Source organism: Aquarana catesbeiana, linkage group LG04 (genome assembly GCF_042186555.1).
Source record: "Aquarana catesbeiana isolate 2022-GZ linkage group LG04, ASM4218655v1, whole genome shotgun sequence".
Lineage (NCBI taxonomy): Eukaryota > Metazoa > Chordata > Amphibia > Anura > Ranidae > Aquarana > Aquarana catesbeiana.
In genome coordinates, this window is record NC_133327.1 from 536,541 (window position 1) to 607,965 (window position 71,425).

Here is a 71,425-nt window from a genome sequence, read left to right on the forward strand (position 1 = left end):
ACGACTGCCCCTTTGACTCCTCCTACTGTGACGTCACGTTTAACGGTCCTCTTGGTAGTAGCTGGTCACGTGTCTGTAGCTATATTGTCAACGTGACTTTCAGCTCATCAGTTACGTGACTGTAGCTAGTCCTGATTCACATATATACTTCCCGCTATTATTGCTCTTTATTTTCTATTTATTATATATTCTAAATATTGTGTTTTTTTCATTATTAATAAACTATAACTATTCAATATGTATTTCTCTTTCTTAATGATTTTGTTGCCTCCGTCTACGATAAAATGGCTCCTCTACTGCGGACAGGAAGGATCAGCTGGAGAAATCCCGGCATTTCGGGACATCACGTGATCGCGCTGTTCCCGCCCCTCCCCCTCCGGAGTCACCATGGCGATGCTGGCTGAACATGAGTGTGAGGTGATCTGTGTGTATTGGGTTCTGTGACGTCACGTGTCTGTAGCTAATCCTAATTCACATATTTACCCTGCTGTGTATATACTGTATGTATTGTATATATACATATTTATCTATCTATAGAGATATATGTATAAAGTTTCGCTCTAGCCTTCCCCTCTCATGTGATCAGGGATAGCGGTGGCTGAGACCGGAGCTATCAGAGGGAGATGCTCCTCAGCCGAGAGCCAGGGAAAGACTGTGCGCGCCGTCCTCTGCTGCCTCTATTTATAGCCTCCGGCCCTTGTGACTCCTCCTACTGTGACGTCACGCCTAACGGTCCGCTGCTCACGTGTGTGTAGCCAATCCGCCACGTGATTGTAGCTCATCAGTCACGTGCCCTGATTCACTTATTTACTTCCCGCCATTATTCCTATTTATTATATATTCTATATATATATATTTTTTATAGATTCTTATTCCTGATTAATAAATGATCACTATTTAATATGTTTCCCTATTTGCTAATCATTTGTTGCCTCCGTCTACGATAAAATGGCTCCTCTACTGCGGACAGGAAGGATCAGCTGGAGAAATCCCGGCATTTCGGGACGTCACGTGATCGCGCTGTTCCGGCCCCCCCCCCCCCTCCCCTCTGGAGTCACCATGGCGATGCTGAACGTGAGTGCGAGGTGATCTGTGTGTATTGGGTTCTGTGTATGTTGTATGAAGGGACTCCTCTGTATTGTAGTTATTATGATGGAGAGAATGAGATGTCCATGTGTGGAGCGCTGTGATCTGTATCCCTGGAGAGAGAGAGAGAGAGACAATATGTGTCTGTGTTCTTATATCTGATATTCCATCAGTTCTCTCACTATATATATATATGTGTGTGGGGGGACCTCATAGGACACCAATATACATTATATATATATATATATATATATCTATCATGACGGTTTCAGGCTGTACAGATAGCGCCCTTCTTCACAACAATGGTGATCTTTACACTCACATTGGGATTAATTAATCATTCAATACCAATGAGGCTAATTAACAAATGGGGGAAATACATGTTAGACATATGTAGAATGGTGGCTCATCAGGTGCTCCCGCTTTTCTCATTACATTCGATATGCACTAAAGAAGAAGAAGAACAAACACATATTGTGACTTTCTATATATGACCAGTTATATCAACAAAAAAATAAAAAATTATTATCATTATTTTACAAGCCTAAGCCAGAAAAAAACGGGAAAAAATTAAATCAAAATCTGAATTCCATCCATTGGGCAATAATGTCAAAATCAAACAATGTATCCATTGAACCTCCCGTTTTTTTTTAAGGGTTAATTCTAGTGGTGCAACGGATCGTCAGCGATCCCATGATCCGAACGGGTCAACCTGTTCGGATCGGCACACCACGCGATCCGCGGAGCGCTCTGCTGCCTCGGCCATAGGCCTAGCTCCTGAGTGGCTGCCATCTTGGCACACCCGTCGGCGGCCGCCGCTGTCTCGTCAGGAAGTGACGCTTCGTCGCCGCCATCTTGCTACACCCCGCACTCCTGCACAGTAATGACAGAGTGAGAAGGGGGGTAAGCGGACATCTTGTTACACCCACCGGAGTTTTAGATCTCACAGTTGTTTTCCACACGAGACGGAGCTTATATGCTTGAATACAGTATTTGTAAATCGGACGGACTGTTTAGATGTAAAATTTTAAAAGCAGCAGCAAACCTGCTGACCTCACATGATTGCTAATGTGACAGAACACGTCTGATTTTCACATTTAACATTTAGTTAAACGTCGGATTTACCAATGCTGTATAAAAGCTCCGTTTTGTGTTGAAAATACCGTAAATACTCGAGTATAAGCCGAGGCACCTCATTTTACCCCAAAAAACGGAAAACGTATTGACTCGAGTATAAGCTTAGGGTGAGAAATGCGCAGCTACTGTAAGGGTCCTTTCACACTGGGGCGGGGGGCGTTGTCGGCGGTAAAGCGCCACTATGGTAAGCGGCGCTTTACCGTCGGTATGCGGCCGCTAGCGAGGGGGGTTTTACCCCCCGCTAGCAGCCGAGAAAGGGTTAAAACCACCGCAAAGCGCCTCTGCAGAGGCACTTTGCCGGCGGTATAGCCGCGCCGTCCCATTGATTTCAATGGGCAGGAGCGGTGAAGGAGCGGTATACACTCCGCTCCTTCACCGCTCCGAAGATGCTGCTGGCAGGACTTTTTTTACCGTCCTGCCAGCGCATCGCTCCAGTGTGAAAGCCCTCGGGGCTTTCACGCTGGAATGAAAGCAGCGGCACTTTCGGGTCGGTTTGCAGGCGCTATTATTAGCGCAATAGCGCCTGCAAACCGCCCCAGTGTGAAAGGACCCGAAGTGGAAAAGAGGGTCAACAATGCCCATTTGCAGCCTCACTGTGCCCATTTGCAGCCATAGGTCCCCTGAACTTCATGCTCGGTAGTTAAGGGTTCCTAGATACCCCCTAGCTGCAGCCAAAACTTGGGGTCTCTGGACCCAAAGGGTCCCGAAATGACATTGCTGCAGGTAGACACAGTGGACCGACTTTGGGGCCCCGTACCTCGGGGCCACTTGGTACTAGGAACCCTAAATTTGGTGTGCAAACCCAGTGGAACTAGCACTACAACATATCCAAAGCTGGGGTTCCTAGCCCAAGATACGGGGGCCCAAATTCAGTTCGGAAAATGTCGAGCACTTTTCTGCAGCAGAGAATGACATTTTCTGAACCGAATTTGGGGCCCCATATCTCGGGGCCACTTGATTCTAAGAACCCCAAATTTGGATATGTTGTGGTGCTAGTTCCACTGGGTTTGCACACCAAATTTGGGGTTCCTAGCACCAAGTGGCCCCGAGATATGGGGCCCCAATTCAGTTTGGAAAATGTCATTCTTTGCACCAGGAAAGTGCTTGACTTGAGTATAAGACGAGGGGGGAACTTTCAGAACAAAAAAATGTGCTGAAAAACTCGGCTTATACTCGAGTATATACGGTAACGGTGAAATCTAAAACTCCGGTGGGTGCAACAAGATTTGTCCTTTTTTTTTTTTTTTTTATCTGCTGATCAAAAAAATGATCCAATCGGTGACTCTGATCCGAGGAACGATCCGATCGGTGAGTTTTTTTTGATCCATTGCACCCCTAGTTAATCCTCTATTCCCTCCACGTCTATTCTTAGATATGCCATCTATAACCATAAACTCTCATTGAGAAACAGTATGTCTCTTCTCCAGAAAATGCCTGGCTAAAGGATCTAATTTATCTCTAATAGAGTACTTGTACCTGGGGCAATCCTATCTTTAACTTTTTGGGTAGTTTCTCCCACATCTAATAACCCACAAGGGCATTTTATTATGTATATACCATAAGAGGATTGGCAAGTAGAATGATTTTTGATGTCAATGTTGTAACCTTTATGTGGATGGGAAAAAGATTTCCCTTTTTATCATCATACTTTTACACTGAATGGAACAGACAGGGAAAGGAGCCAAAATTGCGTGGTCCCAGAAAGGCGGTGAAAGGTGAGGGAGGACGATATTGATCAGATTGAACCAATCTCTCATAGATCGTCCAACCTCCACGGTAGGAAGGTAAAGGAGGAAACTGGAATTTCTGTACAGGATAGACCAGTGTTTTTTTATTATGTTCTAAAGCTTAATAGAATAAGGATGGAATTGTGAGATGAAAGGGAGACGTCCAGTATTGGTGTATTTAGGTCTGTGGCAGAACAAATCATCTCGTTCCTTTTTACCGATTTAGGGTAACCTCGAAGTCTTTATCTCCCTTCCATCTCATCCAATAAATCTGGGCCACTCACAATCCGGGACACCCGAACCAATTGGCTGCGAGGAATGGATTTAAAGATGGATGAAAACTCGAATACAATAATAATTGATTACGATCTGTTGTATATAAGTCACTAACGTTATGTTGTTCATTTATACTTCATAAAGTATCCAAAAAAGGTATATGAGTATCACTAACTGTCATATTGATATTTTAAGCCGGGGATCAAGGAATTAAGGTACATATTGAACACGTTTTAACCGGTTCCCGACTGGCACACGCCGATGTACGTCGGCAGAATGGCACGGCTGGGCAAATGGGCGTACCCGTATGTCCCTTTGAATTTGCCGCCGTGCCATTGCGTTGCGTGCGCCGGCCGGGAGCTCCGTGAGTCGGGTCGCGGGTCCCGCGGACTCGATCGCCGCAGAGATACCCGCGATCGCCTCACGGAGAGATGCTAATGTAAACAAGCATCTCCCCGTTCTGCCTAGTGACAGTGTCACTGATCTCTGCTCCCTGTGATCGGGAGCAGAGATCAGTGACGTGTCAGACGTAGCCACGCCCCCCCCCCCCACAGTTAGTAACACTCCCCAGGACATACTTAACCCCTCCCTAGCCCCCTAGTGGTTAACCCCTTCACTGCCAGTGTCATTTACACAGGTATCAGTGCATTTCTATAGCACTGATTGCTGTATAAATGACAACGGTCCCAAAAATGTGTCAAAAATGTCCGATGTGTCCTCCATAATGTCGCAGTCACAATAAAAATCGCTGATCACCGCCATTACTAGGAAAAAAAAAAAATTAATAATAAAAATGCCATAAAACTATCCCCTATTTTGTAAACGCTATAACTTTTGCGCAAACCAATCAATAAACGCTTATTGCGATATTATTTATTTATTTATTTTTACCAAAAATATGTAGAAGAATAAATATCGGCCTAAAATGAGGGAAAAAAAATGTTTTTTTAAATATTTTTTGGGGATATTTATTATAGTAAAAAAAAATGCGTTTTTTTTTTTCAAAATTGTCGCTCTTTTTTTGTTTATAGCGCAAAAAATAAAAACCGCAGAGGTGATCAAATACCACCAAAAGAAAGCTCTATTTGTGGGGGAAAAAAGGACATCAATTTTATTTGGGAGCCACGTCGCACGACCGCGCAATTGTCAGTTAAAGCCATGCAGTGCCGAATCGCAAAAAAACGCACTGGTCAGGAAGATCTTCCAGGGCTGAAATGGTTAAGGACTCCAAGTCGCCCGACCATATCGCAAAGGTGTCATCAATAAATCTCTACCAACAGGTGCCGTTTTGAATAAACAAATTACCATGATAAATAAAAGCGTTTTCTATCATGTCCATAAATGCATTGGTGTATGGGGAGGCAATATATGAGCATACAGTTGTGCTCATAAGTTTACATACCCTGGCTGGGTATGTAAGACGAGTGAGGGGAAGATGGCCCCCACCCGTCTCCATACCATAGCAGGGCGGACGCGACATCAAAACGTCACTTCCTCCCATACGTCCTAAAGGCACATTTTTTTTGTTGTCATTTTTTTCAAATGACAACATTTTTTTTAAACGTGTTCAATATGTACCTTAATTCCTTGATCCCCGGCTTAAAATTCAATATGACAGTGATACTTTTTTTTTTTTTTTTTTGGATACTTTTATGAAGTATAAATTAACAACATATCGTTAGTGACTTATATACCAAGCCAACAGATCGTAATCAATTATTATTGTATTTGACTTTTCATCCATCTGGTGTCTTTATATCCATTCCTCGCAGCCAATTGGTTCGGGTGTCCCCGGATTGTGAGTGACCCGGATTTATTGGATGTTAAGGGAGATTAACCACTTCAGCCCCGGAAGATTTGGCTGCTAAATGACCAGGCCATTTTTTTGCGATACGGCACTGCGTCGCTTTAACTTACAATTGTGTGGTCGTGCGACGTTGTACCCAAACAAAATTGACTTCCTATTTTTCCCACAAATAGAGCTTTCTTTGATGGTATTTGATCATCTCTGCGGTTTTTATTTGCGCTATGAACAAAAAAAGAGCGACAATTTTGAAAAAAAAAAAAACACAATATTTTTGTACTTTTTGCTATAATAAATATCCCCATTTTTTTTCCCTCGGTTTAGGCCGATATGTATCCTTCTTCTACATATTTTTGGTAATAAAAAGCGTATATTGATTGGTTTGCGCAAAAGTTATAGCGTCTATAAGCTATAGGAAAGATTTATGGCATTTTTATATATATATGTGTGTGTGTGTGTGTGTATGTGTGTGTGTGTGTGTGTGTGTGTATGTATGTATATATATATATATATATATATATATATATATATATATATATATATACACACACACACATAGTAAAAACAAAAAAAGATTTGCGCTAGGTGCATAAATAATGAAAATATATGAATTTTAAAACAAGAAAAACCGTGATGGGGGTCCTGCTGCTCAGCACTATAACCCCGATATGAGGGCAAAAGAGGTGTGTGTATATATATATATATATATATATATAATGTATTAAACAGTGCAGCGCTAGACATATATCAAAGTAAGTTATTATGCTAATCAAACTAATATTAGTACAATCAAAAAACGTGATAAAGTGTTGATAAATAGTGTAAACAGTAATGAAAATCCACCAATATATTGCTAGCAATCAATACAATGAAGTGCTCATAAATGCCAAACTATAGTATAGTGAAAATGTTCAAGTAGAGTGAAAAAATTGAAAAATGTCCAAAGATAATTAAATGGAAAGTGCATAATACAAATACGATACTCCACTTGATAGTGCTGCCTGTCACCAGGTGAAAAAGTTGGAGGCTTACCAGAAAGCCTTCGAACGCCCTTACTCAGGGGGGGTCAATACAGGCTCAGTAGATCACCGCGGATGTCCCGACAGGGTAACAGCTGGTGGCCCTCAGATCTCCTTCCTCCTTCCCAGATAGCTCATCAGTGGCAGCGGGGGACACTCAGGGGAGCGTGGTCACAGGATGACTCAAGCAGCAAGCACTTCAGCGGGGGTGAGCCGTATCAAAAAGGAACTCCCATAGTGTAGAAAGCCGAATTCCATTTATTTAAAATAGCAGACATACACTGCATAAAATCGCACGAATGGTATATAAAAAAACCCAGCAAGGATATAAGAAAAGACTCCACTGCCGTTAAAGTTGAAATCACGCATGCAAGTTCAGGGTCACTCTCTCTCTCTTTTTTTATTATATAAATTTTTTTTTTTTTTTTTTTTAGTAATGGTGATCTGGGACATTATAGCGGACAGATCGGACACTTTTGACACATTTTTGGGGCCATTGACATTTATACAGCGATCAATGCTATAAAAATGCACTGATTACTGTGTAAATGTCACTGGCAGGGAAGGGGTTAAACACTTATGCTGACGCGATAACTTTTGCGCAAACCAATAAATATGCGCTTATTGCTTTTTTTTTTTTTTTTTACCAAAATATGTAGAAGAATACATATTGGCCTAAACTGAGGAAGAAATTTTGTTTTGTTTTTTTGGGCGGGATATTTATTATAGCAAAAAGTAAAAAATATTGCTTTTTTTTTGTTTGTTTTTTTTTTTTTTGTTTTTATAAATGTTCACTCTTTTTTTTGTTTATAGCGGAAAAAAATAAAAACCGCAGAGGTGATCAAATGCCACCAAAAGAAAAAAAAGGACGTAAATTATACAAAAAAATTGGGGTAAATTTACTGTTTGGATTTTTTTAAATTCATGGAAGTGTCCCTTTTCCAAAAATTTGCGTTTAAAACACCGCTGCACAAATACCGTGTGATATAAAATATTGCAACAATCTCCATTTTATTCTCTAGATTCTCTGCTAAAAAAATATATATAATGTTTGGGGGTTCTAAGTAATTTTCTAGCAAAAAATTTGGATTTTAACTTGTAAACACCAAATTTCAAAAATAGGCTTAGTCATGAAAGGGTTAAATGTAACCATATTGCTACACTTAGAGGCACCTCACTTGTGACTTGAAGCTACTTGTATATCAAGTCACATTTTATTTAAAAAAAATGTTCGTGCAAAACGCTCTCAAACCAAGGTGTGTGTGTGTGTGTGTGTGTGTGTGTGTGTGTGTGTGTATATATTTATTTTATTTATTTCTCATACACACATAGTGTCTGATAGTCTTAGTTCTCTCTCCAGCCTGCAGGAAGCAGAAGTGGTCGGTGGACCCCAGGAACAGCGCCTGGACCAAGGATGACTCCAAGTTCGGGCAGAAGATGCTGGAGAAGATGGGTTGGTCCAAGGGCAAGGTGAGCGCAATATGTCAGAGGAGGCCAGATATCAAGCGTCAACATCGCTCCCAACCCCCCCCCCCAATATCCTTTTTATAGTGTTGAGATCTGTCTCTAGTCCAGCCTATTTGTTTTAAATAGCGCAGCAAAAGGTTTTATTAATGTTGGTGACCCCCATGTGGGAGATTTCTTCTCAGTTCCTGTTTGATGGGTGTCTGTCAGAATAATGATGTGATTGGGATGCTCCTGAAGAAAAAGGACCCAGGCTGCATTTAGAACCTTTCTTCGCTGCGTGCAAAACTATAAAGAAAGTCATCACGGCAGATGGGATTTGTGGAGGACCCCCTCGGTCCCCTCCTGCCCCTGGTCCCCCTCGGTCCCCTCCTGCCCCTGGTCCCCCTCGGTCCCCTCCTGCCCCTGGTCCCCCTCGGTCCCCTCCTGCCCCTGGTCCCCCTCGGTCCCCTCCTGCCCTGGTCCCCCCCCTGCCTCTGCATCACCTCCTCCTTCTGCGCCCTGTAGTTCAGCAGCACCAAGTCCCTACCTCTGCACATACCTGAGGCTGGAGGAAAACAATGAAAGAGCCAGAGCATTGCACCCGGGACACATTGGAAGTGGTTGCAATGCTCTGCAAGCCTTAGTGCAATAATGAAAGAATAAAAAAATGTTTACGTCCATCAGTGTTGGTGCATTTACTAAAATTTTGCAAAAGGCGGACTATGCCTTTCAGTTTAGAGGAGAAGGATTAGAAGTTACATCTGTGCCACAAAAGAATGTACTTTGAATTGCACCATGAGGGGTGGGGGGGGGTACACTGTGCAGATATGTTCCGGGAAGAGAAGGGAGGGGTGACCCCCCCCCCCCCCATAGGGGAATTGTAGACACAGGTGGTAACATCTCTGGCCAGGCCGGCTGTATTATTCGGGAATACTCTAGAACTGATGATTTTACATTCGGCTGGTGTCACTCCGGCTGTTTCCAATCACAGGATTCCTTTTGGGGTGCAGCCATTGTCTTATCATGTGATGATCTGTTTAAACCAATGCCGATGTTCTATTCAAGGGTCTCGGGGCTTAGGAACAAGGATCCACGGAGCACATCAAAGTTCAAGTGAAGAACAACACTCTGGGCCTTGGAGCTTGCAACAATTATGAGGTAATAAAGAAGTTTTGTACCAGATAAGAGCATTGATGTCCTACAACAACTAATAGTAGGTATAGAGGGCCTCATCTGGGGCCCCTGATAGATACAAAGGACTACACATAACATTCATCATACGAAAGAAGACTGTCAGATAATTTAAATGTATTGGAGTAGATGGTCAGAGACTGCCGACATGATACAGTAGGTGATCAGAGACTGCAGCAGTGGCGGAATTACCGGGGTCGCAACAGTCGCAGTTGCGATGGGGCCCGGCATTCCGCCACTGTGGGGGGGGGCCCCAGCGGGGTTGCTCTTCACAGCACTCTGAGGCTGAGCGTGTCTCTCATCTAACAGCAGAGAGACACCGGCATTGTTTGTTTTATTTCCCTCTCCGTGTGTCCTCTCTCACACGGCATGACAGGACACACAGCTGATCTCCCACCTCCCCTCTCTGTGCTCCGCGGGCAGTCAAGTGTGAAGTTAAGGAGCTCACATTTCCCGCGGAGCACACAGAGAGGGGAGATCAGCTGTGTGTCCTGTCATGCTGTGCGAGAGAGAGGACACACGGAGAGGGAAATAAAACAAACAATGCCGGTGTCTCTCTGCTGTTAGATGAGAGACACACAGGCGTACAGCGGAGCGGACCGAAGCCGCCTCCCCCTCCTCTCTGGTTACGGAGGGGGAGGAGGAGGAGTCCGAGGGAGAGCGCTGTTCTGAGGTCTGTAAAGTTTGTATTCAAATAGACGTGCTGGGGGGAACACTATGGGGTGGGGGTTTGCACTGAGGGGGGTCTGCATTGATGAGGTGGGGGTTTGCACTGAGGGGGGTCTGCATTGATGAGGTGGGGGTTTGCACTGAGGGGGGTCTGCATTGATGAGGTGGGGGTCTGCACTGAGGGAGGGTCTGCACTGATGAGGTGGGGGTCTGCACTGAGGGGGGTCTGCATTGATGAGGTGTGGATCTGCACTGAGGGGGGTCTACATTGATGAGGTGGGGGTGTGCACTGAGGGGGTTCTGCATTGATGAGGTGGGGGTCTGCATTGATGAGGTGGGGGTCTGCACTGAGGGGGGTCTACATTGATGAGGTGGGGGGGTCTGCATTGATGAGGTGGGGGGTCTGCACTGAGGGGGGGTGGTCTTCGTTGTGGGGGGGGTCTGTAATAATGGGGGGGTGTGAACTGATGGAGGGGGGTCTGCAATGAGGGAGGGGAGGTCTGTACTGAGGGGGGCGGTGAACTGATGGAGGGGGGGTCTGTACTGAGGGGGATGTGAACTGATGGAGGTGGGGTCTGCACTGATGGAGGGGAGGTCTGCACTGATGGAGGGGGGTCTGCAATGATGGAGGGGAGGTCTACACTGGGGTCTATAGTGATAGAGGGGGGTCTATACTGATAGATGAGGGTCTGCACTGAGGGCGGTCTATACTGATAGATGGGGGTCTGCACTAAGGGGGTCTACACTGATAGATGGGAGTCTATGCTGATAGAGGGGGGCTATACTGATAGATGGGGGTCTGCAGTTAGTGGAGGGGGGGGTCTGTACTGAGGGGGAGCTATAGTTGGTGGACGGGGGTGACACCAATTTTTTTCCTCACCGGGTGACACCAACCCTAGTGATGCCACTGGAGAGACACGCTCTACGCTCAGAGCCGTGCTGTCCTGAGAAGACAGAGGACTCTGATAGAGGACTCTGATGGGCACTGATAGGGGGCACTGATAAGATTTAATGATGAACACTGAAGGGGAGGCACTGATAGGGGGCACCGATGGGAGGCACTGATAGGGGGCACCGATGGGAGGCACTGATAGGGGGCACCGATGGGAGGCACTGATAGGGGGCACCGATGGGAGGCACTGATAGGGGGCACCGATGGGAGGCACTGATAGGGGGCACCGATGGGAGGCACTGATAGGGGGCACCGATGGGAGGCACTGATAGGGGGCACCGATGGGAGGCACTGATAGGGGGCACCGATGGGAGGCACTGATAGGGGACACCGATGGGAGGCACTGGCGGGCAATGATAGGGGGCACTGAGAAGGCACTAGGGGGCACCGATGGGAGGCACTGATAGGGGACACCGATGGGAGGCACTGATAGGGGACACCGATGGGAGGCACTGATAGGGGACACCGATGGGAGGCACTGATAGGGGACACCGATGGGAGGCACTGATAGGGGGCACCGATGGGAGGCACTGATAGGGGACACCGATGGGAGGCACTGGCGGGCAATGATAGGGGGCACTGAGAAGGCACTGATAGGGGGCACCGATGGGAGGCACTGATAGGGGGCACCGATGGGAGGCACTGATAGGGGACACCGATGGGAGGCACTGGCGGGCAATGATAGGGGGCACTGAGAAGGCACTAGGGGGCACCGATGGGAGGCACTGATAGGGGACACCGATGGGAGGCACTGATAGGGGACACCGATGGGAGGCACTGATAGGGGGCACCGATGGGAGGCACTGATAGGGGGCACCGATGGGAGGCACTGATAGGGGGCACCGATGGGAGGCACTGATAGGGGACACCGATGGGAGGCACTGATAGGGGACACCGATGGGAGGCACTGGCGGGCAATGATAGGGGGCACTGAGAAGGCACTAGGGGACACCGATGGGAGGCACTGATAGGGGACACCGATGGGAGGCACTGATAGGGGGCACCGATGGGAGGCACTGATAGGGGACACCGATGGGAGGCACTGGCGGGCAATGATAGGGGGCACTGAGAAGGCACTAGGGGGCACTGATAGGGGACACCGATGGGAGGCACTGATAGGGGACACCGATGGGAGGCACTGATAGGGGACACCGATGGGAGGCACTGATAGGGAGCACCGATGGGAGGCACTGGCGGGCAATGATAGGGGGCACTGAGAAGGCACTAGGGGGCACCGATGGGAGGCACTGATAGGGGACACCGATAGGGGGCACTGAGAAGGCACTAGGGGGCACCGATGGGAGGCACTGATAGGATTTACTGATGAGCATTGATAGGGGGCACCGATGGGAGGCACCAATGGGATTTACTGATGAGCACTGATAGGAGGCACTGAAAGGGGGCACTGATAGGAGGCACTGAAAGGGGGCACTGATGGGCATTGATGTGCACGGATGGGCACTGAGGAACACTGATAGGCAGAACTAGGCAGTATTGATGGGCACTGATGGGCAGTATTGAAGAGTACCGATAGGTGGCATGGATGGACGCTGCAATAATGAGCACTGATAGGTGGTGCTGATAGGCAGATTTGATGGGCACTAATAGGCAGCATTAATGAGCACTGATAGGTAACACTTGTAGGCGGCATTGATGGGCACTGATAGGTGGCATTGATGGGCACTGATAGATGGCACTGATGATTGGGGCACTGATTATCAGTGTAAACAATTTACTGACATTCTTGACAGTTAATGGCAGTCCTTTCCTCACACAGACATAGCGTATAAAGAAAGGGCTGTGGATAACCGGCAAGTCTGTTTACATGTGATCAGCTGACATCACATGGTAAAAGGGCCACTGTGATTGCGCTGGATGCACGTCCCAGGGGGCATGCGGGAAGCACGGTTTTGGGAGGATGTCCATGGATGCCCTCCCAAAATTTGAAGCCTGGAGCTCGGATGGAAGGGGGGGGGCCCATCATTGTTTCTTGCACCGGGGCCCTGAAGGTTCTAGTTACGCCTCTGGACTGTAGACATGGTACAGTAGATGGTCAGAGACTGCAGACATGGTACAGTAGATGGTCAGAGACTGCAGACATGGTACAGTAGATGATCAGAGACTGCAGACATGGTACAGGAGATGGTCAGAGACTGCAGACATGATACAGTAGGTGATCAGGGACTGCCGACATGGTACAGTCGATGGTCATGGACTGCCGACATGGTACAGACGATGGTCGGTCGATGGTCAGGGACTGCGGACATGGTACAGTCGATGGTCAGGGACTGCGGACATGGTACAGTCGATGGTCAGGGACTGCGGACATGGTACAGTCGATGGTCAGGGACTGCGGACATGGTACAGTCGATGGTCAGGGACTGCGGACATGGTACAGTCGATGGTCAGGGACTGCGGACATGGTACAGTCGATGGTCAGGGACTGCGGACATGGTACAGTCGATGGTCAGGGACTGCGGGCATGGTACAGTCGATGGTCAGGGACTGCGGACATGGTACAGTCGATGGTCAGGGACTGCGGACATGGTACAGTCGATGGTCAGGGACTGCGGACATGGTACAGTCGATGGTCAGGGACTGCGGACATGGTACAGTCGATGGTCAGGGACTGCGGACATGGTACAGTCGATGGTCAGGGACTGCGGACATGGTACAGTCGATGGTCAGGGACTGCGGACATGGTACAGTCGATGGTCAGGGACTGCGGACATGGTACAGTCGATGGTCAGGGACTGCGGACATGGTACAGTCGATGGTCAGGGACTGCGGACATGGTACAGTCGATGGTCAGGGCCTGCCGACATGGTACAGTCGATGGTCAGGGCCTGCCGACATGGTACAGGAGATGGTCAGGGCCTGCCGACATGGTACAGGAGATGGTCAGGGCCTGCCGACATGGTACAGGAGATGGTCAGGGCCTGCCGACATGGTACAGGAGATGGTCAGGGCCTGCCGACATGGTACAGGAGATGGTCAGGGCCTGCCGACATGGTACAGGAGATGGTCAGGGCCTGCCGACATGGTACAGGAGATGGTCAGGGCCTGCCGACATGGTACAGGAGATGGTCATGGACTGCCGACATGGTACAGACGATGGTCGGTCGATGGTCAGGGACTGCCGACATGGTACAGGAGATGGTCAGGGCCTGCCGACATGGTACAGGAGATGGTCAGGGCCTGCCGACATGGTACAGGAGATGGTCAGGGCCTGCCGACATGGTACAGGAGATGGTCAGGGCCTGCCGACATGGTACAGGAGATGGTCAGAGGCTCCTGGGCCAGAGGATGGGCACCAGGTCCCTAGGGGCCTTTACACGGCACTCTAATCAGATGCTTTTGATGGTCACTCAGCAAGGATCCTATAGGGAGAACACTGCAGAGCCCCCTCCCAATCCTCCCTAGTTGCTCTTCTGTGAGCCTAGCATGGCTGCAGGGAATCGAGAGTCGTTCGGCTGAATGAACCTGGAAGTCCTCAGAGTATTTCTGGGTTCCAAGTTGTAAAATCATGACCCCAGCAGCCATGTGCTTTGTCTACCTTATACCTACTGGCTGTAGGAAGCAGAGGAGGCATTGCATTCTACTAGACCCGGATGCCTCTATAAAGAGTACCTGTTACTCCATGCAGGGGATTGTCAGCCCACTTGTGAGAGTAATGAAAATAAAACGTATTTCCTGCAGACTGCTGCTATGGCTTTACAACAGGCACTGCTTGAGTGAAGTTGCACCATTCCTTTGCCCCCTTTGCCATTCAGAGACCTTGTACTACTATTCATTCACAAAGCATAGTGGCAAGATGGTGGAGATCCTGTCATTCATTTGCTCCTCCCTAATTCATTCTCTAGGCCCCGTTCACACCTGTCCAGTTTTAGGTGCGGTGCTTGTTGCATCCTTTATACGCTTACATAACAATACATGTCATTTAGGCCTTTTTCACATGGGCTTCAGCTTGTATAAGAGCACTGTGCACAGCAAGATTTTACAACGCATTTGCAGAACTTTCAGCAAGCTAAAGTACCTTTCAACTCCAGTTTGTAAATGTTGAACACAGATCCTAATGGGAGAGCTTATTGTTGCTTTACCCACTTTAATACCGGACACTTTCACCCCTTTCCTGGCCAGGCCAATTTTTTTTACTTTCAGAGCTGTCACACTTGCTGCTATTGGGTTAGAGGCTTAGTCCCCACATGGAAAGAGACTGCGATCCGCCTTACCCACCTCTTTTTCCATTCCAGCATTATCGCTTCTCTGCCTTTTTGGCCATGATCAAGTGTCATGTCGACTTTAGCCCTTCGGGGTGTCCCTGTTGCCCAGCTGGGTGGTTGATAGGCACTTTTATCTGCCCAAGCCACTTGGTCCCTGTGGGGTACCCTCTGCTCAGCCTTGTAGGATCGTCGATTAAATTTGGCTTCACCTACTTGCTGCTATTGGGTTAGAGGCTTAGTCTCCACACGGAAAGAGACTGCGATCCACCTTACCTCTTTTTCCATTCCAGCATTATCGCTTCTCTGCCTTTTTGGCCATGATCAAATTGATTGATCAAATGATTTTGGCCATTTTTGGGGGGTATAGGGGGGGGCGAAGAAGGGGAAGGGTAGGAAAGTGGGAGGAGGGGAGAGGAAGGACCATAGTCAGCTACATCCAGTTAATTAAAAAGCTGTCCATGGCCACCATACTTGATCAGATTTCCAGGGGCAGCCACAACTGATGTACGTTAACTTATAAAGAGGTAGAGGAGCATTGATTCTGTTTCCCAGGAGGATAAAGCGGGGCGGGGGGGGGGGGGGGGGGTTGGCAGAGGAGGTCCATTTACATAAGATTTCTTTTTTGGCATAGAAAAGAAGATATGAGATCAGCAGTTTACTATGATGAGATCTTTGTTCATCTTCATGAATACCCAGCAAAGCTAGTTCAGGTGTCATGTAAACAGAGCTCAAGGCAGACATTTAATTGTTCAAATATCCCTGACCAGAAGGTTGATAGAACGGGGCAGTCCCAGAACATATGTAGATAGGTGCCCAGGTGCGTCCGACACCGGGGGCAGTGTGGGTCTCTATCAGTATATATTCTGGACATGCGCACCGGGGTAAAATGCACCCTGTGAAAAAATTTAGTTTGTATGAGCTTGTCCCCTGCAGAGATGACCAACTTGGGACCTTGTTCTAAACAATCCACCCAGTCCTCCCTCTCCAGGGCCAGGACAACTGCTTTCCACATTTCCCAGAGCCTATCCATTTTTGGGGAGTCTGTGGGAAGCAGGGTACCATATAGAGCAGAGAGAGGCTTCAACTCACTCCTTTTAGTTACGCCCATGAGGAGGGATAGGCCCAGGAAGGTCTTAAATTCGGAAACCGTAATTGGTTTCCATTCTCTGGCAAGGGTCAGCTGGGGATTAGCGGCGATGAATTGACCAGCATATAAATTGCTTTGGTCCACAATAGATCTATAGAGATCTTCGGTAAAAAAACAGCAAATAAAAATCAAGTGACGTAAAATCAACTGTTTCCACCTGAATTCCAGGTTGGCCAATGAATGGGGGGAAGTACGGGTGCCGCAGAAGTGGTGGGCTCCCAATTAGGATTGGCGAATGCAGCAGGAAGGGCACTATAGGCTCGATGGGCCTGTCTTTGTCTTCTTCTTGGTGGCAGTGGGAACTGCACTTATGGGGCTCGCCACGTAATACTGCAGTGCTGGATGTATGACCAGGATTTACTAGGCCGCTAGTGCTTGCCAGTTCAATAGAAGGATGAGCAGCGCTAGTACTGGCTCTCTGCTCCATACGAGAGCCCTGCGGTTCTTGCACCTCAACGACAGCAGAAGGGGTCTGGTATGCCTGACCTTGGCAGGGACCACAACTCCATCGTCAGCTCTGTCATGGAGCCACTGCTGTCTACAGGTTTGTATTCTGAGCCTGAATCTGACAGATGAGTGACTTCCTCTTCACTATCTGTCATGCCCAGAAACGTGTAGGCCTCTTCACTACTGTACCTTCGATTTTACATTTTGGTCTCTAAATTTACTGGTACAGTAGTGAGACTCACAATAAAAAAAGCACCTGACTGTCAGCGACTGATTCAAACGCTACCAAAAAAACTGTTAGCGTTCGCAGGGATCAGGCCTGACTCTGCGAACGCTGCAGTTATGTGCGTTGTGTTTTTGTAAGTGACAGTGATCGATTAATACTGCACTTGGGTGGGCTGGGCGGAGGGGCTAAACACAGGTGCTAGCAGGTATCTGGACTGATCCTGCTAACACTGCCTTTTTGGGGAACCCTAAACTGCTGGGGACGCTAGTATAGATCTGATTAGATCAGATATTGATCTGTTCAGACACTATACTACTAAGGGAGGTGTATGGTGCATGCGTGGGTGTTAGCGCTACTGGCACTAATCTGACGCTGCCTGGGGCGACGCAGACCCTATCTGACTCTAAAACCTAACTGATCTCACCCACCGGGTGATCAGGGGGTTAAACCTTTATTGGGTAATATACGGCGGTTGCCCTGATGCTATAAAAAAAAAAAAAAAAAAAATCTAGCTAACCAGAGTCACCTGTGACACTTATACAGTGATCACTGGTGACAGGGGGTGATCAAGGGGGTTAAACCTTTATTAGGGGGGGTCCCTAGACCTATCTGGGCCTAATACTAATTATCCTAACACTGATTAGTGTCACTAATGACACCAGTACAGCGATCAAATAAAAGTCTGATTTCTGTACTGGGTGACAGTGACAGGGGGTGAAGGGGTTAACTGGGGGGGGGGTGATCGGGGGTGGCAAGTGTATCTATGTGAACTGGTGTCAGTGTAGTGTTGGTGCACTTACTGTGAGATGCTCTCTCTCCTCGGTCTGGAACGGAAAAGACCGACACGAGGAGAGATGACATCACTTCCCCTGCTGTGTTTACACTTACACATGCAGGGGAAAGATCTCATTCGCCAGGACCGATCACCAGGTCCAGGCCAGATTTCATTGGCCTGGGCCCGGGGATTGATCGGTTCTGGATCGTCGCGGCCCCCTCGGCGGTCACGCACCCGACATAACATAACAGCGATTTGCCTGCCCGTGCCATTCTGCCTCAGTATAACTGCGGCGGCTGGTCGGGAAGCTGTTAAAGTGTATCTCCAGGAAAAATAATTGTCTATGCATAGTTAAAATCATTTAAAAACCTTAAATGTTGGCACAATTTCTATGATCTACGACTGTCTGTTAGAAGGACAGTCCCCTAATCCCCTTCCATATATGGAATATTGAGAGAAAGAGACCTTGGAGGCACTCTAGACCCAGATAATTGGAGACAAATTTTGGAAACCACCTCTCATTGCTCAGTTAACGTATTGGTAATTGAATCTGCAGATTACAAATGCGTTGGTATATGGTCCCTTGGTATTTGGCAAAATTTAACCCCATCAATACTTTAGGGGATGTCAAACCCAGAGAAATCCTTTACACATATGGGTGGAATGTTCGAAAGTTAGGAGATACTGCACTGGTGTATACGCTGCTTTATTACAGTGGGTATAGAAAAGAATCAGCCCCCCTGAATACAGACACAGTTTTTGTTTTATCCAGCTGTATTTACTAGTGCAACTAGAACATCCAAGTGAAAGATATAACACCAACATGTCAACAAAAATTAGAAAAAATCAAAAACAGAATCACTGAGTTAGAAAAAGGATCACTGCCTTATGCCAGTATTTTGCTGGACCACCTTTTGCTTTAATTCCAGCCTTTAGTGTGTTGGGATATGTCTCTACTAACTTTGCACATCTAGACTTTAAAATATTTGCCCACTCTTCTTTGCAGAACTGCTCAAGTTCAGTTACACTTGATGGTGACCGTTTGTGGACTGCAGTCTTCAAGTCATTCCACAGATTTTTAATGGGGTTTAAGTCTGGGCTCTGACTAGGCCATGCAAGGACATTCACCTTTTTCTCCTTCAACCAATGTGTGCTCATTTTTGCTGTGTGCTTTGGGTCATTGTCATGTTGGAAGGTAAACCTTCTTCCCATTGACAACTTTCTGGCAGAGGGTAACAGATTTTCCTCAAGAATTTGATGGTATTTTGCCCCATCCATTTTTCTTCTATCCTGACAAGTGCTCCAGTCCCTGCTGCAGAGAAACACCCTAATAACAGGATATTACCACCTCCATGCTTTACTGTAGGAATGGTGTTATTTGGATGGTGAGCTGGATTGAATATCTGCCACACACATCGTTTGGTGTTTAGGCCAAATAATTCAATTTTAGACTTATCTGACCAGAACACCCTTTTCCATGTGGACTCCGAATTTTCAAAGTGCATTTTGGTAAAGCTCAGTCATGACTGCATGTGGCCTTTCTTGAGGAGTGGATTTTTTCTTGCAGCCCTCCCATACAAGCCACATTTGTGGAGAATTTGTGATCTTGTCACATGCACACAATGACCACTCTTTGTCATCAATTTCTGCAGCTGTTTCAGAGTTGCTGTAGGCCTCTTGGTAGGCTCTCTGACCGGTTTCCTCCTGGCTCATTCATCCAGTTTGGAGCAACGTCCTGATCTAGGAAGGGTCTGTGTTGTACCAAATACCTTCCACTTCCTAATAATAGACTTCACTGTGCTTCTAAGCATTGATAAAGCCTTTTACATTTTTTTTGTATCCATGTCCAGACTTGTGCCTGTCCACAACTTTATCCCAGAGATATTGGTGTCAGTGCCCTGCCACCCATAGTTGATTGTTTGCTTCAGTTGCACTACCAGGGACTAAAATGCTCCAGGAAAGCCCTTTTTATGCTAAACTACTGTATTTATCGGCATATAACACGCACCCCAAGTTTAGGAGGGAATTTTAAGGAAAAAAAACTTACATTTAAATGCCCATCATTGCAGCCTTCTCAGTGCAGCCTTGCCCCAGTGCAGCCTTCGATCCCCTGCCATACTGGGCTTCAAAATCGCCGATCGCGATTTGAAAATGGCGCCACCGGCGCCGAAATACACAGAGCCGGCCCTCGGCTCTTCTCGGCGGCTCTCGTTCATTTTCGGCTCCACTCGTAGTCCCGCCCGGGATGGGCGTGACTGTGAGCGGAGCTATCCGAACCTAGCCGAGTACACTCGGCTAGGTTCGGGCGGCGCTCGAGTGAAGCCGAAAGTGTCCGAGAAGAGCCGAGGACCGGCTCTGTGTATTTCGGCGCCGGCGGCGCGATTTTTTTTTTTTTTAGATCTGGCAGCTCAGGATCGCAGGGGATCTGCGTATAACACGCACCCGCGATTTTCCCCTGATTTTAAGGGGAAAAAAGTGCGTGTTATACGCCAATAAATATGGTAATTAAAATTAATCAATTAGATATTTTTTTTATATATATATTTTTCCGACATGTTTGTGTTATCTTTCACTTGGATGTTATGAGTTGCACTGAGTAAATACAGCTGGATAAAACAAAAACTGTGTCTGTCTTTATTTCAGGTTGCAAAGAAACAAAAATGTGATTATTTTAAAGCGGGTGATTCTTTTCTATACCCACTGTAAATCTGAAACCTGAACTCTGTAAACAGTAAATAACCCATTTCATTCACTGACATTTCTCTTCAGAGAAGTCAAACAGGTTCTAGCAAAAGCATGGTGGTCATCAACCCAAATCATTGGTTAACTGAAACAGAAAATGAATTGTTTCCCTTAATAAGAAAATGGCCATATCCCTCAAAGATTCCATCTCTAGGTTCAAACAAATTTGGATACCCTGGATCAACCACTATGTCCCATCTGATTTTGACAGCTCATTGTTTTAACTTTGACAAAGTAGTCATTGATATCAACAACCCCAATCCTTACCCTTCTTCCTAGAACCCTCAATAACTCTCAACTCTTTTGTATTCTTTTTCTCTGACTTTTTACTTTTGTCTACCACCAATTATTGATGAGATACAGTCTAGGAGATCTTTCTTCTGCTTCCTTTTTGACTTCCCCAGGAACCATTGAATATTAAAGGGTAACTCCACTTTCGTGGGTAAAAAAATATCAAAGAAAAAAATAATATAGCGTAGACAATTGCGACACAAGTCATATTGCAATTGAATGTTATTAAAAAATGACCTTTCCTTTTCAATCTGCAGCCGCTGTCATTTTCTGAAAATGCATTGCAATATGGCTACCTGGAGTTGTTCTGTACACATACAATGTACTGACCAACCCCCAGAAACATAATTTCCTACTTGTGTGATTGGCTCACCAATTTTCCCAGAAGTCTGCCTAAAATAAAAGGCAGATTTCAGGCATCCCCTGAAACAAATGTCATTTTTGGTGAGATACTCCCAAAAGGAACACATCTAAAGGGATGCAGGCCCAGCATTTCCTCATTAGTGTCCTGCAGCTGCCACAGCTGACTGATAATTATGAAACCACCAAGGTTGTTATAATAAACTCCACTCCTTTGGTCTCCGTGACTGTACTCTTCGCTGGTTCTCATCCTACCTATCCCACCGCTCCTTCAGTGTCACTTACAACTCTACTTCCTCCTCTCCTCTTCCTTTCTCCGTTGGGGTCCCCCAAGGTTCTGTTCTTGGACCTCTTCTTTTCTCAATCTACACCACCTCCCTGGGTCAGTCGATTGCCTCCCATGGCTTTAAATATCATCTCTACGCTGATGACACCCAAATCTATCTCTCCACCCCCCAGCTCTCTCCATCTGTCTCCTCACGCATTACCAACTTACTAGCAGACATATCAGCCTGGATGTCACATCACTTCCTCAAACTCAACCTATCCAAAACCGATCTCATGATATTTCCTCCTTCAGGTGGCGCTTCCCCGATTGTCAATATCAACGGCTCAACTATCAACTTGTCCCCCCACGCCAAGGTCCTAGGTGTAATCCTGAACTCTGAACTAACCTTTCCGCCCCACATCCTATCGCTATCCAAAATGTGCCACCTCAACCTCCGCAACATCTCCAAGATACGTCCCTTCCTAACCAATGTCACCACAAAGCTTCTAATCCAATTCCTGGTCATCTCCCGCCTCGCCTACTGCAACTCCCTCCTCATTGGCTTACCTCTAAATAGGCTATCCCCACTTCAGTCCATCATGAACGCTGCTGCCAGGCTCATCCACCTCACAAACCGCTCATAGTCTGCTATACCCCTCTGACAATCCCTCCATTGGCTGCCACTCAGTCACCGAATTAAATTCAAGATACTAACTATAACTTACAAAGCCATCCACAACCTGGCCCCCAGCTACATCTCTAACCTAGTCTCAAAATACCAACCTAATCGTTCTCTTCGCTGCTCCCAAGACCTCATGCTCTCAAACTCCCTTGTCACCTCATCCCATGCTCGCCTTCAGGACTTCTCCAGAGCCTCTCCCATCCTCTGGAATGCTCTACCCCAATCTGTCCGATTTTCTCTTACTTTATCCACTTTCAGACGATCCCTGAAAACTCATCTCTTCAGAGAAGCCTATCTGGCCCCCACCTAACAACTGTACATTTATCTTCTCAATCAGCACATCGCCCACAGTTATTACCTCTTGACCTTCCCTCGTAGATTGTAAGCTCTAAGAAGCAGGGCCCTCTGATTCCTACTGTATTAAAGTGTATTGTATTTGTACTGTCTACCCTCAAGTTGTAAAGCGCTACGTAAACTGTTGGCGCTATATAAATCCTGTAGAATAATAATAATAATGCAATGTACATAGATCACCCAGAGGGGAATGTTTTTATCTCAATAAAAGTGGAGTTACGCTTTAACTAAATGATATTTGAAAGCCAGAGAGCAGATCCATTCACGATCAAGGACCATCCATAATTGTATACCGTGTGTCTGTGTTTTGTACCATCCTGTCTTGCTGTGCGTTTAAAAACTTTAATAAAAACTCATTAAAACAATACACCTTCCGTGTTATTTATGTTAATACTTCATAGCCTTTGCTAATAAAGGCATCATGCCAAGGGACAGGGTGCAGACAGTACGAATGGGCTTATGGTGTGCAACTAATCCTACATCTCCTTAGGCTGGCCATACATTAGAGAATTTTTTTTCTGTACATTTTTCCTTTGGATTTACCAAAACCATATACTATGAGGTCAAACCTAAACACTTTTTAAATTTGTATGCAATCAGGCAGGACCTTGCACTATATAGTTGAAGGTAAATCTAAAGGTAATTGAAAGGAAAATGTTATCATGTAAGGCCAGCTTTACACCTTTGTTTGCTTAAAGGGGTTTTAAACCCCCATGGTTTTTCACCTTAATGCATTCTATGCACTAAGGTGAAAAACCTTTTTAGTGCTGCAGCCCCCCGTTTTACTTACCTGGACGCTGTCATTCTCTGTCCGGGAACGAGCACACCATCTGTAGCTGGTGTCTCGTCTCCCGATTGGATAGATTGATAGCAGCGCAGCCATTGGCTCCCGCTACTGTCAATCAAATCCAATGACGCTGCGCTGGGGAGGCAGGGCTGAGTCCTGCATCCTATATGAATGGACACAGATCCAGGACTCGAGCACGCCCGCACGGGTGTCTACCAAGGAGGGCGTTTCTCCAGGTGGACACTCAATGCGGGGAGCAGCCACCAGCGCCGCCGTGGGACCCCAGAAGAGGAGGTTCGGGGCCACTCTCTGCAAAAGGAACTGCACAGTGGAGGTGAGTATGACATGTTTGTTATTTGAAAAAAAAAAAATGAGGGTTTACAACCCCTTTAAGGCCCCTTTCACACTTGTACGACTTGTCCTGCAACTTGGGACTGCAAAGTCGCATGACCAGTTGTACTCCATGATTTCCAATGAGTACCATTCTTCAAAGTAGTCCCTGCACTACTTTGGTCCGACTTCAAGATTACACGGGCATTGCTTCAAGTCCCGTCAAAGTCGCATGACTTTCAGGTCGCACAAGTGTGAAAGGGGCCTAAAGTGTTACTAAACCCAGGAGCCGGTAGTCACTATCTGGTCTCCCAAAGTACACAGGACATGGAAATGCAATTATTTTCGTAAATATAAAGTGCTAAATACCTTTTCTCATTAGCAGTATATAGCAGTCTTGTGACTTCTATCAGTGTCTGGGTTAAAGCTTGTAGGATGAGTTTTGATTCTCCTCTGACTGTCCTATGAGGCTGCATGACCCCTGACCCTCTGGACAGTGCTGATTGGCCCTGTGCTGATCACATGCACCATCCCAAGAAAAAAAAAAACTCTTTAGCAATACACACCAAACTGAGCATGTGCAGATTGCCCGCAGGTCTCTGTACTATCAGGAGATGGATTTGGGGACAGTGGAAGAAGGGGAGGATCAGAGAAGACGGGATCAAACAGATTTTTACACAATGCGGAGGTTTGACACATGTGGCCTGCTGCCTACTGCTCTAGGATGGCTGGTCGGCAAGCCCAGATCGCGAGCTCCAGACCCGCCATCCCAAAGCATTAATGTGAAGAATGGAGCAGGCGCTAGAGCAGGGATCTCCAAACTATGGCCCTCCAGCTGTTGCAGAACTACACGTCTCATGAGGCATTGTAAAACTCTGACATTCACGGACATGATGGGAATTGGAGTTCCTGAACAACTGGAGGTTAATAGTTTGGAGACCCCTGCGCTAGAGGAAGCAGAGCCGATGCTACCTGTATAGCGCCGCCTCCTATCACCGGGGGAGTTATACCAAATGTACTCCGCCTGTGATAGGAGCGATACAGAAAGCATCGGCTCTGCTCTCTATTGCAGCCTCATGCTTCCTCTAGCGCCGGCTCCTGTCACACTGATGTTCGCGGATGGTGGGGGATGGTGGGTCAGGAACCAGCCAGCAATACCCACCAACAGTATCAGTAAGCAGTACCCACCAGCCATACCTGCCTGGGGTACAGCAGCAGCCAGCGATACCTGCAGGAATCCTGAGGAAGACTGAAGATTGAGGCCCCGTTCACAAGAACAGTCCGATCAGGTCCGTCTGTATGTTTTTCAGGTGGACCCAGTCGGACCCTCTATTCACCTCTATAGAGCGGTAGATGTAAACAGACTTGTGTCTGTTTACACCCGCCTATCTCCACACCAATCCATATAAAAAAACTGAAGGGGATCCGTCCCCTTCTGTCTGGACGGATCGGAGGGCATATTAAGTAGAGCGGGCTGTGTCTGTGTCTGCTCTGCATATGCAAAATGGACACGGACCTGTCATCTGCCCGCTCCGCTCATTGGGGGTTATTTACTAAAGGAAAATCCACTTTGCACTGCAAGTGCACTTGAAAGTGCATCTGGAAGTAAAATCGCTGTAGATCCAAGGGGGACATGCAAGGAAAATAAAAAAAACAGCATTTTAGCTTGCACGTGATTGGATGATAAAATGAGCAGAGCTTCCGATTTACCCCTTAGCTTTAGAGCGACTGCACTTCCAAGTGCACTTGCAGTGCAAAGTGGATTTGCCTTTCGTAAATAACCCCCATTGTTTCATTGTTTCTCTTCTAACAGTCTTCTTTTTTTAATCAGATTTTATTTTTGAACTTTTAACAACCCCCCTCCTCCCCAAGAACAGGAAATTACTGCTCAGTTAAGCTGATAAAACAACAACACGTTTATTTTATTCTTATAAAGTATACCAAAAAATTCCAGAGATATTCCAGGACGTCCGATACACTGTATAAAATGTTAAATAAAACAGGCCAACCTGTTCTTCAAACACTACTTCTCGTTATCATGCGTTTAGGCTGGAACATGGAGCATCTATCCAGGGATGGGTTTCATTGAACATAGGTGTGTTTATCAAACATAACATGTTTATTCCCCGGATCCAGTCCCACAGGGTAGGAGGATTGGACGAAACCCAACAAGAGGCTATCAACTTACGGGCCATAAAAAGTGATCTTTTAAAGGCCACTACCTGATCTTGTTGGGATTTATGTACCCTAAAAGGCATAGAATGGGATCTGGAATTATGTAGTGTTATAAATAGTTCGTCACATCTATTACATCCGGTCAATACTGGTGACATTTTGGACATCTCCAAAATAAGTTCTAACAGTCTTCTGGCTGGTCATGTGACATCCTGGGATTTTCTTTTTCTTCCCCCTGTGGTGGCAGTGAGCGGTTCTCTAATTTATATAGCAGGGGTCTCTAAAACTTCTAAACGAAGGGCCAACTTACTGAACCTCAGACATTAAGGGGCCACACTGGCCAGAGGGAGAATGAAATGTCCCAGTGCCAGAGGGACTAAATAATGCCTCAGTCTTGGTGGTTAGTAGGATTTAAAAAATTGAATAGCACCTGTGGTTAGTAGAAAGAGGAATATGGCCCCACCATTGAGTGGAAAAGTGCCCCATCGGTATCAGTGGAAGGAATAGTGCCCCATCGTTGGTGTCAGTGGGAAGACTAGTGCCCCATCATTGGCATCGGTTGGAGGAATAGTGCCCCATCAGTGGTGTCAGTGGGAGGAATAGTGCCCCATAATTGGTATAAGAGGGGAGGAATAGTGCCCCATCATTAGTATCAGTGGGAGGAATAATGCCCCATCATTGGTATCAGTGGGAGGAATAGTACACCATCATTGCAGCAAGTGGGAGGAATAGTGCCCCATCATTGGTATCAGTGGGAGGAATAGTGCCCCTTCATTGGTATCAGTGGGAGGAATAGTGCCCCTTCATTGGTATCAGTGGGAGGAATAGTGCCCCTTCATTGGTATCAGTGGGAGGAATAGTGCACCATCATTGCAATAAGTGGAAGGAATAGTGCCCCATCATTGTTGTCAGTAGACATGTGCAGGATGTCGTTTAGTTAAATTTGTTGCATTCGTTACATTAGTTTTCGGGTTTCGTATTCGAAGGAAAATCTACCAAATTCGAAAAAATTCGACCGAATCTGAAAAATTAAACTGTATATAACCATTTTCCGAAATTCGAAATCAGTATAGAATGAAATCGAATTCCAATAGAAAAGATTAGAATAGAATAGAAAATAATAGAAAAGAATAGCATAGTAAAACAATAGAACAGAATAGATAAAAATATAATATATTCTAATCTTTTCTATTCGAATTCAAATTCATTCTGTACCAAATTTTCAAATGTACCTAATTTCAGAAGATGGATATATATTTTTTTTTTTTTTCTTTTTTCTATTCTGTTTTATTGTTTTTTCTATTCTAGTCTTTTCTACTAGAATTCTATTTTATCTCTCTATATCTATATCTTTATCTATCTGTCTATCTCTTAACATCTACATTGGGTCAAAAAAAGTATTTAGTCAGCCACCAATTGTGCAAGTTCTCCCACTTAAAAAGATGAGAGAGGCCTGTAATTGTCATCATAGGTATACCTTAACTATGAGAGACAAAATGTGGAAACAAATCCAGACAATCACATTGTCTGATTTTTGAAAGAATTTATTTGCAAATTATAGTGAAAAATAAGTATTTGGTCACCTACAAACAAGCAAGATTTCTGGCTCTCACAGACCTGTATCTTCTTCTTTAACCGGTTCAATACCGGGCAATTTCACCCCCTTCCTTCCCAGGCCAATTTTTAGTTTTCAGCGCTGTCGCACTTTAAACGTCAATTGCGCGGTCGTGCGACGTTGTACCCAAAAAAAATTGACGTCCTTTTTTCACCACAAATAGAGCTTTTTTTTGGTGGTATTTGATCGCCTCTGTGGTTTTTATTTTTTGCGCTATAAACAAAAGAAGAGCGACAATTTTGAAAAAAATACAATATTTTTTACTTTTTGCTATAATAAATATCCCAATTTTTTTTTTTAAAAACACATTTTTTCCTCAGTTTTGGCCGATACGTATTCTTCTACATATTTTTGGTAAAAAAAATCTCAATAAGCGTATATTAATTGGTTTGCGCAAAAGTTATAGCGTCTACAAAATATGGGATAGATTTATGGCATTTAAAAAAAAAAAAAAAAATTTTTTATTTTTTTAGCGGCGATCGCAATTTTTTTTGGTGACTGCAACATTATGGCGGACACATCGGACACTTTTGACACATTTTTGGGACCAATCACATTTATACAGCGATCAATGCTATAAAATTGCATTGATTACTGTGTAAATGTGACAGGCAGTGAAGGGGTTAACCACTAGGAGGCGGGGAGGGGTTAATATGTTTCCTAGGGAATGATTACTAACTGAAGGGGGAGGGGACGCACTAGGGGAGGAGACCGATCAGTGTTCCTCCGTTCTGGGAACACAGATCGCACTCCTCAGAGCTGACAGGCTGTGGATCTGTGTGTTTACACACACAGACCCACATGCCGGCCCGGTTAACGGGCAATCGCGGGTGCCCGGCGGACATCGCGGCCGCCGGGCACACGCACCGGGTCCCGAGGAACGCGGCGGGCGCGTGCGCGCCCCCTAGACGCCCGGGAATCCCAGGACGTCATATGACGTCCACCCAGGATGGGAGATCCCATCTGTGGATGTCATATGACTATGGGCGGGTAGGGAAGTGGTTAAGAGGCTCCTCTGTCCTCCACTCATTACCTGTATTAATGGCACCTGTTTGAACTTGTTATCAGTAAAAAAGACACCTGTCCACAACCTCAAACAGTCACACTCCAAACTCCACTATGGTGAAGACCAAAGATCTGTTGAAGGACACCAGAAACAAAATTGTAGACCTGCACCAGGCTGGGAAGACTGAATCTGCAATAGGCAAGCAGCTTAGTGTGAAGAAATCAACTGTGACAGCAATAATTAGAAAATGGAAGACATACAAGACCACTGATAATCTCCCTCAATCTGAGGCTCCACGCAAGATCTCACCCCATGGGGTCAAAATGATCAAAAGAACGGTGAGCAAAAATCCCAGAACCACACGGGGGGACCTAGTGAATGATCTGCAGAGAGCTGGGACCAACGTAACAAAGGCTACCATCAGTAACGCACTACGCCGCCAGGAACTTAGATCCTGCAGTGCCAGACGTGTCCCCCTGCTTAAGCCAGTATGTCCGGGCATGTCTGAGGTTTGCTAGAGAGCATTTGGATGATCCAGAAGTGGATTGGGAGAATGTCATATGGTCAGATGAAACCAAAGTAGAACTGTTTGGTAGAAACACAACTCGTCGTGTTTGGAGGAGAGAGAATGCTGAGTTGCAACCAAAGAACACCATACCTACTGTGAAGCATGGGGGTGGCAACATCATGCCTTGGAGCTGTTTATCTGCAAAGGGAACAGGACGACTGATCCTTTTACATGAAAGAATGAATGGGGCAATGTATCATGAGATTTTGAGTGCAAACCTCCTCCCATCAGCAAGGGCATTGAAGATGAAACGTGGCTGGGTCTTTCAGCATGACATTGATCCCAAACACACAACCCGGGCAATGAAGGAGTGGCTTTGTGAGAAGCATTTCAAGGTCCTGGAGTGGCCTAGCCAGTCTCCAGATCTCAACCCCATAGAAAACCTTTGGAGGGAGTTCAAAGTCCGTGTTGCCCAGTGACAGCCCCAAAACATCACTGCTCTAGATAAGATCTGCATGGAGGAATGGGCCAACATACCAGCAACAGTGTGTGACAACCTTGTGAAGACTTACAGAAAACATTTGACCTCTGTCATTGCCAACAAAGGATATATAACAAAGTATTGAGATTAACTTTTGATATTGACAAAATACTTATTTTCCACCATAATTTGCAAATAAATTCTTTCCAAATCAGACAATGTGATTGTCTGGATTTGTTTCCACATTTTGTCTCTCATAGTTGAGGTATACCTATGATGACAATTACAGGCCTCTCTCATCTTTTTAAGTGGGAGAACTTGCACAATTGGTGGCTGACTAAATACTTTTTTGCCCCACTGTATATATATCTATCCATCTCTCTCTCTCTCTACCTCATAGAGAGAGAGAGAGAGAGAGAGAGAGAGAGAAAGACAGAGATTATATATCTATCTATCTCTCTATCTAAGCCTCTAACACAATAGCAGCAAGTAGGTGTACCCGAATTTAATCGACGATCCTACAAGGCCGAGCAGAGGGTACTCCACAGGCACCAAGTGGCTTGGGCAGATCAAAATGCCTATTAACGTCCCAGCTAGGTAGCAGGGTCACCCCTAAGGGCTAAAGTCAACATGACACTTGATCATGGCCAAAAAGGCAGAGAAGCGATAATGCTGGAATGGAAAAAGAGGTTAGTAGGGTGGATCGCAGTCTCGTTCCATGTGGGGACTAAGCCTCCAACCCAATAGCAGCAAGTAGCTGTAGCCAAATTTAATCAACGTTCCTACAAGGCTGAGCAGAGGGTACCCCACAGGGACCAATCGGCTTGGCAGATCAAAATGCCTATCAATGTCCCAGCTGGGCAAGAAGGACCACCCTAAGGGCTAAAGTCGACGTGACACTTGATCATGGGCAAAAAGGCAGAGAAGCGATAATGCTGGATTGGCAAAAGAGGTTAGTAGGGTGGATTGCAGTCTCGTTCCATGTGGGGACTAAGCCTCTAACCCAATAGCAGCAAGTAGGTGTAGCCGAATTTAATCGACGATCCTACAAGGCCGAGCAGAGGGTACCCCACAAGGAAAAAGTGGCTTGGGCAGATCAAAATGCCTATCAACGTCCCAGCTGGGCAACAGGGACACCCCAAAGGGCTAAAGTCGTAGTGACACTCGATCATGGCCAAAAAGGCAGAGAAGTGATAATGCTGGAATGGCAAAAGAGGTTAGTAGGGTGGATCGCAGTCTCTTTCCATGTGGGGACTAAGCCTCTAACCCAATAGCAGCAAGTAGCTGTAGCCGAATTTAATCGACGATCCTACAAGGCCGAGCAGAGGGTACCCCATAGGGACCAAGTGGCTTGGGCAGTTAAAAGTGCCTATCCACGTCCCAGCTGGGCAACAGGGACACCCCTAAGGGCTAAAGTCGACGTGACACTTGATCATGGCCAAAAAGGCAGAGAAGCGATAATGCTGGAATGGAAAAAGATGTTAGTAGGGTGGATCGCTGTCTCGTTCCGTGTGGGGCCTAAGCCTCTAACCCAATAGCAGCAAGTAGGTGAAGCCAAATTTAATCGACGATCCTACAAGGCCGAGCAGAGGGTACCCCACAGGGACCAAGTGGCTTGGGCAGATCAAAATGCCTATCAACGTACCAGCTAGGTAGCAGGGACACCCCTAAGGGCTAAAGTCGACGTGACACTTGATCATGGCCAAAAAGGCAGAGAAGCGATAATGCTGGAATGGAAAAAGGAGGAAGGTGGATCGCAGTCTCTTTCCGTGTGGGGACTAAGCCTCTAACCCAATAGCAGCAAGTAGGTGAAGCCAAATTTAATCGACGATCCTACAAGGCCGAGCAGAGGGTACACCATAGGGACCAAGTGGCCTGGGTAGATCAAAGTCCCTATCAACGTCCCAGCTGGGAAACAGGGACACCCCGAAGGGCTAAAGTCGACGTGACACTTGATCATGGCCAAAAAGGCAGAGAAGCGATAATGCTGGAATGGAAAAAGGAGGAAGGTGGATCGCAGTCTCTTTCCATGTGGGAACTAAGCCTCTAACCCAATAGCAGCAAGTAGGTGAAGCCGAATTTAATCGACGATCCTACAAGGCCAAGCAGAGGGTACACCATAGGGACCAAGTGGCCTGGGCAGATCAAAGTCTCTATCAACGTCCCAGCTGGGCAACAGGGACACCCCGAAGGGCTAAAGTCGACGTGACACTTGATCATGGCCAAAAAGGCAGAGAAGTGATAATGCTGGAATGGAAAAATAGGGGAGTAAGGTGGATTGCAGTCTCTTTCCGTGAGGGGACTAAGCCTCTAACCCAATAGCAGCAAGCAGGTAAAGCCGAATTTAATCGACGATCCTACAAGGCCGAGCAGAGGGTACCCCATAGGGACCAAGTGGCTTGGGCAGATCAAAGTGCCTATCAACGTCCCAGCTGGTCAACAGGTACACCCCGAAGGGCTAAAGTCGACGTGACACTTGATCATGGCCAAAAAGGCAGAGAAGCGATGATGCTGGAATGGAAAAAGAGGTGAATAAGGTGGATCGCAGTCTCTTTCCATGTGGAGACTAAGCCTCTAACCCAATAGCAGCAAGTAGGTGAAGCCAAATTTATTCGACGATCCTACAAGGCCGAGCAGAGGGTACTCCACAGGCACCAAGTGGCTTGGGCAGATCAAAATGCCTATTAACGTCCCAGCTAGGTAGCAGGGTCACCCCTAAGGGCTAAAGTCAACGTGACACTTGATCATGGCCAAAAAGGCAGAGAACCGATAATGCTGGAATGGAAAAAGAGGTTAGTAGGGTGGATCGCAGTCTCGTTCCATGTGGGGACTAAGCCTCCAACCCAATAGCAGCAAGTAGCTGTAGCCAAATTTAATCGACGATCCTACAAGGCCGAGCAGAGGGTACCCCACAGGGACCAAGCGGCTTGGCAGATCAAAATGCCTATCAATGTCCCACCTGGGCAAGAAGGACCACCCTAAGGGCTAAAGTCGACGTGACACTTGATCATGGGCAAAAAGGCAGAGAAGCGATAATGCTGGATTGGCAAAAGAGGTTAGTAGGGTGGATTGCAGACTCGTTCCATGTGGGGACTAAGCCTCTAACCCAATAGCAGCAAGTAGGTGTAGCCGAATTTAATCGACGATCCTACAAGGCCGAGCAGAGGGTACCCCACAAGGAAAAAGTGGCTTGGGCAGATCAAAATGCCTATCAACGTCCCAGCTGGGCAACAGGGACACCCCAAAGGGCTAAAGTCGTAGTGACACTCGATCATGGCCAAAAAGGCAGAGAAGTGATAATGCTGGAATGGCAAAAGAGGTTAGTAGGGTGGATCGCAGTCTCTTTCCGTGTGGGGACTAAGCCTCTAACCCAATAGCAGCAAGTAGCTGTAGCCGAATTTAATCAACGATCCTACAAGGCCGAGCAGAGGGTACCCCACAGGGACCAAGCGGCTTGGCAGATCAAAATGCCTATCAATGTCCCAGCTGGGAAACAGGGACACCCCGAAGGGCTAAAGTCGACGTGACACTTGATCATGGCCAAAAAGGCAGAGAAGCGATAATGCTGGAATGGAAAAAGAGGCGAGTAAGGTGCATCGCAGTCTCTTTCCGTGTGGGGACTAAGCCTCTAACCCAATAGCAGCAAGTAGGTGAAGCCGAATTTAATCGACGATCCTACAAGGCCGAGCAGAGGGTACCCCATAGGGACCAAGTGGCTTGGGCAGATAAAAGTGCCTATCCACGTCCCAGCTGGGCAACAGGGACACCCCTAAGGGCTAAAGTCGACGTGACACTTGATCATGGCCAAAAAGGCAGAGAAGCGATAATGCTGGAATGGAAAAAGATGTTAGTAGGGTGAATTGCAGTCTCGTTCCGTGTGGGGCCTAAGCCTCTAACCCAATAGCAGCAAGTAGGTGTAGCCGAATTTAATCGACGATCCTACAAGGCCAAGCAGAGGGTACCCCACAGGGAAAAAGTGGCTTGGGCAGAAAAAAATGCCTATCAGCGTTCCAGCTGGGCAACAGGGACACCCCAAAGGGCTAAAGTCGATGTGACACTTGATCATGGCCAAAAAGGCAGAGAAGCGATAATGCTGAAATGGAAAAAGAGGTGAGTAAGGTGGATCGCAGTCTCTTTCCGTGTGGGGACTAAGCCTCTAACCCAATAGCAGTAAGTAGGTGAAGCCAAATTTAATCGACAATCCTACAAGGCCGAGCAGAGGGTACCCCACAGGGACCAAGTGGCTTGGGCAGATCAAAATGCCTATCAACATCCCAGCTAGGTAGCAGGGACACCCCGAAGGGCTAAATTCGACGTGACACTTGATCATGGCCAAAAAGGCAGAGAAGCGATAATGCTGGAATGGAAAAAGGAGGAAGGTGGATCGCAGTCTCTTTCCGTGTGGGGACTAAGCCTCTAACCCAATAGCAGCAAGTAGGTGAAGCCAAATTTAATCGACGATCCTACAAGGCCGAGCAGAGGGTACCCCACAGGGACCAAGTGGCTTGGGCAGATCAAAATGCCTATCAACGTACCAGCTAGGTAGCAGGGACACCCCTAAGGGCTAAAGTCGACGTGACACTTGATCATGGCCAAAAAGGAAGAGAAGCGATAATGCTGGAATGGAAAAAGGAGGAAGGTGGATCGCAGTCTCTTTCCGTGTGGGGACTAAGCCTCTAACCCAATAGCAGCAAGTAGGTGAAGCCAAATTTAATCGACGATCCTACAAGGCCGAGCAGAGGGTACACCATAGGGACCAAGTGGCCTGGGTAGATCAAAGTCCCTATCAACGTCCCAGCTGGGAAAAAGGGACACCCCGAAGGGCTAAAGTCGACGTGACACTTGATCATGGCCAAAAAGGCAGAGAAGCGATGCTGGAATGGAAAAAGGAGGAAGGTGGATCGCAGTCTCTTTCCATGTGGGAACTAAGCCTCTAACCCAATAGCAGCAAGTAGGTGAAGCCGAATTTAATCGACGATCCTACAAGGCCAAGCAGAGGGTACACCATAGGGACCAAGTGGCCTGGGCAGATCAAAGTCTCTATCAACGTCCCAGCTGGGCAACAGGGACACCCCGAAGGGCTAAAGTCGACGTGACACTTGATCATGGTCAAAAAGGCAGAGAAGCGATAATGCTGGAATGGAAAAAGAGGTGAGTAAGGTGGATTGCAGTCTCTTTCCGTGAGGGGACTAAGCCTCTAACCCAATGGCAGCAAGCAGGTAAAGCCGAATTTAATCGACGATCTTACAAGGCCGAGCAGAGGGTACCCCATAGGGACCAAGTGGCTTGGGCAGATCAAAGTGCCTATCAACGTCCCAGCTGGTCAACAGGTACACCCCGAAGGGCTAAAGTCGACGTGACACTTGATCATGGCCAAAAAGGCAGAGAAGCGATGATGCTGGAATGGAAAAAGAGGTGAATAAGGTGGATCGCAGTCTCTTTCCATGTGGAGACTAAGCCTCTAACCCAATAGCAGCAAGTAGGTGAAGCCAAATTTATTCGACGATCCTACAAGGCCGAGCAGAGGGTACTCCACAGGCACCAAGTGGCTTGGGCAGATCAAAATGCCTATTAACGTCCCAGCTAGGTAGCAGGGTCACCCCTAAGGGCTAAAGTCAACGTGACACTTGATCATGGCCAAAAAGGCAGAGAACCGATAATGCTGGAATGGAAAAAGAGGTTAGTAGGGTGGATCGCAGTCTCGTTCCATGTGGGGACTAAGCCTCCAACCCAATAGCAGCAAGTAGCTGTAGCCAAATTTAATCAACGTTCCTACAAGGCTGAGCAGAGGGTACCCCACAGGGACCAATCGGCTTGGCAGATCAAAATGCCTATCAATGTCCCAGCTGGGCAAGAAGGACCACCCTAAGGGCTAAAGTCGACGTGACACTTGATCATGGGCAAAAAGGCAGAGAAGCGATAATGCTGGATTGGCAAAAGAGGTTAGTAGGGTGGATTGCAGTCTCGTTCCATGTGGGGACTAAGCCTCTAACCCAATAGCAGCAAGTAGGTGTAGCCGAATTTAATCGACGATCCTACAAGGCCGAGCAGAGGGTACCCCACAAGGAAAAAGTGGCTTGGGCAGATCAAAATGCCTATCAACGTCCCAGCTGGGCAACAGGGACACCCCAAAGGGCTAAAGTCGTAGTGACACTCGATCATGGCCAAAAAGGCAGAGAAGTGATAATGCTGGAATGGCAAAAGAGGTTAGTAGGGTGGATCGCAGTCTCTTTCCGTGTGGGGACTAAGCCTCTAACCCAATAGCAGCAAGTAGCTGTAGCCGAATTTAATCAACGATCCTACAAGGCCGAGCAGAGGGTACCCCACAGGGACCAAGCGGCTTGGCAGATCAAAATGCCTATCAATGTCCCAGCTGGGAAACAGGGACACCCCGAAGGGCTAAAGTCGACGTGACACTTGATCATGGCCAAAAAGGCAGAGAAGCGATAATGCTGGAATGGAAAAAGAGGCGAGTAAGGTGTATCGCAGTCTCTTTCCGTGTGGGGACTAAGCCTCTAACCCAATAGCAGCAAGTAGGTGAAGCCGAATTTAATCGACGATCCTACAAGGCCGAGCAGAGGGTACCCCATAGGGACCAAGTGGCTTGGGCAGATAAAAGTGCCTATCCACGTCCCAGCTGGGCAACAGGGACACCCCTAAGGGCTAAAGTCGACGTGACACTTGATCATGGCCAAAAAGGCAGAGAAGCGATAATGCTGGAATGGAAAAAGATGTTAGTAGGGTGAATTGCAGTCTCGTTCCGTGTGGGGCCTAAGCCTCTAACCCAATAGCAGCAAGTAGGTGTAGCCGAATTTAATCGACGATCCTACAAGGCCAAGCAGAGGGTACCCCACAGGGAAAAAGTGGCTTGGGCAGAAAAAAATGCCTATCAGCGTTCCAGCTGGGCAACAGGGACACCCCGAAGGGCTAAAGTCGATGTGACACTTGATCATGGCCAAAAAGGCAGAGAAGCGATAATGCTGAAATGGAAAAAGAGGTGAGTAAGGTGGATCGCAGTCTCTTTCCGTGTGGGGACTAAGCCTCTAACCCAATAGCAGTAAGTAGGTGAAGCCAAATTTAATCGACAATCCTACAAGGCCGAGCAGAGGGTACCCCACAGGGACCAATTGGCTTGGGCAGATCAAAATGCCTATCAACATCCCAGCTAGGTAGCAGGGACACCCTGAAGGGCTAAATTCGACGTGACACTTTATCATGGCCAAAAAGGCAGAGAAGCGATAATGCTGGAATGGAAAAAGGAGGAAGGTGGATCGCAGTCTCTTTCCGTGTGGGGACTAAGCCTTTAACCCAATAGCAGCAAGTAGGTGAAGCCAAATTTAATCGACGATCCTACAAGGCCGAGCAGAGGGTACCCCACAGGGACCAAGTGGCTTGGGCAGATCAAAATGCCTATCAACGTACCAGCTAGGTAGCAGGGACACCCCTAAGGGCTAAAGTCGACGTGACACTTGATCATGGCCAAAAAGGCAGAGAAGCGATAATGCTGGAATGGAAAAAGGAGGAAGGTGGATCGCAGTCTCTTTCTGTGTGGGGACTAAGCCTCTAACCCAATAGCAGCAAGTAGGTGAAGCCAAATTTAATCGACGATCCTACAAGGCCAAGCAGAGGGTACACCATAGGGACCAAGTGGCCTGGGCAGATCAAAGTCTCTATCAACGTCCCAGCTGGGCAACAGGGACACCCCGAAGGGCTAAAGTCGACGTGACACTTGATCATGGCCAAAAAGGCAGAGAAGCGATAATGCTGGAATGGAAAAAGAGGTGAGTAAGGTGGATCGCAGTCTCTTTCCGTGAGGGGACTAAGCCTCTAACCCAATAGAAGCAAGCAGGTAAAGCCGAATTTAATCGACGATCCTACAAGGCCGAGCAGAGGGTACCCCATAGGGACCAAGTGGCTTGGGCAGATCAAAGTGCCTATCAACGTCCCAGCTGGTCAACAGGTACACCCCGAAGGGCTAAAGTCGACGTGACACTTGATCATGGCCAAAAAGGCAGAGAAGCGATAATGCTGTAATGGAAAAAGATGTTAGTAGGGTGAATTGCAGTCTCGTTCCGTGTGGGGCCTAAGCCTCTAACCCAATAGCAGCAAGTAGGTGCAGCCGAATTTAATCGACGATCCTACAAGGCCGAGCAGAGGGTACCCCACAGGGAAAAAGTGGCTTGGGCAGATCAAAATGCCTATCAACGTACCAGCTAGGTAGCAGGGACACCCCTAAGGGCTAAAGTCGACGTGACACTTGATCATGGCCAAAAAGGCAGAGAAGCGATAATGCTGGAATGGAAAAAGGAGGAAGGTGGATCGCAGTCTCTTTCCGTGCGGGGAGTAAGCCTTTAACCCAATAGCAGCAAGTAGGTGAAGCCAAATTTAATCGACGATCCTACAAGGCCGAGCAGAGGGTACCCCACAGGGACCAAGTGGCTTGGGCAGATCAAAATGCCTATCAACGTACCAGCTAGGTAGCAGGGACACCCCTAAGGGCTAAAGTCGACGTGACACTTGATCATGGCCAAAAAGGCAGAGAAGCGATAATGCTGGAATGGAAAAAGGAGGAAGGTGGATCGCAGTCTCTTTCCGTGCGGGGAGTAAGCCTTTAACCCAATAGCAGCAAGTAGGTGAAGCCAAATTTAATCGACGATCCTACAAGGCCGAGCAGAGGGTACCCCACAGGGACCAAGTGGCTTGGGCAGATCAAAATGCCTATCAACGTACCAGCTAGGTAGCAGGGACACCCCTAAGGGCTAAAGTCGACGTGACACTTGATCATGGCCAAAAAGGCAGAGAAGCGATAATGCTGGAATGGAAAAAGGAGGAAGGTGGATCGCAGTCTCTTTCCGTGTGGGGACTAAGCCTCTAACCCAATAGCAGTAAGTAGGTGAAGCCAAATTTAATCGACAATCCTACAAGGCCGAGCAGAGGGTACCCCACAGGGACCAAGTGGCTTGGGCAGATCAAAATGCCTATCAACATCCCAGCTAGGTAGCAGGGACACCCCGAAGGGCTAAATTCGACGTGACACTTTATCATGGCCAAAAAGGCAGAGAAGCGATAATGCTGGAATGGAAAAAGGAGGAAGGTGGATCGCAGTCTCTTTCCGTGTGGGGACTAAACCTTTAACCCAATAGCAGCAAGTAGGTGAAGCCAAATTTAATCGACGATCCTACAAGGCCGAGCAGAGGGTACCCCACAGGGACCAAGTGGCTTGGGCAGATCAAAATGCCTATCAACGTACCAGCTAGGTAGCAGGGACACCCCTAAGGGCTAAATTCGACGTGACACTTGATCATGGCCAAAAAGACAGAGAAGCGATAATGCTGGAATGGAAAAAGGAGGAAGGTGGATCGCAGTCTCTTTCCGTGTGGGGACTAAGCCTCTAACCCAATAGCAGCAAGTAGGTGAAGCCAAATTTAATCGACGATCCTACAAGGCCAAGCAGAGGGTACACCATAGGGACCAAGTGGCCTGGGCAGATCAAACTCTCTATCAACGTCCCAGCTGGGCAACAGGGACACCCCGAAGGGCTAAAGTCGACGTGACACTTGATCATGGCCAAAAAGGAAGAGAAGCGATAATGCTGGAATGGAAAAAGAGGTGAGTAAGGTGGATCGCAGTCTCTTTCCGTGAGGGGACTAAGCCTCTAACCCAATAGCAGCAAGCAGGTAAAGCCGAATTTAATCGACGATCCTACAAGGCCGAGCAGAGGGTACCCCATAGGGACCAAGTGGCTTGGGCAGATCAAAGTGCCTATCAACGTCCCAGCTGGTCAACAGGTACACCCCGAAGGGCTAAAGTCGACGTGACACTTGATCATGGTCAAAAAGGCAGAGAAGCGATAATGCTGGAATGGAAAAAGATGTTAGTAGGGTGAATTGCAGTCTCGTTCCGTGTGGGGCCTAAGCCTCTAACCCAATAGCAGCAAGTAGGTGTAGCCGAATTTAATCGACGATCCTACAAGGCCGAGCAGAGGGTACCCCACAGGGAAAAAGTGGCTTGGGCAGATCAAAATGCCTATCAACGTACCAGCTAGGTAGCAGGGACACCCCTAAGGACTAAAGTCGACGTGACACTTGATCATGGCCAAAAAGGCAGAGAAGCGATAATGCTGGAATGGAAAAAGGAGGAAGGTGGATCGCAGTCTCTTTCCGTGTGGGGAGTAAGCCTTTAACCCAATAGCAGCAAGTAGGTGAAGCCAAATTTAATCGACGATCCTACAAGACCGAGCAGAGGGTACCCCACAGGGACCAAGTGGCTTGGGCAGATCAAAATGCCTATCAACGTACCAGCTAGGTAGCAGGGACACCCCTAAGGGCTAAAGTCGACGTGACACTTGATCATGGCCAAAAAGGCAGAGAAGCGATAATGCTGGAATGGAAAAAGGAGGAAGGTGGATCGCAGTCTCTTTCCGTGTGGGGACTAAGCCTCTAACCCAATAGCAGCAAGTAGGTGAAGCCAAATTTAATCGACGATCCTACAAGGCCAAGCAGAGGGTACACCATAGGGACCAAGTGGCCTGGGCAGATCAAAGTCTCTATCAACGTCCCAGCTGGGCAACAGGGACACCCCGAAGGGCTAAAGTCGACGTGACACTTGATCATGGCCAAAAAGGCAGAGAAGCGATAATGCTGGAATGGAAAAAGAGGTGAGTAAGGTGGATCGCAGTCTCTTTCCGTGAGGGGACTAAGCCTCTAACCCAATAGCAGCAAGCAGGTAAAGCCGAATTTAATCGACGATCCTACAAGGCCGAGCAGAGGGTACCCCATAGGGACCAAGTGGCTTGGGCAGATCAAAGTGCCTATCAACGTCCCAGCTGGTCAACAGGTACACCCCGAAGGGCTAAAGTCGACGTGACACTTGATCATGGCCAAAAAGGCAGAGAAGCGATAATGCTGGAATGGAAAAAGATGTTAGTAGGGTGAATTGCAGTCTCGTTCCGTGTGGGGCCTAAGCCTCTAACCCAATAGCAGCAAGTAGGTGTAGCCGAATTTAATCGACGATCCTACAAGGCCAAGCAGAGGGTACCCCACAGGGAAAAAGTGGCTTGGGCAGAAAAAAATGCCTATCAGCGTTCCAGCTGGGCAACAGGGACACCCCGAAGGGCTAAAGTCGATGTGACACTTGATCATGGCCAAAAAGGCAGAGAAGCGATAATGCTGGAATGGAAAAAGAGGTGAGTAAGGTGGATCGCAGTCTCTTTCCGTGTGGGGATTAAGCCTCTAACCCAATAGCAGTAAGTAGGTGAAGCCAAATTTAATCGACAATCCTACAAGGCCGAGCAGAGGGTACCCCACAGGGACCAAGTGGCTTGGGCAGATCAAAATGCCTATCAACATCCCAGCTAGGTAGCAGGGCCCCCCCGAAGGGCTAAATTCGACGTGACACTTGATCATGGCCAAAAAGGCAGAGAAGCGATAATGCTGGAATGGAAAAAGGAGGAAGGTGGATCGCAGTCTCTTTCCGTGTGGGGACTAAGCCTCTAACCCAATAGCAGCAAGTAGGTGAAGCCAAATTTAATCGACGATCCTACAAGGCCGAGCAGAAGGTACCCCACAGGGACCAAGTGGCTTGGGCAGATCAAAATGCCTATCAACGTACCAGCTAGGTAGCAGGGACACCCCTAAGGGCTAAAGTCGACGTGACACTTGATCATGGCCAAAAAGGCAGAGAAGCGATAATGCTGGAATGGAAAAAGGAGGAAGGTGGATCGCAGTCTCTTTCCGTGTGGGGACTAAGCCTCTAACCCAATAGCAGCAAGTAGGTGAAGCCAAATTTAATCGACGATCCTACAAGGCCAAGCAGAGGGTACACCATAGGGACCAAGTGGCCTGGGCAGATCAAAGTCTCTATCAACGTCCCAGCTGGGCAACAGGGACACCCCGAAGGGCTAAAGTCGACGTGACACTTGATCATGGCCAAAAAGGCAGAGAAGCGATAATGCTGGAATGGAAAAAGAGGTGAGTAAGGTGGATCGCAGTCTCTTTCCGTGAGGGGACTAAGCCTCTAACCCAATAGCAGCAAGCAGGTAAAGCCGAATTTAATCGACGATCCTACAAGGCCGAGCAGAGGGTACCCCATAGGGACCAAGTGGCTTGGGCAGATCTAAGTGCCTATCAACGTCCCAGCTGGTCAACAGGTACACCCCGAAGGGCTAAAGTCGACGTGACACTTGATCATGGCCATAAAGGCAGAGAAGCGATAATGCTGGAATAGACAAAGAGGTGAGTAAAGTGGATCGCAGTCTCTTTCCGTGTGGGGACTAAGCCTCTAACCCAATAGCAGCAAGTAGGTGAAGCCAAATTTAATCGACGATCCTACAAGGCCGAGCAGAGGGTACCCCACAGGGACCAAGTGGCTTGGGCAGATCAAAATGCCTATCAACATCCCAGCTAGGTAGCAGAGACACCCCTAAGGGCTAAAGTCGACGTGACACTTGATCATGGCCAAAAAGTCAGAGAAGCGATAATGCTGGAATGGCAAAAGAGGTTAGTAGGGTGGATCGCAGTCTCGTTCCATGTGTGGACTAAGCCTCTAACCCAATAGCAGCAAGTAGGTGTAGCCGAATTTAATCGAAGATCCTACAAGGCCAAGCAGAGGGTACCCCGCAGGGACCAAGCGGCTTGGGCAGATCAAAATGCCTATCAACATCCTAGCTGGGCAAGAGGGACACCCCTAAGGGCTAAAGTTGATGTGACACTTGATCATGCCAAAAAGGCAGAGAAGCGATAATGCTGGAATGGAAAAAGAGGCGAGTAAGGTGGATCGCAGTCTCTTTCCATGTGGGGTCTAAGCCTCTAATCCAATAGCAGCAAGTAGGTGAAGCCGAATTTAATCGACGATCCTAGTCGATGTGACACTTGATCTCGGCCAAAAAGGCAGAGAAGCGATAATGCTGGTATGGAAATAGAGGTGAGTAAGGTGGATCGCAGTCTCTTTCCGTGTGGGGACTAAGCCTCTAACCCAATAGCAGCAAGTAGGTGAAGCCAAATTTATTCGACGACCCTACAAGGCCGAGCAGAGGGTACCCCATAGGGACCAAGTGGCTTGGGCAGATCAAAATGCCTAATTGCCTATCAACGTCCCAGCTAGGCAAGAGGGACAATCCTAAGGGCTAAAGTCGACGTGACACTTGATCATGGCCAGAAAGGCAGAGAAGCAATAATGCTGGAATGGAAAAAGATGTTAGTAGGGTGGATCGCCGTCTCGTTCTGTGTGGGGACTAAGCCTCTAACCCAATAGCAGCAATTACGTGTAGCTGAATTTAATCGACGATCCTACAAGGCCGAGCAGTGGGTACCCCACAGGGACCAAGTGGCTTGGGCAGATCAAAATGCCTATCAACGTACCAGCTGGGCAAGAGGGACACCCCTAAGGGCTAAAGTCAACGTGACACTTGATCATGGCCAAAAAGGCAGAGAAGCAAGAAAGCTGGAATGGATAAAGAGGTGAGTAAGGTGGATTGCAGTCTCTTTCCGTGTAGGGACTAAGCCTCTAACCCAATAGTAGCAAGTAGGTGAAGCCGAATTTAATCGACGATCCTACAAGGACGAACAGAGGGTACCCCATAGGGACCAAGTGGCTTGGACAGATCAAAGTGCCTATCAACGTCCCAGCTGGGCAACAGGGACACCCAGAAGGGCTAAAGTCGACGTGACACTTGATCATGGCCAAAAAGGCAGAGAAGCGATAATGCTGGAATGGAAAAAGATGTTAGTAGGGTGGATCGCAGTCTCGCTCCGTGTGGGGACTAAGCCTCTAACCCGATAGCAGCAAGTAGGTGTAGCCGAATTTAATCGACAATCCTACAAGGCAGAGCAGAGGGTACCCCACAGGAACCAAGTGGCTTGGGCAGATCAAAATGCCCATCAATGTTCCAGCTGGGCAAGAGGGACACCCTAAGGGCTAAAGTTGACGTGAAAAATCCTAGAGCTGGGAAGAAAAATCCTAGAGCTGGGAAGAAGAAAAAACCTGGGAACAAGAAAAAAACCTAGAGCTGGGAAGAAGAAAAAACCTGGGAAGAAGAAAAAAACTAGAGCCGGGAAGAAGAAAAAAAATAGAGCTGGTTAGAAGAAAAAACCGGGGAAGAAGAAAAAAACTGAGAAGAAGAAGAAAAAACTTAGAGCTGAGGAGAAGAAAAATCCTAGAGCTGGGAAGAAAAATCCTAGAGCTGGGAAGAAAAATTCTAGAGCTGGGAAGAAAAAACCTAGAGCTGGGAAGAAAAAACCTAGAAATGGAAAAAGGAGAAGAAACAACCTAGAGCTGGGATGAAGAGAAAAAAAAACCTAGAGCTGGGAAGAAGAAAATAAAAACCTAGAGCTGGGAAGAAGAAAAAAAAACCTAGAGCTGGGAAGAAGAGAAAAAAACCTAGAGCTGGGGAAAAGAAAAAAACATAGAGCTGGGGAGAAGAAAAAACCTAGAGCTGGGAAGAAGAAGAAAAAACCTAGAGCTGGGAAGAAGAAAAAACCTAGAGCTGGGAAGAAGAAAAAACCTAGAGCTCTGAAGAAGAAAAAACCTAGAGCTGGGTAGAATTAGAAAAAAACTAGAGCTGGGAAGAAGAAGAAAAAACCTAGAGCTGGGAAGAAGAAAAAACCTAGAGCTGGGAAGAAGAAAAAACCTAGAGCTCTGAAGAAGAAAAAACCTAGAGCTGGGTAGAATTAGAAAAAAACTAGAGCTGGGAAGAAGAAGAAAAAACCTAGAGCTGGGTAGAATTAGAAAAAAGGGAAGAATTAGAAAAAACCTAGAGCTGGGAAGAAGAAAAAACCTAGAACTGGGAAGAAGAAAAACCCTAGAGCTGGAAAGAAGAAGAAAAAACCTAGAGCTGGGTAGAAGAAAAAACCTAGAGATGGGAAGAAGTAGAAAAAACCTAGAGCTGGGAAGAAGAAAAAACCTAGAGCTGGGAAGAAGTAGAGAAAACCTAGAGCTGGGAAGAAGAAGAGAAAACAGAGCTGGGAAGAAAAGGAAAAAAACCTAGAGCTGGGAAGAAGAAGAAAAAACCTAGAGCTGGGAAGAAGAAGAAAAAACCTAGAGCTGGGGAGAAGAAAAAACCTGGAGCTGGGAAGAAGAAGAAAAAACCTAGAGCTGAATGAATGAATGATTTGTATAGCGCAACAAATGCAAACTGAATCGCCTCAAGGCGCTAGATCTGTCCTATGTTGTCCAGCTTCTTAGAAGAGGTAGGTCTTGAGTTTCTTTCTGAAGGCCTGATGGTTTTCTTCCATGAGAATGTGAGTAGGTAAAGCGTTCCATAGCCGTGGTCCTTGTACTGCAAATCTGCGCTCTCCCTTTGCTTTGTAGCGGTTAGAATTAGAAAAAACCTAGAGCTGGGAAGAAGAAGAGAAAACCTAGAGCTGGGAAGAAGAAAAAACCTAGAGCTGGGAAGAAGAAGAGAAAACCTAGAGTTGGGAAGAAAAGAAAAAAAAACCTAGAGCTGGGAAGAAGAAGAAAAAACCTAGAGCTGGGGAGAAGAAAAAACCTAGAGCTGGGAAGAAGAAGAAAAAAACCTAGAGCTGAATGAATGAATGATTTGTATAGCGCTACAAATGCGAACTGAATCGCCTCAAGGCGCTAGATCCGTCCTATGTTGTCCAGCTTCTTAGAAGAGGTAGGTCTTGAGTTTCTTTCTGAAGGCCTGATGGTTTTCTTCCATGCGAATGTGAGTAGGTAAAGCGTTCCATAGCCGTGGTCCTTGGACTGCAAATCTGTGCTCTCCCTTTGTTTTGTAGCGGTTAGAATTAGAAAAAACCTAGAGCTGGGAAGAATAAGAGAAAACCTAGAGCTGGGAAGAAGAAAAAACCTAGAGCTGGGAAGAAGAAGAGAAAACCTAGAGCTGGGAAGAAGAAGAGAAAACCTAGAGCTGGGAAGAAGAAGAAAAAAAACCTAGAGCTGGGAAGAAGAAGAAAAAAGCTAGAGCTGGGAAGAAGAAGAAAAAACCTAGAGCTGGGAAGAAGAAGAAAAAACCTAGAGCTGGGAAGAAGAAGAAAAAAAATAGAGCTGAATGAATGAATGATTTGTATAGCGCTACAAATGCGAACTGAATCGCCTCAAGGCACTAGATCCGTCCTATGTTGTCCAGCTTCTTAGAAGAGGTAGGTCTTGAGTTTCTTTCTGAAGGCCTGATGGTTTTCTTCCATGCGAATGTGAGTAGGTAAAGCGTTCCATAGCCGTGGTCCTTGGACTGCAAATCTGTGCTCTCCCTTTGTTTTGTAGCGGTTAGAATTAGAAAAAACCTAGAGCTGGGAAGAAGAAGAGAAAACCTAGAGCTGGGAAGAAGAAGAGAAAACCTAGAGCTGGGAAGAAAAGAAAAAAAACCTAGAGCTGGGAAGAAGAAGAAAAAACCTAGAGCTGGGAAGAAGAAAAAACCTAGAGCTGGGAAGAAGAAGAAAAAACCTAGAGCTGGGAAGAAGAAAAAAAACCTAGAGCTGGGAAGAAGAAGAAAAAACCTAGAGCTGAATGAATGAATGATTTGTATAGCGCTACAAATACGAACTGAATCGCCTCAAGGAGCTAGATCTGTCCTATGTTGTCCAGCTTCTTAGAAGAGGTAGGTCTTGAGTTTCTTTCTGAAGGCCTGATGGTTTTCTTCCATGAGAATGTAAGTAGGTAAAGCGTTCCATAGCCGTGGTCCTTGGACTGCAAATCTGTGCTCTCCCTTTGTTTTGTAGCGGTTATAATTAGAAAAAACCTAGAGCTGGGAAGAAGAGAAAACCTAGATCTGGGAAGAGGAAGAAAAAACCTAGAGCTGGGAAGAAGAGAAAACCTAGAGCTGGGAAGAAGAAGAAAAAACCTAGCGCTGGGAAGAAGAAGAGAAAACCTAGAGTTGGGAAGAAAAGAAAAAAAACCCTAGAGCTGGGAAGAAGAAGAAAAAACCTAGAGCTGGGAAGAAGAAAAAACCTAGAGCTGGGGAGAAGAAAAAACCTAGAGCTGGGAAGAAGAAGAAAAAACCTAGAGCTGGGGAGAAGAAAAAACATAGAGCTGGGAAGAAAAAGAAAAAACCTAGAGCTGAATGAATGAATGATTTGTATAGCGCTACAAATGCGAACTGAATCGCCTCAAGGCGCTAGGTGTGTACTATGTTGTCCAGCTTCTTAGAAGAGGTAGGTCTTGAGTTTCTTTCTGAAGGCCTGATGGTTTTCTTCCATGCGAATGTGAGTAGGTAAAGCGTTCCATAGCCGTGGTCCTTGGACTGCAAATCTGCGCTCTCCCTTTGTTTTGTAGCGGTTAGAATTAGAAAAAACCTAGAGCTGGGAAGAAGAGAAAACCTAGAGCTGGGAAGAAGAAGAAAAAAACCTAGAGCTGGGAAGAAGAAGAAAAAACCTAGAGCTGGGGAGAAGAAAAAACCTAGAGCTGGGAAGAAGAAGAAAAAACCTAGAGCTGAACGATTGAATGATTTGTATAGCGCTACAAATGCGAACTGAATCGCCTCAAGGCGCTAGATCCGTCCTATGTTGTCCAGCTTCTTAGAAGAGGTAGGTCTTGAGTTTCTTTCTGAAGGCCTTATGGTTTTCTTCCATGCGAATGTGAGTAGGTAAAGCGTTCCATAGCCGTGGTCCTTGGACTGCAAATCTGCGCTCTCCCTTTGTTTTGTAGCGGTTAGAATTAGAAAAAACCTAGAGCTGGGAAGAAGAAGAGAAAACCTAGAGCTGGGAAGAAGAAGAGAAAACCTAGAGCTGGGAAGAAGAAGAAAAAAAACCTAGAGCTGGGAAGAAGAAGAAAAAACCTAGAGCTGGGAAGAAGAAGAAAAAACCTAGAGCTGGGAAGAAGAAGAAAAAAAATAGAGCTGAACGAATGAATGATTTGTATAGCGCTACAAATACGAACTGAATCGCCTCAAGGCGCTAGATCTGTCCTATGTTGTCCAGCTTCTTAGAAGAGGTAGGTCTTGAGTTTCTTTCTGAAGGCCTGATGGTTTTCTTCCATGAGAATGTAAGTAGGTAAAGCATTCCATAGCCGTGGTCCTTGGACTGCAAATCTGTGCTCTCCCTTTGTTTTGTAGCGGTTAGAATTAGAAAAAACCTAGAGCTGGGAAGAAGAAGAGAAAACCTAGAGCTGGGAAGAAGAAGAAAAAACCTAGAGCTGGGAAGAAGAAGAGAAAACCTAGAGCTGGGAAGAAGAAGAGAAAACCTAGAGCTGGGAAGAAAAGAAAAAAAACCTAGAGCTGGGAAGAAGAAGAAAAAACCTAGAGCTGGGAAGAAGAAGGTAAAACCTAGAGCTGGGAAGAAGAAGAAAAAAACCTAGAGCTGAATGAATGAATGATTTGTATAGCGCTACAAATAAGAACTGAATCGCCTCAAGGCGCTAGATCTGTCCTATGTTGTCCAGCTTCTTAGAAGAGGTAGGTCTTGAGTTTCTTTCTGAAGGCCTGATGGTTTTCTTCCATGAGAATGTAAGTAGGTAAAGCATTCCATAGCCGTGGTCCTTGGACTGCAAATCTGCGCTCTCCCTTTGTTTTGTAGCGGTTAGAATTAGAAAAAACCTAGAGCTGGGAAGAAGAGAAAACCTAGAGCTGGGAAGAAGAAGAAAAAACCTAGAGCTGGGAAGAAGAAGAAAAAACCTAGAGCTGGGGAGAAGAAAAAACCTAGAGCTGGGAAGAAGAAGAAAAAACCTAGAGCTGAATGAATGAATGATTTGTATAGCGCTACAAATGCGAACTGAATCGCCTCAAGGCGCTAGATCCGCCCTATGTTGTCCAGCTTCTTAGAAGAGGTAGGTCTTGAGTTTCTTTCTGAAGGCCTGATGGTTTTCTTCCATGCGAATGTGAGTAGGTAAAGCGTTCCATAGCCGTGGTCCTTGGACTGCAAATCTGCGCTCTCCCTTTGTTTTGTAGCGGTTAGAATTAGAAAAAACCTAGAGCTGGGAAGAAGAAGAAAAAACCTAGAGCTGGGAAGAAGAAGAGAAAACCTAGAGCTGGGAAGAAGAAGAGAAAACCTAGAGCTGGGAAGAAGAAGAAAAAAACCTAGAGCTGGGAAGAAGAAGAAAAAAACCTAGAGCTGGGAAGAAGAAGAAAAAAAATAGAGCTGAATGAATGAATGATTTGTATAGCGCTACAAATACGAACTGAATCGCCTCAAGGCGCTAGATTTGTCCTATGTTGTCCAGCTTCTTAGAAGAGGTAGGTCTTGAGTTTCTTTCTGAAGGCCTGATGGTTTTCTTCCATGAGAATGTAAGTAGGTAAAGCATTCCATAGCCGTGGTCCTTGGACTGCAAATCTGTGCTCTCCCTTTGTTTTGTAGCGGTTAGAATTAGAAAAAACCTAGAGCTGGGAAGAAGAAGAGAAAACCTAGAGCTGGGAAGAAGAAGAAAAAACCTAGAGCTGGGAAGAAGAAGAGAAAACCTAGAGCTGGGAAGAAAAGAAAAAAAACCTAGAGCTGGGAAGAAGAAGAAAAAACCTAGAGCTGGGAAGAAGAAGAAAAAACCTAGAGCTGGGAAGAAGAAGAAAAAAACCTAGAGCTGAATGAATGAATGATTTGTATAGCGCTACAAATAAGAACTGAATCGCCTCAAGGCGCTAGATCTGTCCTATGTTGTCCAGCTTCTTAGAAGAGGTAGGTCTTGAGTTTCTTTCTGAAGGCCTGATGGTTTTCTTCCATGAGAATGTAAGTAGGTAAAGCATTCCATAGCCGTGGTCCTTGGACTGCAAATCTGCGCTCTCCCTTTGTTTTGTAGCGGTTAGAATTAGAAAAAACCTAGAGCTGGGAAGAAGAGAAAACCTAGAGCTGGGAAGAAGAAGAAAAAACCTAGAGCTGGGAAGAAGAAGAAAAAACCTAGAGCTGGGGAGAAGAAGAAAAAACCTAGAGCTGGGGAGAAGAAAAAACCTAGAGCTGGGAAGAAGAAGAAAAAACCTAGAGCTGAATGAATGAATGATTTGTATAGCGCTACAAATGCGAACTGAATCGCCTCAAGGCGCTAGATCCGTCCTATGTTGTCCAGCTTCTTAGAAGAGGTAGGTCTTGAGTTTCTTTCTGAAGGCCTGATGGTTTTCTTCCATGCGAATGTGAGTAGGTAAAGCGTTCCATAGCCGTGGTCCTTGGACTGCAAATCTGCGCTCTCCCTTTGTTTTGTAGCGGTTAGAATTAGAAAAAACCTAGAGCTGGGAAGAAGAAGAAAAAACCTAGAGCTGGGAAGAAGAAGAGAAAACCTAGAGCTGGGAAGAAGAAGAGAAAACCTAGAGCTGGGAAGAAGAAGAAAAAAACCTAGAGCTGGGAAGAAGAAGAAAAAAACCTAGAGCTGGGAAGAAGAAGAAAAAAAATAGAGCTGAATGAATGAATGATTTGTATAGCGCTACAAATACGAACTGAATCGCCTCAAGGCGCTAGATTTGTCCTATGTTGTCCAGCTTCTTAGAAGAGGTAGGTCTTGAGTTTCTTTCTGAAGGCCTGATGGTTTTCTTCCATGAGAATGTAAGTAGGTAAAGCATTCCATAGCCGTGGTCCTTGGACTGCAAATCTGTGCTCTCCCTTTGTTTTGTAGCGGTTAGAATTAGAAAAAACCTAGAGCTGGGAAGAAGAAGAGAAAACCTAGAGCTGGGAAGAAGAAGAAAAAACCTAGAGCTGGGAAGAAGAAGAGAAAACCTAGAGCTGGGAAGAAAAGAAAAAAAACCTAGAGCTGGGAAGAAGAAGAAAAAACCTAGAGCTGGGAAGAAGAAGAAAAAACCTAGAGCTGGGAAGAAGAAGAAAAAAACCTAGAGCTGAATGAATGAATGATTTGTATAGCGCTACAAATAAGAACTGAATCGCCTCAAGGCGCTAGATCTGTCCTATGTTGTCCAGCTTCTTAGAAGAGGTAGGTCTTGAGTTTCTTTCTGAAGGCCTGATGGTTTTCTTCCATGAGAATGTAAGTAGGTAAAAGCATTCCATAGCCGTGGTCCTTGGACTGCAAATCTGCGCTCTCCCTTTATTTTGTAGCGGTTAGAATTAGAAAAAACCTAGAGCTGGGAAGAAGAGAAAACCTAGAGCTGGGAAGAAGAAGAAAAAACCTAGAGCTGGGAAGAAGAAGAAAAAACCTAGAGCTGGGGAGAAGAAAAAACCTAGAGCTGGGAAGAAGAAGAAAAAAACCTAGAGCTGAATGAATGAATGATTTGTATAGCGCTACAAATGCGAACTGAATCGCCTCAAGGCGCTAGATCCGTCCTATGTTGTCCAGCTTCTTAGAAGAGGTAGGTCTTGAGTTTCTTTCTGAAGGCCTGATGGTTTTCTTCCATGCGAATGTGAGTAGGTAAAGCGTTCCATAGCCGTGGTCCTTGGACTGCAAATCTGCGCTCTCCCTTTGTTTTGTAGCGGTTAGAATTAGAAAAAACCTAGAGCTGGGAAGAAGAAGAAAAAACCTAGAGCTGGGAAGAAGAAGAGAAAACCTAGAGCTGGGAAGAAGAAGAAAAAAAACCTAGAGCTGGGAAGAAGAAGAAAAAACCTAGAGCTGGGAAGAAGAAGAAAAAAAATAGAGCTGAATGAATGAATGATTTGTATAGCGCTACAAATACGAACTGAATCGCCTCAAGGCGCTAGATCTGTCCTATGTTGTCCAGCTTCTTAGAAGAGGTAGGTCTTGAGTTTCTTTCTGAAGGCCTGATGGTTTTCTTCCATGAGAATGTAAGTAGGTAAAGCATTCCATAGCCGTGGTCCTTGGACTGCAAATCTGTGCTCTCCCTTTGTTTTGTAGCGGTTAGAATTAGAAAAAACCTAGAGCTGGGAAGAAGAAGAGAAAACCTAGAGCTGGGAAGAAGAAGAAAAAACCTAGAGCTGGGAAGAAGAAGAGAAAACCTAGAGCTGGGAAGAAGAAGAGAAAACCTAGAGCTGGGAAGAAGAAGAAAAAACCTAGAGCTGGGAAGAAGAAGAAAAAACCTAGAGCTGGGAAGAAGAAAAAACCTAGAGCTGAATGAATAAATGATTTGTATAGCACTACAAATACGAACTGAATCGCCTCAAGGCGCTAGATCCGTCCTATGTTGTCCAGCTTCTTAGAAGAGGTAGGTCTTGAGTTTCTTTCTGAAGGCCTGATGGTTTTCTTCCATGCGAATGTGAGTAGGTAGAGCATTCCATAGCCGTGGTCCTTGGACTGCAAATCTGCGCTCTCCCTTTGTTTTGTAGCGGTTAGAATTAGAAAAAACCTAGAGCTGGGAAGAAGAAGAGAAAACCTAGAGCTGGGAAGAAGAAGAAAAAACCTAGAGCTGGGAAGAAGAAGAGAAAACCTAGAGCTGGGAAGAAAAGAAAAAAAACCTAGAGCTGGGAAGAAGAAGAAAAAACCTAGAGCTGGGGAGAAGAAAAAACCTAGAGCTGGGAAGAAGAAGAAAAAACCTAGAGCTGAATGAATGAATGATTTGTATAGCGCTACAAATGCGAACTGAATCGCCTCAAGGCACTAGATCCGTCCTATGTTGTCCAGCTTCTTAGAAGAGGTAGGTCTTGAGTTTCTTTCTGAAGGCCTGATGGTTTTCTTCCATGAGAATGTAAGTAGGTAAAGCGTTCCATAGCCGTGATCCTTGGACTGCAAATCTGTGCTCTCCCTTCGTTTTGTAGCGGTTAGAATTAGAAAAAACCTAGAGCTGGGAAGAAGAAGAAAAAACCTAGAGCTGGGAAGAAGAAGAGAAAACCTAGAGCTGGGAAGAAAAGAAAAAAAACCTAGAGCTGGGAAGAAGAAGAAAAAACCTAGAGCTGGGAAGAAGAAGAAAAAACCTAGAGCTGGGGAGAAGAAAAAACCTAGAGCTGGGAAGAAGAAGAAAAAACCTAGAGCTGAATGAATGAATGATTTGTATAGCGCTACAAATGCGAACTGAATCGCCTCAAGGCGCTAGATCCGTCCTATGTTGTCCAGCTTCTTAGAAGAGGTAGGTCTTGAGTTTCTTTCTGAAGGCCTGATGGTTTTCTTCCATGCGAATGTGAGTAGGTAAAGCGTTCCATAGCCGTGGTCCTTGGACTGCAAATCTGCGCTCTCCCTTTCTTTTGTAGCGGTTAGAATTAGAAAAAATCTAGAGCTGGGAAGAAGAAGAGAAAACCTAGAGCTGGGAAGAAGAAAAAACCTAGAGCTGGGAAGAAGAAGAGAAAACCTAGAGCTGGGAAGAAGAAGAAAAAAACCTAGAGCTGGGAAGAAGAAAAAATCTAGAGCTGGGAAGAAGAAAAAAAAACCTAGAGCTGGGAAGAAGAAGAAAAAACCTAGAGCTGAATGAATGAATGATTTGTATAGCGCTACAAATACGAACTGAATCGCCTCAAGGCGCTAGATGTGTCCTATGTTGTCCAGCTTCTTAGAAGAGGTAGGTCTTGAGTTTCTTTCTGAAGGCCTGATGGTTTTCTTCCATGCGAATGTGAGTAGGTAGAGCGTTCCATAGCCGTGGTCCTTGGACTGCAAATCTGCGCCCTCCCTTTGTTTTGTAGCGGTTAGAATTAGAAAAAACCTAGAGCTGGGAAGAAGAAGAGAAAACCTACAGCTGGGAAGAAGAAGAAAAAACCTAGAGCTGGGAAGAAGAAGAGAAAACCTAGAGCTGGGAAGAAAAGAAAAAAAACCTAGAGCTGGGAAGAAGAAGAAAAAACCTAGAGCTGGGAAGAAGAAAAAACCTAGAGCTGGGGAGAAGAAAAAACCTAGAGCTGGGAAGAAGAAAAAACCTAGAGCTGAATGAATGAATGATTTGTATAGCGCTACAAATGCGAACTGAATTGCCTCAAGGCGCTAGATCCATCCTATGTTGTCCAGCTTCTTAGAAGAGGTAGGTCTTGAGTTTCTTTCTGAAGGCCTGATGGTTTTCTTCCATGCGAATGTGAGTAGGTAAAGCGTTCCATAGCCGTGGTCCTTGGACTGCAAATCTGCGCTCTCCCTTTGTTTTGTAGCGGTTAGAATTAGAAAAAACCTAGAGCTGGGAAGAAGAGAAAACCTAGAGCTGGGAAGAAGAAAAAACCTAGAGCTGGGAAGAAGAAGAAAAAAATAGAGATGAATGAATGAATGATTTGTATAGCGCTACAAATACGACCTGAATCGCCTCAAGGCGCTAGATCTGTCCTATGTTGTCCAGCTTCTTGAAGAGGTAGGTCTTGAGTTTCTTTCTGAAGGCCTGATGGTTTTCTTCCATGAGAATGTAAGTAGGTAAAGCATTCCATAGCCGTGGTCCTTGGACTGCAAATCTGTGCTCTCCCTTTGTTTTGTAGCGGTTAGAATTAGAACAAACCTAGAGCTGGGAAGAAGAAGAGAAAACCTAGAGCTGGGAAGAAGAAGAAAAAACCTAGAGCTGGGAAGAAGAAGAGAAAACCTAGAGCTGGGAAGAAGAAGAGAAAACCTAGAGCTGGGAAGAAAAGAAAAAAAACCTAGAGCTGGGAAGAAGAAGAAAAAACCTAGAGCTGGGAAGAAGAAGAAAAAACCTAGAGCTGGGAAGAAGAAAAAACCTAGAGCTGAATGAATAAATGATTTGTATAGCGCTACAAATACGAACTGAATCGCCTCAAGGCGCTAGATCCGTCCTATGTTGTCCAGCTTCTTAGAAGAGGTAGGTCTTGAGTTTCTTTCTGAAGGCCTGATGGTTTTCTTCCATGCGAATGTGAGTAGGCAGAGCGTTCCATAGCCGTGGTCCTTGGACTGCAAATCTGCGCTCTCCCATTGTTTTGTAGCGGTTAGAATTAGAAAAAACCTAGAGCTGTGAAGAAGAAGAGAAAACCTAGAGCTGGGAAGAAGAAGAAAAAACCTAGAGCTGGGAAGAAGAAGAGAAAACCTAGAGCTGGGAAGAAAAGAAAAAAAACCTAGAGCTGGGAAGAAAAGAAAAAAAACCTAGCGCTGGGAAGAAGAAGAAAAAACCTAGAGCTGGGAAGAAGAAGAAAAAACCTAGAGCTGGGAAGAAGAAAAAACCTAGAGCTGGGGAGAAGAAAAAACCTAGAGCTGGGAAGAAGAAGAAAAAACCTAGAGCTGAATGAATGAATGATTTGTATAGCGCTACAAATGCGAACTGAATCGCCTCAAGGCACTAGATCCGTCCTATGTTGTCCAGCTTCTTAGAAGAGGTAGGTCTTGAGTTTCTTTCTGAAGGCCTGATGGTTTTCTTCCATGAGAATGTAAGTAGGTAAAGCGTTCCATAGCCGTGGTCCTTGGACTGCAAATCTGTGCTCTCCCTTCGTTTTGTAGCGGTTAGAATTAGAAAAAACCTAGAGCTGGGAAGAAGAAAAAACCTAGAGCTGGGAAGAAGAAGAGAAAACCTAGAGCTGGGAAGAAAAGAAAAAAAACCTAGAGCTGGGAAGAAGAAGAAAAAACCTAGAGCTGGGAAGAAGAAGAAAAAACCTAGAGCTGGGGAGAAGAAAAAACCTAGAGCTGGGAAGAAGAAGAAAAAACCTAGAGCTGAATGAATGAATGATTTGTATAGCGCTACAAATGCGAACTGAATCGCCTCAAGGCGCTAGGTCCGTCCTATGTTGTCCAGCTTCTTAGAAGAGGTAGGTCTTGAGTTTCTTTCTGAAGGCCTGATGGTTTTCTTCCATGCGAATGTGAGTAGGTAAAGCATTCCATAGCCGTGGTCCTTGGACTGCAAATCTGCGCTCTCCCTTTGTTTTGTAGCGGTTAGAATTAGAAAAAATCTAGAGCTGGGAAGAAGAAGAGAAAACCTAGAGCTGGGAAGAAGAAAAAACCTAGAGCTGGGAAGAAGAAGAGAAAACCTAGAGCTGGGAAGAAGAAGAAAAAAACCTAGAGCTGGGAAGAAGAAAAAACCTAGAGCTGGGAAGAAGAAAAAAAAACCTAGAGCTGGGAAGAAGAAGAAAAAACCTAGAGCTGAATGAATGAATGATTTGTATAGCGCTACAAATATGAACTGAATCGCCTCAAGGCGCTAGATGTGTCCTATGTTGTCCAGCTTCTTAGAAGAGGTAGGTCTTGGGTTTCTTTCTGAAGGCCTGATGGTTTTCTTCCATGCGAATGTGAGTAGGTAGAGCGTTCCATAGCCGTGGTCCTTGGACTGCAAATCTGCGCCCTCCCTTTGTTTTGTAGCGGTTAGAATTAGAAAAAACCTAGAGCTGGGAAGAAGAGAAAACCTAGAGCTGGGAAGAAGAAAAAACCTAGAGCTGAGAAGAAGAAGAGAAAACCTAGAGCTGGGAAGAAGAAGAAAAAACCTAGAGCTGGGAAGAAGAAGAAAAAATCTAGAACTGGGGAGAAGAAAAAACCTAGAGCTGGGAAGAAGAAGAAAAAACCTAGAGCTGAATGAATGAATGATTTGTATAGCACTACAAATACGAACTGAATCGCCTCAAGGCGCTAGATCCGTCCTATGTTGTCCAGCTTCTTAGAAGAGGTAGGTCTTGAGTTTCTTTCTGAAGGCCTGATGGTTTTCTTCCATGCGAATGTGAGTAGGTAAAGCGTTCCATAGCCGTGGTCCTTGGACTGCAAATCTGCGCTCTACCTTTGTTTTGTAGCGGTTAGAATTAGAAAAAACCTAGAGCTGGGAAGAAGAAGAAAAAACCTAGAGCTGGGAAGAAGAAGAGAAAACCTAGAGCTGGGAAGAAGAAGAGAAAACCTAGAGCTGGGAAGAAGAAGAAAAAAAACCTAGAGCTGGGAAGAAGAAGAAAAAACCTAGAGCTGGGAAGAAGAAAAAACCTAGAGCTGGGAAGAAGAAGAAAAAAAATAGAGCTGAATGAATGAATGATTTGTATAGCGCTACAAATACGAACTGAATCGCCTCAAGGCGCTAGATCTGTCCTATGTTGTCCAGCTTCTTAGAAGAGGTAGGTCTTGAGTTTCTTTCTGAAGGCCTGATGGTTTTCTTCCATGAGAATGTAAGTAGGTAAAGCATTCCATAGCCGTGGTCCTTGGACTGCAAATCTGAGCTCTCCCTTTGTTTTGTAGCGGTTAGAATTAGAAAAAACCTAGAGCTGGGAAGAAGAAGAGAAAACCTAGAGCTGGGAAGAAGAAGAAAAAACCTAGAGCTGGGAAGAAGAAGAGAAAACCTAGAGCTGGGAAGAAGAAGAGAAAACCTAGAGCTGGGAAGAAAAGAAAAAAAACCTAGAGCTGGGAAGAAGAAGAAAAAACCTAGAGCTGGGAAGAAGAAGAAAAAACCTAGAGCTGGGAAGAAGAAGAAAAAAACTAGAGCTGAATGAATAAATGATTTGTATAGCGCTACAAATATGAACTGAATCGCTTCAAGGCGCTAGATCCGTCCTATGTTGTCCAGCTTCTTAGAAGAGGTAGGTCTTGAGTTTCTTTCTGAAGGCCTGATGGTTTTCTTCCATGCGAATGTGAGTAGGTAGAGCGTTCCATAGCCGTGGTCCTTGGACTGCAAATCTGCACTCTCCCTTTGTTTTGTAGCGGTTAGAATTAGAAAAAACCTAGAGCTGGGAAGAAGAAGAAAAAACCTAGAGCTGGGAAGAAGAAGAGAAAACCTAGAGCTGGGAAGAAGAAGAGAAAACCTAGAACTGGGAAGAAGAAGAAAAAAAACCTAGAGCTGGGAAGAAGAAGAAAAAACCTAGAGCTGGGAAGAAGAAGAAAAAACCTAGAGCTGGGAAGAAGAGGAAAAAAAATAGAGCTGAATGAATGAATGATTTGTATAGCGCTACAAATACGAACTGAATCGCCTCAAGGCGCTAGATCTGTCCTATGTTGTCCAGCTTCTTAGAAGAGGTAGGTCTTGAGTTTCTTTCTGAAGGCCTGATGGTTTTCTTCCATGCGAATGTGAGTAGGTAAAGCGTTCCATAGCCGTGGTCCTTGGACTGCAAATCTGCGCTCTCCCTTTGTTTTGTAGCGGTTAGAATTAGAAAAAACCTAGAGCTGGGAAGAAGAGAAAACCTAGAGCTGGGAAGAAGAAGAAAAAACCTAGAGCTGGGAAGAAGAAGAAAAAACCTAGAGCTGGGGAGAAGAAAAAACCAAGAGCTGGGAAGAAGAAGAAAAAACCTAGAGCTGAATGAATGAATGATTTGTATAGCGCTACAAATGCGAACTGAATCGCCTCAAGGCGCTAGATCCGTCCTATGTTGTCAAGCTTCTTAGAAGAGGTAGGTCTTGAGTTTCTTTCTGAAGGCCTGATGGTTTTCTTCCATGCAAATGTGAGTAGGTAAAGCCTTCCATAGCCGTGGTCCTTGGACTGCAAATCTGCGCTCTCCCTTTGATTTGTAGCGGTTAGAATTAGAAAAAACCTAGAGCTGGGAAGAAGAAGAGAAAACCTAGAGCTGGGAAGAAGAAGAAAAAACCTAGAGCTGGGAAGAAGAAGAGAAAACCTAGAGCTGGGAAGAAGAAAAAAAACCGAGAGCTGGGAAGAAGAAGAAAAAACCTAGAGCTGGGAAGAAGAAGAAAAAACCTAGAGCTGGGAAGAAGAAGAAAAAAAATAGAGCTGAATGAATGATTTGTATAGCGCTACAAATACGAACTGAATCGCCTCAAGGCGCTAGATCTGTCCTATGTTGTCCAGCTTCTTAGAAGAGGTAGGTCTTGAGTTTCTTTCTGAAGGCCTGATGGTTTTCTTCCATGAGAATGTAAGTAGGTAAAGCATTCCATAGCCGTGGTCCTTGGACTGCAAATCTGTGCTCTCCCTTTGTTTTGTAGCGGTTAGAATTAGAAAAGACCTAGAGCTGGGAAGAAGAAGAGAAAACCTAGAGCTGGGAAGAAGAATAAAAAACCTAGAGCTGGGAAGAAGAAGAGAAAACCTAGAGTTGGGAAGAAAAGAAAAAAAAACTAGAGCTGGGAAGAAGAAGAAAAAACCTAGAGCTGGGAAGAAGAAGAAAAAACCTAGAGCTGGGGAGAAGAAAAAACCTAGAGCTGGGAAGAAGAAAAAAACCTAGAGCTGAATGAATGAATGATTTGTATAGCGCTACAAATGCGAACTGAATCGCCTCAAGGCGCTAGATCCGTCCTATGTTGTCCAGCTTCTTAGAAGAGGTAGGTCTTGAGTTTCTTTCTGAAGGCCTGATGGTTTTCTTCCATGCGAATGTGAGTAGGTAAAGCGTTCCATAGCCGTGGTCCTTGGACTGCAAATCTGCGCTCTCCCTTTGTTTTGTAGTGGTTAGAATTAGAAAAAACCTAGAGCTGGGAAGAAGAGAAAACCTAGACCTGGGAAGAAAAGAAAAAAAACCTAGAGCTGGGAAGAAGAAGAAAAAACCTAGAGCTGGGAAGAAGAAGAAAAAACCTAGAGCTGGGAAGAAGAAGAAAAAACCTAGAGCTGGGAAGAAGAAGAAAAAACCTAAAGCTGGGAAGAAGAAAAAAAACCTAGAGCTGGGAAGAAGAAGAAAAAACATAGAGCTGAATGAATGAATGATTTGTATAGCGCTACAAATACGAACTGAATCGCCTCAAGGCGCTAGATCTGTCCTATGTTGTCCAGCTTCTTAGAAGAGGTAGGTCTTGAGTTTCTTTCTGAAGGCCTGATGGTTTTCTTCCATGCGAATGTGAGTAGGTAAAGCGTTCCATAGCCGTGGTCCTTGGACTGCAAATCTGCGCTCTCCCTTTGTTTTGTAGCGGTTAGAATTAGAAAAAACCTAGAGCTGGGAAGAATAAGAGAAAACCTAGAGCTGGGAAGAAGAAAAAACCTAGAGCTGGGAAGAAGAAGAGAAGACCTAGAGCTGGGAAGAAGAAGAGAAAACCTAGAGCTGGGAAGAAGAAAAAAAACCTAGAGCTGGGAAGAAGAAGAAAAAAGCTAGAGCTGGGAAGAAGAAAAAACCTAGAGCTGGGAAGAAGAAGAAAAAACCTAGAGCTGGGAAGAAGAAGAAAAAAAATAGAGCTGAATGAATGAATGATTTGTATAGCGCTACAAATGCTAACTGAATCGCCTCAAGGCACTAGATACGTCCTATGTTGTCCAGCTTCTTAGAAGAGGTAGGTCTTGAGTTTCTTTCTGAAGGCCTGATGGTTTTCTTCCATGCGAATGTGAGTAGGTAAAGCGTTCCATAGCCGTGGTCCTTGGACTGCAAATCTGCGCTCTCCCTTTGTTTTGTAGTGGTTAGAATTAGAAAAAACCTAGAGCTGGGAAGAAGAAAAAACCTAGAGCTGGGAAGAAGAAGAGAAAACCTAGAGCTGGGAAGAAGAAGGAAAAAAAACCTAGAGCTGGGAAGAAGAAGAAAAAACCTAGAGCTGGGAAGAAGAAGAAAAAAAATAGAGCTGAATGAATGAATGATTTGTATAGCGCTACAAATACGAACTGAATCGCCTCAAGGCGCTAGATCTGTCCTATGTTGTCCAGCTTCTTAGAAGAGGTAGGTCTTGAGTTTCTTTCTGAAGGCCTGATGGTTTTCTTCCATGAGAATGTAAGTAGGTAAAGCATTCCATAGCCGTGGTCCTTGGACTGCAAATCTGTGCTCTCCCTTTGTTTTGTAGCGGTTAGAATTAGAAAAAACCTAGAGCTGGGAAGAAGAGAAAACCTAGAGCTGGGAAGAAGAAAAAACCTAGAGCTGGGAAGAAGAAGAAAAAACCTAGAGCTGGGAAGAAGAAGAGAAAACCTAGAGCTGGGAAGAAAAGAAAAAAAACCTAGAGCTGGGAAAAAGAAGAAAAAACCTAGAGCTGGGAAGAAGAAGAAAAAACCTAGAGCTGAATGAATAAATGATTTGTATAGCGCTACAAATATGAACTGAATCGCCTCAAGGTGCTAGATCCGTCCTATGTTGTCCAGCTTCTTAGAAGAGGTAGGTCTTGAGTTTCTTTCTGAAGGCTTGATGGTTTTCTTCCATGCAGATGTGAGTAGGTGGAGCGTTCCATAGCCGTGGTCCTTGGACTGCAAATCTGCGCTCTCCCTTTGTTTTGTAGCGGTTAGAATTAGAAAAAACCTAGAGCTGGGAAGAAGAAGAGAAAACCTAGAGCTGGGAAGAAGAAGAAAAAACCTAGAGCTGGGAAGAAGAAGAGAAAACCTAGAGCTGGGAAGAAAAGAAAAAAAACCTAGAGCTGGGAAGAAGAAGAAAAAACCTAGAGCTGGGAAGAAGAAGAAAAAACCTAGAGCTGGGGAGAAGAAAAAACCTAGAGCTGGGAAGAAGAAGAAAAAACCTAGAGCTGAGTGAATGAATTATTTGTATAGCGCTAAAAATGCGAACTGAATCGCCTCAAGGCGCTAGATCCGTCCTATGTTGTCCAGCTTCTTAGAAGAGGTAGGTCTTGAGTTTCTTTCTGAAGGCCTGATGGTTTTCTTCCATGCGAATGTGAGTAGGTAAAGCGTTCCATAGCCGTGGTCCTTGGACTGCAAATCTGCTCTCTCACTTTGTTTTGTAGCGGTTAGAATTAGAAAAAACCTAGAGCTGGGAAGAATAAGAGAAAACCTAGAGCTGGGAAGAAGAAAAAACCTAGAGCTGGGAAGAAGAAGAGAAAACCTAGAGCTGGGAAGAAGAAGAGAAAACCTAGAGCTGGGAAGAAGAAGAAAAAAGCTAGAGCTGGGAAGAAGAAAAAACCTAGAGCTGGGAAGAAGAAGAAAAAACCTAGAGCTGGGAAGAAGAAGAAAAAAAATAGAGCTGAATGAATGAATGATTTGTATAGCGCTAAAAATGCTAACTGAATCGCCTCAAGGCACTAGATACGTCCTATGTTGTCCAGCTTCTTAGAAGAGGTAGGTCTTGAGTTTCTTTCTGAAGGCCTGATGGTTTTCTTCCATGCGAATGTGAGTAGGTAAGGCGTTCCATAGCCGTGGTCCTTGGACTGCAAATCTGCGCTCTCCCTTTGTTTTGTAGTGGTTAGAATTAGAAAAAACCTAGAGCTGGGAAGAAGAAAAAACCTAGAGCTGGGAAGAAGAAGAGAAAACCTAGAGCTGGGAAGAAGAAGGAAAAAAAACCTAGAGCTGGGAAGAAGAAGAAAAAACCTAGAGCTGGGAAGAAGAAGAAAAAAAATAGAGCTGAATGAATGAATGATTTGTATAGCGCTACAAATACGAACTGAATCGCCTCAAGGCGCTAGATCTGTCCTATGTTGTCCAGCTTCTTAGAAGAGGTAGGTCTTGAGTTTCTTTCTGAAGGCCTGATGGTTTTCTTCCATGAGAATGTAAGTAGGTAAAGCATTCCATAGCCGTGGTCCTTGGACTGCAAATCTGTGCTCTCCCTTTGTTTTGTAGCGGTTAGAATTAGAAAAAACCTAGAGCTGGGAAGAAGAGAAAACCTAGAGCTGGGAAGAAGAAAAAACCTAGAGCTGGGAAGAAGAAGAAAAAACCTAGAGCTGGGAAGAAGAAGAGAAAACCTAGAGCTGGGAAGAAAAGAAAAAAAACCTAGAGCTGGGAAGAAGAAGAAAAAACCTAGAGCTGGGAAGAAGAAGAAAAAACCTAGAGCTGAATGAATAAATGATTTGTATAGCGCTACAAATACGAACTGAATCGCCTCAAGGTGCTAGATCCGTCCTATGTTGTCCAGCTTCTTAGAAGAGGTAGGTCTTGAGTTTCTTTCTGAAGGCCTGATGGTTTTCTTCCATGCAGATGTGAGTAGGTAGAGCGTTCCATAGCCGTGGTCCTTGGACTGCAAATCTGCGCTCTCCCTTTGTTTTGTAGCGGTTAGAATTAGAAAAAACCTAGAGCTGGGAAGAAGAAGAGAAAACCTAGAGCTGGGAAGAAGAAGAAAAAACCTAGAGCTGGGAAGAAGAAGAGAAAACCTAGAGCTGGGAAGAAAAGAAAAAAAACCTAGAGCTGGGAAGAAGAAGAAAAAACCTAGAGCTGGGAAGAAGAAGAAAAAACCTAGAGCTGGGGAGAAGAAAAAACCTAGAGCTGGGAAGAAGAAGAAAAAACCTAGAGCTGAATGAATGAATTATTTGTATAGCGCTAAAAATGCGAACTGAATCGCCTCAAGGCGCTAGATCCGTCCTATGTTGTCCAGCTTCTTAGAAGAGGTAGGTCTTGAGTTTCTTTCTGAAGGCCTGATGGTTTTCTTCCATGCGAATGTGAGTAGGTAAAGCGTTCCATAGCCGTGGTCCTTGGACTGCAAATCTGCTCTCTCACTTTGTTTTGTAGCGGTTAGAATTAGAAAAAACCTAGAGCTGGGAAGAATAAGAGAAAACCTAGAGCTGGGAAGAAGAAAAAACCTAGAGCTGGGAAGAAGAAGAGAAAACCTAGGGCTGGGAAGAAGAAGAGAAAACCTAGAGCTGGGAAGAAGAAGAAAAAAAACCTAGAGCTGGGAAGAAGAAGAAAAAAGCTAGAGCTGGGAAGAAGAAGAAAAAAAATAGAGCTGAATGAATGAATGATTTGTATAGCGCTACAAATGCGAACTGAATCGCCTCAAGGCACTAGATCCGTCCTATATTGTCCAGCTTCTTAGAAGAGGTAGGTCTTGAGTTTCTTTCTGAAGGCCTGATGGTTTTCTTCCATGCGAATGTGAGTAGGTAAAGCGTTCCATAGCCGTGGTCCTTGGACTGCAAATCTGCGCTCTCCCTTTGTTTTGTACTGGTTAGAATTAGAAAAAACCTAGAGCTGGGAAGAAGAGAAAACCTACGGGTGGGAAGAAGAAGAGAAAACCTAGAGCTGGGAAGAAGAAGAAAAAACCTAGAGCTGGGAAGAAGAAGAGAAAACCTAGAGTTGGGAAGAAAAGAAAAAAAACCTAGAGCTGGGAAGAAGAAGAAAAAACCTAGAGCTGGGAAGAAGAAAAAACCTAGAGCTGGGGAGAAGAAAAAACCTAGAGCTGGGGAGAAGAAAAAACCTAGAGCTGGGAAGAAGAAGAAAAAACCTAGAGCTGAATGAATGAATGAATGATTTGTATAGCGCTACAAATGCGAACTGAATCGCCTCAAGGCACTAGATCCGTCCTATATTGTCCAGCTTCTTAGAAGAGGTAGGTCTTGAGTTTCTTTCTGAAGGCCTGATGGTTTTCTTCTATGCGAATGTGAGTAGGTAAAGCGTTCCATAGCCGTGGTCCTTGGACTGCAAATCTGCGCTCTCCCTTTGTTTTGTACTGGTTAGAATTAGAAAAAACCTAGAGCTGGGAAGAAGAGAAAACCTAGGGGTGGGAAGAAGAAGAGAAAACCTAGAGCTGGGAAGAAGAAGAAAAAACCTAGAGCTGGGAAGAAGAAGAGAAAACCTAGAGTTGGGAAGAAAAGAAAAAAAACCTAGAGCTGGGAAGAAGAAGAAAAAACCTAGAGCTGGGAAGAAGAAAAAACCTAGAGCTGGGGAGAAGAAAAAACCTAGAGCTGGGGAGAAGAAAAAACCTAGAGCTGGGAAGAAGAAGAAAAAACCTAGAGCTGAATGAATGAATGAATGATTTGTATAGCGCTACAAATGCGAACTGAATCGCCTAAAGGCGCTAGATCCATCCTATGTTGTCCAGCTTCTTAGAAGAGGTAGGTCTTGAGTTTCTTTCTGAAGGCCTGATGGTTTTCTTCCATGCGAATGTGAGTAGGTAAAGCGTTCCATAGCCGTGGTCCTTGGACTGCAAATCTGCGCTCTCCCTTTGTTTTGTAGTGGTTAGAATTAGAAAAAACCTAGAGCTGGGAAGAAGAGAAAACCTAGAGCTGGGAAGAAGAAGAAAAAACCTAGAGCTGGGATGAAGAAGAAAAAACCTAGAGCTGGGGAGAAGAAAAAACCAAGAGCTGGGAAGAAGAAGAAAAAACCTAGAGCTGAATGAATGAATGATTTGTGTAGCGCTACAAATGCGAACTGAATCGCCTCAAGGCGCTAGATCCGTCCTATGTTGTCAAGCTTCTTAGAAGAGGTAGGTCTTGAGTTTCTTTCTGAAGGCCTGATGGTTTTCTTCCATGCGAATGTGAGTAGGTAAAGCGTTCCATAGCCGTGGTCCTTGGACTGCAAATCTGCGCTCTCCCTTTGTTTTGTAGTGGTTAGAATTAGAAAAAACCTAGAGCTGGGAAGAAGAAGAAAAAACCTAGAGCTGGGAAGAAGAAGAGAAAACCTAGAGCTGGGAAGAAGAAAAAACCTAGAGCTGGGGAGAAGAAAAAACCTAGAGCTGGGAAGAAGAAGAAAAAACCTAGAGCTGGGGAGAAGAAAAAACCTAGAGCTGGGAAGAAGAAGAAAAAACCTAGAGCTGAATGAATGAATGATTTGTATAGCGCTACAAATACGAACTGAATCGCCTCAAGGCGCTAGATCTGTCCTATGTTGTCCAGCTTCTTAGAAGAGGTAGGTCTTGAGTTTCTTTCTGAAGGCCTGATGGTTTTCTTCCATGAGAATGTAAGTAGGTAAAACATTCCATAGCCGTGGTCCTTGGACTGCAAATCTGTGCTCTCCCTTTGTTTTGTAGCGGTTAGAATTAGAAAAAACCTAGAGCTGGGAAGAAGAAGAGAAAACCTAGAGCTGGGAAGAAGAAGAAAAAACCTAGAGCTGGGAAGAAGAAGAGAAAACCTAGAGCTGGGAAGAAGAAGAGAAAACCTAGAGCTGGGAAGAAAAGAAAAAAAACCTAGAGCTGGGAAGAAGAAGAAAAAACCTAGAGCTGGGAAGAAGAAGAAAAAACCTAGAGTTGGGAAGAAGAAGAAAAAACCTAGAGCTGAATGAATAAATGATTTGTATAGCGCTACAAATATGAACTGAATCGCCTCAAGGCGCTAGATCCGTCCTATGTTGTCCAGCTTCTTAGAAGAGGTAGGTCTTGAGTTTCTTTCTGAAGGCCTGATGGTTTTCTTCCATGCGAATGTGAGTAGGTAGAGCGTTCCATAGCCGTGGTCCTTGGGCTGCAAATCTGCGCTCTCCCTTTGTTTTGTAGCGGTTAGAATTAGAAAAAACCTAGAGCTGGGAAGAAGAAGAAAAAACCTAGAGCTTGGAAGAAGAAGAGAAAACCTAGAGCTGGGAAGAAGAAGAGAAAACCTAGAGCTGGGAAGAAGAAAAAAAACCTAGAGCTGGGAAGAAGAAGAAAAAACCTAGAGCTGGGAAGAAGAAGAAAAAACCTAGAGCTGGGAAGAAGAAGAAAAAACCTAGAGCTGGGAAGAAGAAGAAAAAAAATAGAGCTGAATGAATGAATGATTTGTATAGCGCTACAAATAGGAACTGAATCGCCTCAAGGCGCTAGATCCGTCCTATGTTGTCCAGCTTCTTAGAAGAGGTAGGTCTTGAGTTTCTTTCTGAAGGCCTGATGGTTTTCTTCCATGCGAATGTGAGTAGGTAAAGCGTTCCATAGCCGTGGTCCTTGGACTGCAAATCTGCGCTCTGCCTTTGCTTTGTAGCGGTTAGAATTAGAAAAAACCTAGAGCTGGGAAGAATAAGAGAAAACCTAGAGCAGGGAAGAAGAAAAAACCTAGAGCTGGGAAGAAGAAGAGAAGACCTAGAGCTGGGAAGAAGAAGAGAAAACCTAGAGCTGGGAAGAAGAAGAAAAAACCTAGAGCTGGGAAGAAGAAGAAAAAACCTAGAGCTGGGAAAAAGAAGAAAAAACCTAGAGCTCTGAAGAAGAAGAGAAAACCTAGAGCTGGGAAGAAGAAGAGAAAACCTAGAACTGGGGAGAAGAAGAGAAAACCTAGAGTTGGGAAGAAAAGAAAAAAAACCTAGAGCTGGGAAGAAGAAAAAACCTAGAGCTGGGAAGAAGAAGAAAAAACCTAGAGCTGGGGAGAAGAAAAAACCTAGAGCTGGGAAGAAGAAGAAAAAACCTAGAGCTGAATGAATGAATGATTTGTATAGCGCTACAAATGCGAACTGAATCGCCTCAAGGCGCTAGATCCGTCCTATGTTGTCCAGCTTCTTAGAAGAGGTAGGTCTTGAGTTTCTTTCTGAAGGCCTGATGGTTTTCTTCCATGCGAATGTGAGTAGGTAAAGCGTTCCATAGCCGTGGTCCTTGGACTGCAAATCTGCGCTCTCCGTTTGTTTTGTAGCGGTTAGAATTAGAAAAAACCTAGAGCTGGGAAGAAGAAAAAACCTACAGCTGGGAAGAAGAAGAGAAAACCTAGAGCTGGGAAGAAGAAGAGAAAACCTAGAGTTGGGAAGAAAAGAAAAAAAACCTAGAGCTGGGAAGAAGAAGAAAAAACCTAGAACTGGGAAGAAGAAGAAAAAACCTAGAGCTGGGGAGAAGAAAAAACCTAGAGCTGGGAAGAAGAAGAAAAAAACCTAGAGCTGAATGAATGATTTGTATAGCTCTACAAATGCGAACTCAATCGCCTCAAGGTGCTAGATCCCTCCTATGTTGTCCAGCTTCTTAGAAGAGGTAGGTCTTGAGTTTCTTTCTGAAGGCCTGATGGTTTTCTTCCATGCGAATGTGAGTAGGTAAAGCGTTCCATAGCCGTGGTCCTTGGACTGCAAATCTGCGCTCTCCCTTTGCTTTGTAGCGGTTAGAATTAGAAAAAAACTAGAGCTGGGAAGAAGAAAAAAAAACCTAGAGCTGGGAAGAAAAGAAAAAAAACCTAGAGCTGGGAAGAAAAGAAAAAAAACCTAGAGCTGGGAAGAAGAAGAAAAAACCTAGAGCTGGGAAGAAGAAGAAAAAACCTAGAGCTGGGAAGAAGAAAAAACCTAGAGCTGGGAAGAAGAAGAAAAAACCTAGAGCTGGGGAGAAGAAAAAACCTAGAGCTGAATGAATGAATGATTTGTATAGCGCTACAAATGCGAACTGAATCGCCTCAAGGCGCTAGATCCGTCCTATGTTGTCCAGCTTCTTAGAAGAGGTAGGTCTTGAGTTTCTTTCTGAAGGCCTGGTGGTTTTCTTCCATGCGAATGTGAGTAGGTAAATCGTTCCATAGCCGTGGTCCTTGGACTGCAAATCTGCGCTCTCCCTTTGTTTTGTAGCGGTTAGAATTAGAAAAAACCTAGAGGGGGCGTGGCCGACCGGCGAACGAGAAGGACGTGCTCCGGAGGAGCTCCGCTTGGCTGGCTACCATCCACAGCCATCCGGAGGTTTCTGGAGACAGGAGAGCTTGGAAACTCTCTCCAGCCATCCCCAGGAGACACCTGCTTGATTCCCAGAGGGGATTATTGCAGCTGACGAGCCGCTTTGGAGTCCGCAGGCCCGCGGCCGGGCCTACAACTGCTACAGGCCGCCGCCATCTTGAGGCCTACTGTGCCTCCTACATCCCCGACCTCCGGTACCGTGATCCGCGGGCGGAGAGGAAACGGATCGCCGCACAGGGGAAGCCGGACATCCTGGGGAAGGTGCTGCAAGGTCAGGGGGCCTAAATAACTGTAAGGAGGCTCACAGAAGCCGCCCCTGGAGGCCGCGGCCGCCGCCATTTTGGGGCCTGCTGTTCTTTTTACATCCCCGACCTCCGGTTCCGCGATCCGCGGACGGAGAGACAGCGGACTGCTACATAAAGAGGCCGGGCATCCCTGGGAGGGTGCTGCAGGGTGAGGGGGCCCGAACGGACATTAGATAGAAGACGGAGGCCGCTCCTGGAGGCCTGTCGCCGCCATCTTGAGGCCTACTAGCCCGGACAGAGCCTCCAGACCCAGATACTGTACTCTACAACAGAGCCACTCTCCCTGTGCCATAACCTGGGTCCTGAAGGTCTCACTGCCCTCCTGGTGACATTACCTGGGCTTCTGCCTCTCCCCTCCAGCCCCCCCCTCACCCCCCTGGAAGTTTGGCCCAGTTAATGAGATCCTAAGTATGGATGGCTGAGGACTCCTGTCCCTGAGCACCGTGCCACCCCGACAGCGACAGGCTATGTTTACAGCATAGCACACTTGAGACATACATGGCGACAACTGGCTCACACTCCTCAGAACTCACTGACCCTCACCAAGGCACCATACAAAGATATCTTCTTAGAACGGCGCCTAACGACCCTCGGACCCCCAAAGACAAGATGGCGCCTGGCCGTACCACAGGAAAGACCAAACCGCCACCTACCACTTCAGCAGGCACGGTGGAAGATAACAATATGAGACTCAAAGACCCCGGGGGTGAACCCTCGGCCTCATCCGTGAGCTCAGTCGCACCGCTAGACGCAGGCGCTAGGGAATCTCAGTCAGTCCCGCAGCCCCTGTCAAGAGAGCCCATCAGAACGGAAGCTACAGCCCTCCTTTCTGCCTTCAGAATGGATTTTGAATCATGGGCAAGCAAAATGGAAGAATCCCTTCACGTGGAGTTGAATGCTCTTAGACAACAAGTCACAGCAAATGAGGAAGCAGTGTCAGTCTTAACCACTGCTCAAGATGACCATGAAGCACGTATAACAGCACTTGAAACCTCAAACGCGGCACACCTCCGTCGCCTACGCCATCAGCAACTCCGCATAGAAGACAGCAAAAATCGCAGTCGCCGAAATAACATTAGGCTGCAAGGCATACCGGAGGCAACATCTGGAACAGAGCTGAAACCCACTGTCATAGCTATCCTCAATAAAGTACTAGGGAGGGAGGCAACATCACCAATTGAAATAGACCGTGTTCACAGAGTGGGAGGTCCGGAGGGGGCACATGATGGTCGCCCCCGAGATGTTCTTTGTCAGGTCCACTACTTCACATTGAAGGAAGAGGTCATGCGAAAGGCTTGGAGCCTGGGTTCATTAGACTTTTTTGGAGCCCCTATACACCTATACCCGGACCTGTCTCGCAATACGCTGTACATGCGTCGTGTGGTGCGTCCTCTCCTCGACCTTATATGACAAGCCGGAGCTTCGTACACATGGGGACACCCCTTTAGCATCAAGGTGACCAGAGGAGTCAGCAGGTTCACGCTATCAGACCCAGATCAACTGCCGGACTTTTTCCTCTTTATCGAGCAAGAACCGGTAGATGTCTTAAACTGTGTCACGTACCTTGTGGACGAGCCCGACTTGCAGGGGATGGCCTCTCTTGCAGCTCCGACTCGAGGGCCCTGGTAGGGTATACAGGAAGCACAAGAGTCAGGAGTGGCACGAGTGCCTGGCAGGATCAACAGCAGGAGGTAGGTCTGGAACTCTGGAAACACTGTGCAGTGGAGATTAAGCTGATCTGGTAGGTAGACTGGAACACTGGTACAGCAGACTGGAACTGGATAGCAGGCTGGAACACACGGGACAGCAGACTGGAACACTGGTGCAGCAGACTGGAACCACACAGCAGACTGGAACTGGATAGCAGGCTGGAACACACAGGACAGCAGACTGGAACACTGGTGCAGCAGACTGGAACCACACAGCAGACTGGAACTGGATAGCAGGCTGGAACACACAGGACAGCAGACTGGAACACTGGTGCAGCAGACTGGAACCACACAGCACACTGGAACTGGATAGCAGGCTGGAACACACAGGACAGCAGACTGGAACACTGGTGCAGCAGACTGGAAGGTCAGACAAGCCGGATCGATAGCCAGGCGGACTGTAGATGAGCCAAAGGGTCAGGCAGAAGAGTGGTCAGACAAGCCGGGGTCAGATGCAGGCAGAAAGCAGGGATGGTCGGAGACAAGCCGGGATCAGATGCAGGCAGACAGCTAGGATAATCAGGAACAAACCGGGTCTAGTACAGGAAACAGGAAGTGTTCTCAGGAAGTGCACACGTAACGCTGTAGAGCAGACAGCAAGATTCTCATGTGACAGATCAGTTTAAATAGCCCGCCTGGTGCGCGTGCGCATGCGTGCGACTGCCCGCACAGGGCGTCTGATACTGACAGGACTTTCCTGACAAACTGGCTGGATCCTCCAGACGATCGAGTACGACAGATGGGACTTGGCTCACTCCCACAGCGCCGTAGACGTCTTAGGTCTAGATCAGCCTCCTCCGGCCCGGGGATAAGGGGACCTACCTCCCCAGAAGATTGATACAACAGCTTGTTGGGGATTGATGTCTTGTACCGCCTCGACCTGTCTTCCATTCCACAGAGAGGTCCCGGTGGTCTTGCCATATTTCTGGAGTCATGTTTTATATATGACCCTCAGACTGTGTCTTTCCTCTTCTTTAAAATCGGAGCTCTCTAGTAGTCTTGGAAGGAGGTTTTGTAAGTATAGGGCTTGGAAATACTAGCTCTTTCCCTGCTCTTTGCCGATTTAATAACTGGCCGGGGTTCGGGAGAGAGCATAGGTAATAGTCACTCTGTGACCCTCACTGTGACGGGCGTCAGGTAATGCCACTTTGCACTAAATCGTTTTTTCTATGTTTTTGTGTTCCATTCCAAATTGTTCTCTCTCACCCCCCCTTTTGATGTATGTGTTGGGGGGTTGATGGTGGGGGTGTGGGATGCCGCTCTGGGGGGCTCTGACCACCGGTTTTACTTAATCTCTGTTTCGCGAGATACAGGTCTTGCGGTGCCACCCACGGGTGGTTGGTGGCGTCCGTGGGCGGATCCTCCGCCTCCCCCCCCTGCCCTATATATATGTATATGGTGGGTTTAGCTGAATAATCTTTCTACACACAGGAACTAATATAAGTGTTATAGTTATGTGCCCTTAGGCTAAATACCTGAATCTTATCCACAAATTTAGTTGGATGTTCCCAACTGTTATCATCAAAAGTAGTTCATAGAAATGGGTTTCTATTATTTTGATAAATAGGTAAAGACAAACACATTCACGAGTCTGAACCAACTGGCCTTATATATCTGATGAGATTTAGGAATAGAGGCTATGTACCAGGAGGGGAATAACAAACATAGCAAGGTTTAGTTCACAGTCCCTCACCCCACCCATGTACTTCTGTGTTGCGGTGGGAGTCATTTCAATCCCACCCAGAAGATACTATCCTTATTCTTATAGGAAAAAGTTGTCGCTTGCATCACAAGCGGATCAAATGTTCAGTGTGCGACATATAATTTCTATTTGCCTGATTCGCTGTCGGGACCACGACTCAGGTCCATTTGTTTCGACCTCCCCCCCACGATAGGACGGCACTGTTTGTGCCTAGCACGTGATATTTCACGCAGTGTTCTGCGTTAGCAGACTCACTAGTATCTCAGACACATATTATTAGGTGTCTTTTCCTTTACACCTTACTTTTTTTTTTTTTTGTTCTTTGTTTTTGTTTTGT

The 71,425-nt window shown here is 46.1% G+C and overlaps 1 long non-coding RNA gene across 3 annotated transcripts; it reads left to right on the top strand.

The window, feature by feature from the left end:
- The first annotated feature begins 911 nt into the window (after positions 1–911).
- Positions 912–23,187, top strand: LOC141138969 (uncharacterized). Of its 3 annotated transcripts, XR_012243694.1 has the most exons (6): positions 912–1,074; positions 5,258–5,506; positions 7,863–7,942; positions 8,410–8,519; positions 9,561–9,653; positions 20,769–23,187. It is a non-coding gene; the product is annotated as an uncharacterized lncRNA (long non-coding RNA). The 3 variants fall into 3 exon arrangements; XR_012243692.1 differs by lacking the exon at positions 7,863–7,942 and having other exon boundaries at positions 917–1,074; XR_012243693.1 differs by lacking the exons at positions 5,258–5,506; positions 7,863–7,942 and having other exon boundaries at positions 918–1,074.
- The last annotated feature ends 48,238 nt before the right edge of the window (positions 23,188–71,425 follow it).